Source organism: Bufo bufo, chromosome 9 (genome assembly GCF_905171765.1).
Source record: "Bufo bufo chromosome 9, aBufBuf1.1, whole genome shotgun sequence".
Classification (NCBI taxonomy): domain Eukaryota; kingdom Metazoa; phylum Chordata; class Amphibia; order Anura; family Bufonidae; genus Bufo; species Bufo bufo.
Window position 1 is genome coordinate 96,655,998 of NC_053397.1, and position 72,089 is coordinate 96,728,086.

A 72,089-nucleotide genomic window follows, 5' to 3' on the forward strand; every position below is an offset into this window, starting at 1 on the left:
GGGGGGGGCATGAATGTAAGTGAGTTGCAGGGTGGTTTGCTGAACTGGAATGGGAGGAAACCCAGGAACAATAACCTGGGCTGGCTTGCTGCAGGGTGGTGACTGGAGTAGGGCTGCTGTGTGGTCGTGTCCCTTGTGCCTCGTAAAAGGCACGACAGACATGAAATGCAAGTGACTTGTGAGCGAGAAACCGTGACATGAGTGAAATGATTGTGAAATGGAATGGTACAGGGGCAGGCACCGGGACGCGGCCGGCAGGAGGAGCGGCGGAACAGGAAGGAGGCGGTGGGGAGGGGATGCTTGTGGCAGCGGTATGAGATGAAACAAACCGAAATGGGGGATTAACCCAGGAACCATTGACCGCCTGCTGCAGAGCTGTTGACCAGAATGGTGGTACGGTTGTGAACAAATTGCGCATGAACAGGCGTGACAGAAATGAATACAGGTGACTTGTATGAAAAATCCGTGACATTGGTGCGCGTTGATGAATGAAATGAACCGGTACAGGGGGCAACCGCGCGCCCCGGCTGTACCGTATGGATGACTCAGAAAACCACTGCCCGCATGCCGCAGGGGTGTTGACCGGAGTGGTGATACGGTGCAGATACCTTATGCATGAACAAGACATGACAGAAATGAAAAGCTGGTGACTTGTGCGAGAAAGCCGTGACATTAGTGCAGCGTTTGGTGAAATGAAATGAACAGCAATGGGGGTTTGCCCAAGAAAACGACTGCATGCTTGTCGCAGGGGGCCGACCGGAATAGTGGTACGGTGTGGACAAATTGAGCATGAACAAGGCGTGACAGAAATGAAATACTGGTGACTTGTACGAGAAAACAGTGACATTGGTGCAGCGTTTGGTGAAATGAATTGAACCGGTACAGGGGGCAACCGTGAGGCCCCGGCTGCACCGTATGGATGACTCGCAGTCTAACGGGCAAACGTGACCCACAGTGAACCGAGTAAAGCCGGAAAAATAGAACCGAAATGCTCCAAATCCAGAACGGATGGCAACGAAAAACTCCCAGAAATCCAGCGACTCGCAGGTAACTCTCCAGTAACTCCACAAGCGACCTCCTCTCTCAAAAGCTCAGACCTCAATGATGCAGGAGCCAGGTAAGGGGAGTGCCCTAAATAGGCTGGAGGCGGACCTCGGCCCCTCCCACAAATCCAGGCAATCTGCCTTAATACATATACACTCATCTAAAGAATTATTAGGAACACCTGTTCTATTTCTCATTAATGCAATTATCTAGTCAACCAATCACATGCCAGTTGCTTTAATGCATTTAAGGGTGTGGTCCTGGTCAAGACAATCTCCTGAACTCTAAACTGAATGTCAGAATGGGAAAGAAAGGTGATTTAAGCAATTTTGAGCGTGGCATGGTTGTTGGTGCCAGACGGGCCGGTCTGAGTATTTCACAATCTGCTCAGTTACTGGGATTTTCACGCACAACCATTTCTAGGGTTTACAAAGAATGGTGTGAAAAGGGAAAAACATCCAGTATGCGGCAGTCCTGTGGGCAAAAATGCCTTGTGGATGCTAAAGGTCAGAGGAGAATGGGCCGACTTATTCAAGCTGATAGAAGAGCAACGTTGACTGAAATAACCACTCGTTACAACCGAGGTATGCAGCAAAGCATTTGTGAAGCCACAACACGCACAATCTTGAGGCGGATGGGCTACAACAGCAGAAGACCCCACCGGGTACCACTCATCGCCACTACAAATAGGAAAAAGAGGCTACAATTTGCACAAGCTCACCGAAATTGGACTGTTGAAGATTGGAAAAATGTTGCCTGGTCTGATGAGTCTCGATTTCTGTTGAGACATTCAAATGGTAGATTCCGAATTTGGCGTAAACAGAATGAGAACATGTATCCATCCTCTGATGGCTAATTCCAGCAGGATAATGCACCATGTCACAAAGCTCTAATCGTTTCAAAATGGTTTCTTGAACATGACAATGAGTTCACTGTACTAAAATGGCCCCCACAGTCACCAGATCTCAACCCAATAGAGCATCTTTGGGATGTGGTGGAACGGGAGCTTCGTGCCCTGGATGTACATCCCTCAAATCTCCATCAACTGCAAGATGCTATCCTATCAATATGGGCCAACATTTCTAAAGAATGCTATCAGCACCTTGTTGAATCAATGCCACGTAGAATTAAGGCAGTTCTGAAGGCAAAAGGGGGTCCAACACCGTATTAGTATGGTGTTCCTAATAATTCTTTAGGTGAGTGTATATATATATATATATATATATATATATATACTGCTCAAAAAAATAAAGGGAACACTTAAACAACACAATGTAACTCCAAGTCAATCACACTTCTGTGAAATCAAACTGTCCACTTAGGAAGCAACACTGAGTGACAATCAATTTCACATGCTGTTGTGCAAATGGGATAGACAACAGGTGGAAATTATAGGCAATTAGAAAGACACCCCCAATAAAGGATTGGTTCTGCAGGTGGTCACCACAGACCACTTCTCAGTTCCTATGCTTCCTGGCTGATGTTTTGGTCACTTTTGAATGCTGGCGGTGCTTTCACTCTAGTGGTAGCATGAGACGGAGTCTACAACCCACACAAGTGGCTCAGGTAGTGCAGCTTATCCAGGATGGCACATCAATGCGAGCTGTGGCAAGAAGGTTTGCTGTGTCTGTCAGCGTAGTGTCCAGAGCATGGAGGCGCTACCAGGAGACAGGCCAGTACATCAGGAGACGTGGAGGAGGCCGTAGGAGGGCAACAACCCAGCAGCAGGACCGCTACCTCCGCCTTTGTGCAAGGAGGAACAGGAGCAGCACTGCCAGAGCCCTGCAAAATGACCTCCAGCAGGCCACAAATGTGCATGTGTCTGCTCAAACGGTCAGAAACAGACTCCATGAGGGTGATATGAGGGCCTGACGTCCACAGGTGGGGGTTGTGCTTACAGCCCAACACCGTGCAGGACGTTTGGCATTTGCCAGAGAACACCAAGATTGGCAAATTCGCCATTGGCGCCCTGTGCTCTTCACAGATGAAAGCAGGTTCACACTGAGCACATGTGACAGACGTGACAGAGTCTGGAGACGCCGTGGAGAACGTACTGCTGCCTGCAACATCCTCCAGCATGACCGGTTTGGCATTGGGTCAGTAATGGTGTGGGGTGGCATTTCTTTGGAGGGCGGCACAGCCCTCCATGTGCTCGCCAGAGGTAGCCTGACTGCCATTAGGTACCGAGATAAGATCCTCAGAACCCTTGTGAAACCATATGCTGGTGCGGTTGGCCCTGAATTCCTCCTAATGCAAGACAATGCTAGACCTCATGTGGCTGGAGTGTGTCAGCAGTTCCTGCAAGACGAAGGCATTGATGCAATGGACTGGTCCGCCCGTTCCCCAGCCCTGAATCCAATTGAGCACATCTGGGACATCATGTCTCGCTCTATCCACCAACGTCACGTTGCACCAGAGACTGTCCAGGAGTTGGCAGATGCTTTAGTCTAGGTCTGGGAGGAGATCCCTCAGGAGACTGTCCGCCACCTCTTCAGGAGCATGCACAGGCGTTGTAGGGAGGTCATACAGGCACGTGGAGGCCACACACACTACTGAGCCTCATTTTGACTTGTTTTAAGGATATTACATCAAAGTTGGATCAGCCTGTAGTGTGTTTTTCCACTTTAATTTTGAGTGTGACTCCAAATCCAGACCTCCATGGGTTGAAAAATTTGATTTCCATTTTTTTTTTTGTGCGATTTTGTTGTCAGCACATTCAACTATGTAAAGAACAAAGTATTTCAGAAGAATATTTAATTAACTCAGATCTAGCATGTGTTATTTTTGTGTTCCCTTTATTTTTTTGAGCAGTGTATATATATATATATATATATATATATATACATATATATATTCTTTTTGGATGAATAAATGTTGTAAATTGGACCCATTCTCTGAGATAAGTTTAAAAAGCAAATTTTCTCAGATCAAATACATTTTGGAAAGTATTTTTAGTAAACAACAGATGTGGATTTTGGCATTATAAATTTGAATGAAATTGGTTGGTAGACATATGGCATGTCCGTTCTTCCTCAGATGTCTGTATTCACTACTTATGAGTTTAGTTTGATGCCTTCTGGTGAGTCAGTTCCTTGCCTTTACTCTTTTAAAGGGGTTGTCCCACAAAATATATTATTTCTGTATAAATCCAGCCCATAACTATGAACAGTTTGTTTATTCACTGATTACAAATGCTTATATCACTAGATATGCTAAAATGGCCAAAACTCTTTTTGCTTTGATTCATTCTTGTCTGGATTACTGTAAATCTTTACTAATTGGTCTCCCTCTCAGTAAACTCTTCAGTCTAACCTAAATGCAGCAGCCAGACTCATCTATCTGTCCACCAGGGGCGTCGTTAGGTCAAAACATTCGGGGCTTAAGCCCCGAATGTTTTGACCAGTGCCCCGAATGTTTTGCTGGCAGGGCTGGCCGCTCTGACTCTCCTGCGCTGCGCAGCCCCGCCATCCTAATCCGTATCCTGCAATAACTGAACTTTAAAACAGCTCTCATGATCTCATTACTATCTTACACACTCAGCTCCGGAAACATGCAGTGTGGGCGGCGCTCGCTCACTGACGTCACGCGCCTGCTCCTACCACTAGGCGGCGCAGGCGCGTGATGTCAGTGAGTAAGCGCCGCCCGCACTGCCTGTGTCACGACTGTGACTGATCCAGACAGGTCTGGGAGGAGAAGGTCGCAGCGACTTGCTACTCGCGATAGCTTGTGAGTTTGCTCTGTGGTTCAGGGTATGTCATCTGGGTTTTGCCTTGTGAACCTTTTTGTCCTGACTGGGAGTTTGTAGGCATCCTTCTCAGGTGAGTCCTGTCTGCCACTCCCAGCTACTATATTAGTTTCACTTTCACTTGCAGTCATTGCCAGATATAGTCCTTACTTCCAGTTCTATTCTGACCTTTGAAGGAGATCGTTTGATGGTGTTGCTGTGGAGCTCTTGTCCGGCGTGGACTGTCGTGATTGGGATCGCCTTCTCTGCTCGTGACTGGATAAGTCTATCTCTGTTATAATTTGTTTGTTGCTGTCTTCCCCTGCTGTTCTCCTAGACATGAGTGATGGTGACTAGTGCTCCCATCGGCCTTTCCCCACTCTAGGCTTTAGGGTGACTGAGGGTTTAGGCATCCTGCTCGCCGCACGGGTTCACACCCCGTCTAGGGTATCAGGGCAGACAGGTGCCAGCTTAGGGTTAGTCAGGGGTGGCCATTCTATTTCCCATCCGTAGATAAGGGTCCCCCTTCCCCTCCGTCTGGTGCGACACGACTGCTGCTGGGGTAGCGGTCGTGACAGTATATCTGGCCTTTAAAAAAAAAAAAAAAAAAATGACATTTTTTTTTTTGCTTGCTGTTTTGCTTTGTATTTTTCTGTTCCACTATGGATCCGGTTACGTTTTTGGCGAAACAATTACAGGGATTATCCCTTGAAGTGGCAGGATTAAAAGCAACAGTGCTGCAGCAGCAGCAGCCATCCTTGGGTTCCACCGTTGCTACGGGAAACCAAGGTACTCCTGAGCTTGCAAATTGTTCTTCAGGTTACGCCCTAGATCCTCCGGCGGTGAGGAACAACGGGTGGGCATTGTAATTTCTCTCGTGCAAGGAGATCCGCAGGCTTGGGCTTTCTCCCTACCATCAGACTCTCTGGCCTTACGATCAGTGGAGGAGTTTTTTGAAGCCCTTGGTCTCGTATATGATGACCCGGACAGGGTCTCACTGGCTGAGTCTAAGCTACGTGGACTTCGGCAGGAGAACCGGTCTGCTGAACTATATTGTTCCGAATTCCGTAGGTGGGCTACTGATACGTTATGGAACGACTCGGCCCTTAGGAGTCAGTTCTGCCAGGGGTTGTCTGAAAAATTAAAAGACGCGCTGGCGGTATACGAGGTCCCTGAGTCTCTGGAGGCTGCTATGTCTCTGTCCATAAGAATCGACAGACGACTCAGGGAGAGACTATTAAATTTTACATAGGCCTCTATAGGGCAGGGATCGGTTTGTTATGATCCAGTCGAACCAATGCAAATAGGGGGCGCCACTAGACGGGTGAATCCTCCTAAGTTCCGCTGTAGGTCAGAGGTTTGTTTTCGTTGTGGGGGGAGGGGTCATTTTGTAAAGGTTTGTCCCTCAGAACCCAAGAGACCACAAACAAAGGAGCCGCCGGGAAAACTAGAGTCCCCAGATTGTGCGGAGGATAACAGTCTGGGCGTATTCGTTTCCTCCATACGCATGTCTCAGTTTTTGTTGTCCGCTACTGTTGAGGCGGGCAATAAGACTGAGATCTGTTCCGTCTTTTTGGACAGTGGGGCGGGGGTCAACTTGGTGGATTCACGGTTTGCTCAGGCTCTGGGTTTTACTCCAGAACCGATACGCAGAACTATTCCTGTTTTTGCCATCGACTCCTCCCCTCTTACTCAGAAAGAGTTAACTCAGATCATTCATAATATCCATCTGCAGGTAGGGGACCTCCATAAAGAGCATATCTTGTGTTATGTCCTGGACGGTCTTCCGGCTCCTATGGTATTGGGGCTTCCCTGGCTGGTGACTCACAATCCAGTGGTGGATTGGCAGGCCGGGGAGATTGTGGAGTGGAGTGAACATTGTAAGGACAACTGCTTGAGTAGTAGGTGCTCTACACTCTCTGTAACATCTTTACCTGCCTTTCTGTCAGATTTTATGGATGTGTTCTCTGAGAAGGGTTGTCAGGGGTTACCACCTCATCGTCCATATGATTGCCCAATTAATCTACTACCTGGGGCCAAACTACCTAAAACCCGTTAGCCTTCCTCTCCGGGCCGGAAAGATTGTATATGAAAGATTATATTTCGGAGAGTTTGGCTAAGGGACACATCAGACCCTCTTCTTCACCTGTGGCTGCAGGGTTCTTTTTCTTTAAAAAGAAAGATGGGGGCCTAAGTCCTTGCCTGGATTTCCGGGAATTAAACCGGATAACTATCCGAGATCCCTATCCTCTTCCTCTCATTCCCGACCTCTTTATTCAGGTTGCTGGTGCTAAATGGTTCTCCAAAATGGATCTCAGAGGAGCCTATAACCTGGTTCGCATCAAAGAGGGGGATGAGTGGAAGACGGCTTTTAATACTCCGGAAGGGCATTATGAAAATCTGGTCATGCCATTTGGTCTTACTAATGCGCCTGCGGTATTCCAACATTTTGTCAACAATATTTTTAGTCACCTTATCGGGAGATTTGTTGTGATATATCTTGATGACATCCTGGTCTATTCCCCAGATCTGGATACACATAAGATCCATGTGAGACAAGTGCTGCAGATATTAAGGGCCAACAAATTGTTTGCTAAGTTAGAAAAATGTGTGTTCGCCGTAAAAGAACTGCCATTTCTGGGGTATGTGTTGTCAGATTGAGGTTTCCGCATGGATCCAGAGAAAGTCCGGGCGATTATAGACTGGGATCTGCCTGAGAACCTGAAGGCATTGCAACGCTTCCTGGGGTTTGCCAATTTTTATAGAAAGTTTATAAAAAACTATTCCTTGGTGGTCAAACCACTGACGGACATGACCCGAAAGGGATCCGATTTTTCCAAATGGTCACATGCAGCCAAAACTGCCTTTGCATCTCTGAAGGAGAGATTCACCTCGGCCCCTATTCTCGTACAGCCAGATGTCTCGCTTCCTTTTATTGTAGAGGTTGACGCATCAGAGGTGGGGGTGGGAGCGGTACTATCTCAGGGCCCGTCCCCTGGTGAATGGCGTCCGTGTGCTTTCTTTTCAAAGAAATTGTCTACTGCAGAAAGGAACTATGATATTGGCAACAGGGAACTTTTGGCTATTAAGTTGGCTTTTGAGGAGTGGCGTCATTTTTTGAAGGGGGTGGTTCATCCCGTCACGGTGATTACTGATCACAAAAACTTATTATATCTGGAGTCTGCTAAACGTCTCACGTATCGTCGTTATTTTTTACTAGGTTTAATTTTGTAATAACCTATCGCCCGGGGGCAGAAAATACTAAGGCGGATGCATTGTCTCGAAGTTTTCCTGGAGGGGGTGATGTTGAGGTACCAGAGCCCATTTTGCAAAAGGGGGTGGTGGTCTCTGCATTACACTCAGGTTTGGAGGGGAGGGTGTTGGAAGCTCAGGGGGACGCCCCGGCCTCCTGCCCCTCGGGTAAACTGTTTGTGCCAGAAAATTTACGACTGGAGATACTAAAAGAACACCATAACTCCACACTGGCAGGACACCCAGGTAGTAGGGCAACCTCTGAGTTAGTGTCTCGTCGGTTCTGGTGGCCTAAATGGCGCCAGGAGGTGTTGAATTTTGTGTCTGCATGTGCTACCTGTGCTCGTTCTAAGGTAGATCATACTCGTCCGGCAGGGCGTCTTTTACCTCTGGCCATCCCCAACAGGCCTTGGACGCACCTGTCAATGGATTTCATTACGGATCTACCAGTATCAGCGGGGAAGACTGTTATCCTTGTAGTTGTTGACAGATTCAGTAAAATGGTGCACTTTATTGCTCTTGCCGCATTGCCTAATGCTAACACACTGGCTCAGGTTTTTATTGACCACATCGTGAAGCTTCACGGGGTCCCTTCCGATATTGTTTCGGATCGTGGTACCCAATTTGTTTCTAAATTTTGGAAAGCTTTTTGTTCTCTTTTACGGGTTCATCTGTCGTTTTCTTCATCTTTCCATCCACAGTCCAACGGTCAGACTGAACGTACCAATCAAAACCTAGAGACATATTTGAGATGCTTTGTTTCCGAAAATCAGGAGGAATGGTCATCTTATTTACCGTTAGCCGAGTTTGCCATTAATAATCGTCGTCAAGAATCCACCGATAAGTCACCATTTTTTGGTGCGTATGGTTTCCATCCTCAGTTTTGTACGTTTAGTGAGGGGGGGCCGTCTGGGATTCCCGAGGAGGAACGATTTGCGTCTTCACTTTCTTCAGTGTGGCAGAGTGTGCAAGAAAGTTTGAAGAGAATTGGTGGTAGATACAAACGTGCGGCTGATAGGAAGCGTTCTGAAGGTCCGGACTTTGGGGTGAATGACTTGGTGTGGTTGTCTACCAGAAATATCAAGTTGAAGGTTCCCTCGTGGAAATTAGGTCCGAGATTTATTGGTCCTTATAGGGTAATTAAGATCATTAACCTGGTGGCTTTTCGTCTGGAGCTACCTCAGACTCTAAGGATCCATAATGTCTTCCACAGATCTCTGCTTAAGAGATATGTAGAACCTCCTGAACCATTGCCACTTCCGCCTCCACCGGTGGTTGTTGATGGCAGTCTTGAGTTTCAGGTAGAAAAGATTGTTGATTCACGATATGTTCGCGGCTCTCTTCAGTACCTGGTGCACTTGAAAGGTTATGGTTCCGAAGAGAGAATGTGGGTTCCAGCATCAGAGATAAAAGCGGACAGACTCATTCGGGCTTTTCATAGCTCCCATCCGGAGAGGCCTGGTCTTGAGGGTCCAGGGGCCCCTCGTAGAAAGGGGGGTACTGTCACGACTGTGACTGATCCAGACAGGTCTGGGAGGAGAAGGTCGCAGCGACTTGCTACTCGCGATAGCTTGTGAGTTTGCTCCGTGGTTCAGGGTATGTCATCTGGGTTTTGCCTTGTGAACCTTTTTGTCCTGACTGGGAGTTTGTAGGCATCCTTCTCAGGTGAGTCCTGTCTGCCACTCCCAGCTACTATATTAGTTTCACTTTCACTTGCAGTCATTGCCAGATATAGTCCTTACTTCCAGTTCTATTCTGACCTTTGAAGGAGATCGTTTGATGGTGTTGCTGTGGAGCTCTTGTCCGGCGTGGACTGTCGTGATTGGGATCGCCTTCTCTGCTCGTGACTGGATAAGTCTATTTCTGTTATAGTTTGTTTGTTGCTGTCTTCCCCTGCTGTTATCCTAGACATGAGTGATGGTGACTAGTGCTCCCATCGGCCTTTCCCCACTCTAGGCTTTAGGGTGACTGAGGGTTTAGGCATCCTGCTCGCCGCACAGGTTCACACCCCGTCTAGGGTATCAGGGCAGACAGGTGCCAGCTTAGGGTTAGTCAGGGGTGGCCATTCTATTTCCCATCCGTAGATAAGGGTCCCCCTTCCCCTCCGTCTGGTGCGACACGACTGCTGCTGGGGTAGCGGTCGTGACAGCCTGTTACTGGAGCCGAGTGTGTAAGTCAAGTTAGTAATGAGATGAGCGCTGATTTAAAGTTCAGTTACTGCAGAATACAGATTACTGAGGGGATGATCTGTGGGGTTGCCCAGACGGCTAGGCCCTTCACAGTAGTTATTAACCCCTTTCAGTAGTCCCCCATTCACTGAAGGGGGGACTGCTGAAGGGGGGACTGCTAAAAGGTTAGTATATAAATGAGAATGCTCGGACTGGGAGAAAACATCTGTATGTGGGTAAGTAACTGGCTGAGTGATAGAAAACAGAGGGTGGTTATTAACGGTACACACTCAGATTGGGTCACTGTCACTAGTGGAGTACCTCAGGAGTCAGTATTGGGCCCTATTCTCTTCAATATATTTATTAATGATCTTGTAGAAGGCTTGCATAGTAAAGTATCAATTTTCGCAGATGACACTAAACTGTGTAAAGTAATTTACACTGATGAGGACAGTATACTACTACAGAGGGATCTGGATAGATTGGAGGCTTGGGCAGATAAGTGGCAGATGAGGTTTAACACTGATAAATGTAAAGTTATGCACATGGGAAGGAATAATGCAAGTAACCCGTACATACTAAATGGTAAAACACTCGGTAACACTGACATGGAAAAGGATCTAGGAATTTTAATAAACAGCAAACTAAGCAGCAAAAACCAGTGTCAGGCAGCTGCTCTCAAGGCCAACAAGATAATGGGTTGCATCAGAAGGGGCATAGATTCCCGTGATATGAACATAGTCCTACCACTTTACAAATCGCTAGTCAGACCACACATGGAGTACTGTGTACAGTTCTGGGCTCCTGTAAACAAGGCAGACATAGCAGAGCTGGAGAGGGTTGAGAGGAGGGCAACTAAAGTAATAACTGGAATGGGGCAACTACAGTACCCTGAAAGATTATCAAAGTTAGGGTTATTCACTTTAGAAAAAAGACGACTGAGGGGATATCTAATTAATATGTATAAATATATCAGGGGTCAGTACAGAGATCTATCCCATCAGCTATTTATCCCCAGGACTGTGACTGTGACGAGGGGACATCCTCTGCGTTTGGAGGAAAGAAGGTTTGTACACAAACATAGAAGAGGATTCTTTACGGTAAGAGCAGTGAGACTATGGAACTCTCTGCCTGAGGAGGTGGTGATGGTGAGTACAATAAAGGAATTCAAGAGGGGTCTGGATGTATTTCTGGAGCGTAATAATATTACAGGCTATAGCTACTAGAGAGGGGTCGTTGATCCAGGGAGTTATTCTGATTGCATGATTGGAGTCGGGAAGGAATTTTTTATTCCCCTAAAGTGGAGAAAATTGGCTTCTACCTCACAGGGTTTTTTGCCTTCCTCTGGATCAACTTGCAGGATAACAGGCCGAACTGGATGGACAAATGTCTTTTTTCGGCCTTATGTACTATGTTACTATGTTACTATGTTACTGTGAAGGCGGGACTGCTGAAAGGGGTTAAAGTACAAGGGGGGTGGGGGGATGATCTATGGGGTTTCCCAGACGGCTAGGCCCTTCACAGTAGTTATTAACCACTTTCAGCAGTCCTCCATTCACTTAAGGGGGGACTGCTGAAAGGGGTTAATCACTACTGTGAAGGGGGGGGACTGCTGAAAGGGGTTAATAACTACTGTAAACGCCCCCCAGGCGATGGGTGTGTGGCTTCATGGGGTTGGGGCGTGGCTTCACGGGGGCGTGATACAGTGGGCTTTTTCAGACCCTAGCAACGCCCCTGCTGTCCACCCAATATATTGATGCCTCTAGCCTGTGCCAGTCACTTCACTGGTTGCCCTCACTCCTAGTGTTTAGTTGTTTATTACCCTGTCATTTTGTGATGTCTTTTGATTTGTATATAAACCATCAGAATTGTAAAGTGCTGCAGAATACGGCGGTGCTATATAAATATAGATTATGATTATAATTTTTATTATTATTATTATCAATGGTGAGCGAAGCAAAGATGATGAAGTAGAATTCTGTCTGAATTTTAGGAAAAATTTGATTCTAAACTAAGCCGAATTTCCTCACACATTGCGGTAACTAATATTTATTCCTAAAATGGAGGCTGGAGTTGTCTTAGAAGAAACGGGGGGGGGGAACTCACAGAGGCAGTCCGCTCCTCTCTTGATCGAAAAAGACCTGCCGATGAACCTATGGTAAGCGTGATGACATCGCTGCGCTCTCCCAATGTTATCACGTGGTCTGCATGAGCAAGTGGATGAGGTGAGTGTTTTTATTTATTTTTTACTCAAAATGCCATATTGCACTTTCGGTTTTAACAGCTGTGTGCACTTCTAAGTAGTGATGGATGAAATATCGTCCAGGACCCTTCGCGGACGTGCATTTGTGATCAAATGTTGTGCGTTCAAACGTGCGTTTGCGGCGGGCCCCATTTACTTTAATAGTAGGCGAACCTTAAAAACCTTCAGGTCATATTTGCAGCCAGCAAACACTTACTAGAAGTACACAAATAGTCCCACAACGTGGACAGTGATATACCAGAGGAGGATCATTGACAAAAATTCCCACAAAAAATGTTTTTTAATCAGGGTCCATTTTTATGCGTCTTAAAAGGAAATTCTCAAAAATGTGTCCTGCTGGAGCCTAGAAAATTGTTATTTCCTATCGGTTTGATGTATACAAATGTGCAGCACTCCACGTTTTTGTATCCTGCAGAGTCCATTGAAAAAATGCATACGTTAACGTATTATTTTTCTCTATCATGGAACTGTATGGTGAACGGATGTCACTGTACGGCATCAGTCTGAGGCATCTGTTAACGCATACATTTTTGGTATGCATTAAATGGATGGCAAAAATAGGATGTGAACCCAGCGCTAGTGTCAGAATAACTACCAGTACACAGCGGAGCAGCGTGCCGGAGAGGGGAGGCCGCCATGTACTGACAGAGCACTACCTGGTCCTGGTGGTCAGGGATGAGGACTGTGTTTCCCAAGGATCATTTTCTACTGGGAAATACGGGGAACAGTATAATACACTAGAATCTATATAATATAAAGATATTAGACCTACCCCCGAATAATAATACAATTAGGTGGTCATTTATTATATAGAAATACGTCTATGTTAGGCGTATTTCTGACACAGATTGTGGCGCAAAGGTCCTTAGCACCGCAATCTGCATATTTTTCACGCTCATGCCAGGTCTAAAAAAGGATGGAGTGGGCAGGGAAAGGGATATAGTTATGGCTATCCAGTTATTGGATACCACCGCCATACATTGACCGGATAACACCTCTGTACAGTGACTGGATAACACCGCCATACCATGACCGGATAAAAGGGCATAAGAGGGCACAGTACAGGGAATGACTAGGGGCACTGCACAGGGTGTGGTAAGAGGGCACAATGAAGGGTATAGGGGGCACAGTACGGGGTGGTTGGCATAGTCACATGACCCTATGACATTAGAAAGTCCTTATAGTGAATGCGGTTCATACGCCACCATAATGAGAGGCAGAGGATTGAGACAAGAGTGTGATTATGTGGCTAGAGATAAGAAATGTAAGTGTCGGCCAGTACAGGCCCTAAAAATTAGCCAATAGGCAATCACCTGACAGCACAGAACTTTGGATTATATGGCTAGAGGTACATCAGGCGGTCACAGGATAAATATGTAACAGTCAGCCAGTACAGGTCCCAAAAATGAGGCATTCACCTGACATAAAAGGCCTTTTATTTTGCTGTATATACATAAGGCAAGGACCATTCTTTGTTCTGGGTGGAGGCGGGTATGTGTGGTCTGGCATGAGGAAATTCAATTACACGTGGCCATCCACAGGTGTTGAATTTCTCCAAGATCCATGCCTTATTCATTTTTTAAAATGTGAGGTAGTCCACACTGTTGTGAGCTAGGCGAGTGCGCTTATCGGTCACGATCCCCTGCTGCGCTGAACGTCCTTTCGGACAGGGCACTCGACAAGGGGCAAGCCAACAGTTCCATGGCAAATTGTGCCAGCTCTGGCCACAGGTCTAGCCTGCACACCCAGTCCACAAGGGGTTCCTTGCTTCTTAGAGCATCCACATCCGCAGTTAACCCGATGTAGTCGGACACCTGTCAGTCTAGGCATTCCCTGAGGCTGGATCTGGAGGGGGCTATCGATAGGTTGGCTGCAAGAATGATCTCATATCCGAAGTGACCAACACATCTTTAAACTGCCCTCTTTTTGCAGGTGCGGTAGGATTGGTACCCGCACCTGTTTCGCTGTGGGTGGAAATTCCGCTGCCAGTGCCTGCAACAGCAGAATGCAGCATCTCTCGCAGCAATGCCTGGAAATGCTGCATTATGACAGCCATCTGTGATGCTGGTGACATGTCTGCCATTTTGCGTTGCCACACAGTACAGGTCTTTCACCTTTATGCTTTTTATACGGGGTCCCTCATCAAACACTGGAGCATGAAGGCCCCCATTTGCACTAAATTGGAAAAGGTGGAGCGCCCTGGCTCCTGCTCATTGCCCAGGAGAATGTTGTCCTCGGTCTCCTCCCCCCAGCCACAGACAACACTAGGGATCTCAGAAAAGTTTAAAGCCTTCTCTTCTTGCTCCTCCTCCTCCAGCCACTGGCGCGGTGAAAATAAACAAAGCTGCCCAGAACCTGTACTGAGGCAGAGTTTGTACAGGCATGTTTCTGCTGAAGCAGCCTATCAAGCATATACAAAGTGGAGTTCCAGCGTGTTTCTGGCAGTTACAAATCAGATGACTGACAGGTAAGTGGTGTTGCCTCTGAAAGATCAGCAAGGCGAGCCATGGCCGTGTAAGATCTTCTAAAATGGCCATAGATTTTCCTGGCCTGCTGCAAGATGTCCTGGACCCCGGGGTATTTGGCAACGAATCGCTGCACGACTAAGTTCAGGACGTGTGTACCATGCACTGCACGTGTGTCATTCTGCCCTGGTTCCGCGCGCTCAGCAGATTGTCATTTTCAAAAAGGACCCTGTACCAAAGTCCCTAGAGAAGAGCAGTATTTGAGGAAACTGATATATGGCAGGGCTCAATCAGTTATTAGTTGAAGCTGGTATATCACCCTCAAGCAGTGATTTTGTGGACGCAGGTGTATGGAAAACCTCTATCACTATTTTGTGGAAGCTGATATATGCAGCCCTCAATCAGTTGTTAGTTAAAGCTGGTATATCACCCTGAACCAGTAATTTTATGGATGCAGGTAAGGCCTCCTGCACACGACCGTTTTTTTTTGCGGTCCGCAAAAACGGGTTCCGTTTTTCCGTGATCCGTGACCGTTTTTTCGTCCGTGGGTCTTCCTTTATTTTTGGAGGATCCACGGACATGAAAAAAAAAGTCATTTTGGTGTCCACCTGGCCGTGCGGAGCCAAACGGATCCGTCCTGACTTACAATGCAAGTCAATGGGGACGGATCCGTTTAACGTTGACACAATATGGTGCAATTGCAAACGGATCCGTCCCCATTGACTTTCAATGTAAAGTCAGGAGTTAATATACCATAGGATCGGAGTTTTCTCCAATCCGATGGTATATTTTAACTTGAAGCGTCCCCATCACCATGGGAACGCCTCTATGTTAGAATATACCATCGGATTTGAGTTACATCGTGAAACTCATATCCGACAGTATATTCTAACATAGAGGCGTTCCCATGGTGATGGGGACGCTTCTAGTTAGAATATACTACGAACTGGGTACATGACTGCCCCCTGCTGCCTGGCAGCAACCGATCTCTTACAGGGGGCTGTGATCCGCACAATTAACCCCTCAGGTGCCACACCTGAAGGGTTAATTGTGCGTATCTTAGCCCCCTGTAAGAGATCAGGGGCTGCCAGGCAGGAGGGGGCAGACCCGGCCAGTGCGCCCCCCCCGCCCCTCCTCCCTCTATTGTATTATCATTGCTGGCCAGTGCGGCCCCCCCGCCCCCCCCTCCCTCAATCTATTGTATTATCATTGGTGGCCAGTGTGCGGACTCCCCTGGCCCCCCCTCCCTCACTCTATTGTATTATCATTGGTGGCCAGTGTGCGCCCCCCTCCCTCCCTCTATTGTAATATCATTGGTGGCCAGTGTGCGGCCTCCCCCGGCCCCACCTCCCTCCCTCTATTGTATTATCATTGGTGGCCAGTGTGCGGCCTCCCCTCCCCCCCCCCCCGATCATTGGTGGCAGCGGAGAGTTCCGATCGGAGTCCCAGTTTAATCGCTGGGGCTCCGATCGGTAACCATGGCAACCAGGACGCTACTGCAGGCCTGGTTGCCATGGTTACTTAGGAATATTACAATATTAGAAGCATCATACTTACCTGCTGCGCTGTCTGTGTCCGGCCGGGAGCTCCTCCTACTGGTAAGTGACAGGTCTGTGCGGCACATTGCTTAATGATCTGTCACTTACCAGTAGGAGGAGCTCCTGGCCGGTCACAGACAGCGCAGCAGGTAAGTATGATGCTTCTAATATTGTAATATTGCTAAGTAACCATGGCAACCAGGCCTACAGTAGCGTCCTGGTTGCCATGGTTACCGATCGGAGCCCCAGCGATTAAACTGGGACTACGATCGGAACTCTCCGCTGCCACCAATGATCGGGGGGGAGGCCGCACACTGGCCACCAATGATATTAACACAATAGAGAGGGGGCCGGGGGGGCCGCACACTGGCCACCAATGATAATACAATAAAGGGGGGGGGCGGGAGAGGCCGCACACTGGCCACCAATGATATTACAATAGAGGGAGGGAGGGGGGGCGGGGGGGCTGCACTGGCCACCAATGAAATTAAAACTGGGGAGGGAGGGGGGTCTGCCCCCTGCTGCCTGGCAGCCCCTGATCTCTTATAGGGGGTATGATATGCACAATTAACCCCTCAGGTGCAGCACCTGAGGGGTTAATTGTGCGGATCACAGCCCCCTGTAAGAGATCGGGTGCTGCCAGGCAGCAGGGGGCAGTCATGTACACAGTTCGTAGTATATTCTAACTAGAAGCGTCCCCATCACTATGGGAACGCCTCTGTGTTAGAATATACTGTCGGATATGAGTTTTCTCGAAGTGAAAACTCATCTCTGAAAAAGCTTTTATGCAGAAGGATCTTCGGATCCGTCTGTATGAAAGTAACCTACGGCCACGGATCACGGACGTGGATGCCAATCTTGTGTGCATCCGTGTTCTTTCACGGACCCATTAACTTGAATGGGTCCGTGAACCATTGTCCGTCAAAAAAATAGGACAGGTCATATTTTTTGGGCGGACAGGAAACACGGATCACGGATGCGGCTGCAAAACGGTGCATTTTCCGATTTTTCCACGGACCCATTGAAAGTCAATGGGTCCGCGAAAAAAAACGGAAAATGGCACAACGCCCATGGATGCACACAACGGTCGTGTGCATGAGGCCTAAATGGTAAACCTCTATTACTATTTTGTGGAAGCTGATATATGGCAGTCTTCAATCAGTTGTTAGTTGAAGCTGGTATATCACCCTCAAGCAGTAATTTTATAGACGCAGGTATATGGAAAACCTCTATCACTATTTTGTAGAAGCTGATATATGGAAGGCCTCAATCAGTTGTTAGTTGAAGCTGGTATATCACCCGCAAGCAGTAATTTTGCAGACGCAATCACTATTTTGTGGAAGCTGATAGATAGCAGCCCTCAATCAGTATTTATGTTAGAAACTATATTATAAGTATAGAACACTCCTCTGTGTATCACACCTATTGATAGTACAATGTTACCAGTCCTTAAAAGGACTTTTGTGGCCCTATTAGCTAGCATTTGGTGTCCCTAAGTTCCTAACAGCCTGTCCTTGTTCCAAAATGCAACCTCTCCCTACACTGGCAAAACACATAATGTAAAATGGCTGCCAGATCGGGTTCTGTTATAGGGTTGGGGGTGTGTCCATGTGCTGAAACATCTCAATTGGCTGTCCTGTCCCACCTGATGGATGTGTCATGGGTCAAAGTTCGGCGCAATGCAATAGAATATTGCGCGCGCGGACATCGTCATATGTTCGCATTTTCGGCGGATCGCGAATGTGCAAAGTTTGCCGCGAACCAACCGCCAGGCAAACCGCAAGGCCATCACTATTTCTAAGCAGCTGGTAAAAATAGTCCAATTGATTGATAAGCTGAATTGAGTTTTAACATAGCAATTTGTGACAAATTAATTTGTAACAAAACAAATTTCTTGTCAAACTTCGGCAAAGCTGCTGAATCAAATGTTTCATCTCTAGTTATTATTATTATTATTAGAATATGACAGTAATAATACTGATGCAGTTTCACCTGCTGTTTGTCTAATGGCCGCAGTAAATGTGCTGAGGAGGACATGCATGCTCAGTTTTGCTTCAATCTTTGTTCTGCCTCATGCACATGATTGTACGGTCTGCAACTGATCTGCAATTTTTGCAGATTGGATGCGGACCCATTCCTTTTAATAGGGCTGCAAAAGATGCAGGCAGCACAGTGTGCTGTCCACCTACGTTTACATGTTCCATCAGCCCGCAAAAAAAATTCCTGTACATTTTGCAGACTTGGATACAACATTTTCACAGGGGAAAAATATGGCTGCATGCACACGACTGGGATTGGCATTTTACAGATCCGCAGTTTGTGGACCGCAAAACACTTAAGGTCATATGTAGCATTGAGCAAATCGAGCAAATCGAAACACCTGAAGTGGAATTCGATCCAAATTTCAGGAAAAAATAAATTTGCCACAAATTTGAATTTCCTGGTGATTTGTGGTATTGAGTCATATTTTTTCTAAAATGTGCACTGCACGTGTCACAAAGTGAAAGTAAGAAGCCTGGGATGAAGGGATGGCCTATAATGCCTTGAAGCCAGCCAATCAGCAGATAGGCAGCCCCTGTGATGTCACAGCCCTATAAAAAGCCTCCTAATTCCTGGTGTCCTCCATTTTACTGTGAACTTAGTGTAGGGAGAGAAGTTACAGGCACTAGGGACAGTTATTAGAAAGACTTTATTTTACTAAATATTACTTTCAAACAGTTCAGGAACAGCTAAGTGATAGTGTAGGAATGAAATAAGGAGATTTTATCGACAATATAGGGAGAGAGCAGCAGCCGATTGAACAGTGTAATGCTTGAATAATAGATAAGCCATTCTATTACACCTTGCTGCACTAATTTGTGTTAAAAATTGCTCTAATATTGCTGATTTTAGGTTGTTCATGTTCTTTTATACATTAGTAATTCTGTTAATCCTTGATTCTGTAATTGTGGTAAAATAGCGGTTTAATACTACTGATTTTGGGGGGGGGGTTCATGTTCTTTTATATATAAGTAAATCTGTTAATCCTTGATTCTTTAATTGGGGTGAAAAAATGGCCTGATACTACAGATTTTGTGGGGTTCACCTCTAGGGTTGAGCGAACCCGAACTGTAAAGTTCGGGTTTGTACCAAACTTTAGGATTTTTGGACATTTCAGTAAAAGTTCGGGTTCAGGTTCGGTGTTCAGCCAATCAACAAGTGTTTAACTGTCTGACCGTAGAAGCCTACTAATGGCATGGCTGTAATTGGCCAGAGCAGCATGTGACCCAGCCTCTATATAAGCTTGAGTCACGTAGCGCTGTACGTCACTCTGCTGTTACAAGTGTAGGGAGAGGATGCTGCTGGACTTGTGATTTCAGGGAGAGAATAGGAGAGAATCTAACTCAGCGATCTACATAGAAATAGTTGTGTGGGTGCAGGGCACAATCTTTTTACCCTGCCCTGAGCCCATTGACCAAAAAACAACAACTTTTATCCGTCTGTTAGTTAGGTGAGCGGCGGCGGCGGCCATTTTATGCAAGCTCAGTGCACCAGCACTGCATCTGAGCTTTTCGGACATTGAAAATCAAAATTTTTTGGGCAATATACATCTGGATTAGCTAGTGTGCAATTTTAAAAAGGTTCTGCACTTTGTTTTAACTGATGATCTATCCTCTGGATAGATCATCAGCTTCTGATCGGCAGGGGTCCGACACCTGGGACCCCCACCGATTAGCTGTTTGAGAAGGCAGCGGCGCTCCAGTAGCGTCACAGCCTTCTCACTGTTTACCGGCGGCCCACTGACGTCACGACTAGTATCAACTAGCGTGGGCAGGACTAAGCTCTGTTCAATTGAATGGAGCTTAGCCCTGCCCACGCTAGTTGATACTAGTCGTGACGTCAGTGGGCCGGCGGTAAACAGTGAGAAGGCTGCGGTGCTACTGGAGTGCCGCTGCCTTCTCAAACAGCTGATCGGCGGGAGTCCCGGGTGTCGGACCCCCGCCGATCAGAAGCTGATGATCTATCCAGAGGATAGATCATCAGTTAAAACAAAGTGCAGAACCCCTTTAAGCTAGAAATACACCAATCATTTTCTGGGGTTTTAAAAACACACTTTTTTGCCAAAAAACAGTATTTTCCTGATCTGCAAGTGTTAAATTCAAGTTTAATATATACAGCTTTCATATTGTGTTACCAAAAAAACACTTTTTTGGCAATATACAACATCTGGATTAGTCAGTGTGCAATTTAAGCTAGAAATACACCCATAATTTTCTGGGGTTTAAAAACACACTTTTTTTTTCCAAAAAACACTATTTTCCTGATCTGCAAGTGTTAAATTTAAGTTTAATATATACAGCTTTCATATTCTGTTACAAAAAAAAACACTTTTTTGGCAATATACAACATCTGGATTAGTCAGTGTCTAATTTAAGCTAGAAATACACCCATCATTTCCTGGGGTTTTAAAAACACACTTTTTTGCTAAAAAACTATATTTTCCTGATCTGCAAGTGTTAAATTCAAGTTTAATATATACAGCTTTCATATTCTGTTACAAAAAAACCCCACTTTTTTGGCAATCTACAACATCTGCATTAGTCAGTGGGGTTTTAAAAACAGATTTTTGTGAAAAAAAACTGTATTTTCAGGCCTTGCAGCATCATCACGTGTGAAATTACGGGCTTATATACTGCTGTCAAATTCAGTTGTTAAACAAACACTTGTTTGGGCAAAAAAAAAAAATTTTGGCAGCCTTTGATGCTGATGTCATTGTGAGATACACCCTTAATACATTTGGGTTAGAATCAGAGATTTGAAATACCGCCATTTGGTGCACCAATATTTAATTCAGGCCTACAGTGGTTTAGGCCATGTGAGATACACCCTTTACATACAGGGGTTTGATTCAGGTATTTGAAATACAGCCATTTTGGGCAAATAAATCTTTAATTTAGGCCTACAGTGGGTCAGGCCGTGTGAGATACACCCTGAATATACAAGGCTTATATTATTTCATTAATAAAACACCCTTTTTGGGGCAAAATACACAATATTTCAGGCCTTGCAGCATAAGCACGTTTGAAATTCCTGGGTTATATACAACTGCCATATTGAGTTATTAAACAAACACCCGTTTGGGCAAAAAAAGTTTACTTGGCAGCCTTTGCTGCATATGTCATTGTGAGATACACCCTTAATACATTTGGGTTAGGCCGAGTTCACACGAACGTGTGTGACCCGTGCCTGTGCTGCGGCCCGTAAATAGCGGGCCGCAATGCACTATCGCCGGCCGTAGGTCAGCCGCATTGGATCGCGGACCCATTCACTTTAATGGGTCCGCGATCCGGCCGTTCCGCTAAAAGATAGGACTTGTTCTATCTTTTAGCGGAACGGAAGTACGGGACGTAATCCCACGGAGGCACTCCGTAGTGCTTCCGAGGGGTCCCGTCCCGTGCGGCCGTTCCGCGATTCCGGATTTGCGGACCCATTGAAGTGAATGGGTCCGCATCCGTGATGCAGAATTCACACGGAACTGTGGCCGTGTATTGCAGCCCACGATGTGCGGGCCACAATACGGCCACAGATCACACACGTTCGTGTGAACTTAGCCTTAGATTCAGAGATTTGAAATACCGCCATTTGGTGCACCAATATTGAATTCAGGCCTACAGTGGGTCAGGCCGTGTGAGATTCACCCTGTATATACAGGGCTTATATTATTTCATTAATAAAACACCCTTTTTTGGGCATAATACACAATATTTCAGGCCTTGCAGTTTAAGCACGTTTGAAATTCCTGGGTTATATACCGCTGCCATATTGAGTTATTAAACAAACACCCGTTTGGGCAAAAAAAGTTTATTTGGCAGCCTTTGCTGCATATTTTATTGTGAGATACACCCTTAACCCTTTCATGACCAAGGGTCATTGATGCCCCAGTGTCCAGGTCAAAATTTACAAATCTGACATGCGTCACTTTATGTTGTAATAGCTTTGGAACACTTTTATTTATCCAAGCCATTCTCAGATTGTTTTCTCGTGATATATTGTACTTCATGATAGTCAAAAATTTTTGTCAATATATTTCACCTTTATTTAAGAAAAAATCCCAGATTTACCCAAAATTTGGAAAAATTCACAATTTTCTAAATTTACATTTCTCTGCTTCTAAAACAGAAAGTCATACCTAATAAAATATTTATTACTTAACATTTCCCATATGTCTACTTTATGTTGGCATCATTTTGGAAATGTGATTTTATTTCTTTAGGACGTTAGAAGGCTTAGAAGTTTAGAAGCAGTTTTTCCAAAAAAATTTCCAAAACCCACTTTTTAAGGACCAGTTCAGGTCTAAAGTCACTTTGTGGGGCTTACAAAGTGGAAACCCCCCATAAATGACCCCATTGTAGAAACTACACCCCTCAAGTAACTCAAAACTTTTCAAACTTTGTTAACCCTTTAGGTGTTCCACAAGAATTAAAGGAAAATGGAGATGACATTTCTAAATTTCACTTTTTTGGCAGAGTTTCTATTTTATTACATTTTTTTCTTTAACACATTGAGGGTTAACAGCCAAACAAAACTCAATATTTATTACCCTGATTCTGCGGTTTACAGAAACACCCCACATGTGGTCGTAAACTGATGTAAGGGCGCACGGCAGGGCGCAGAAGGAAAGGAACGCCGTATGGTTTCTGGAAGGCAGATTTTGCTGGACTGGTTTTAGATGCCTTGTCCCATTTAAAGCCCCCCTGATGCACCCCTACAGTAGAAACTCCCAAAAAGGGACCCTATTTTGGAAACTAGGGGATAAGGTGCCAGTTTTATTGGTACTATTTTGGGGTACATATGATTTTTAATTGCTCTATATTAAGTTTTTTGTGAGGCAAGGTAACCAAAAAATTGCTGTTTTGGCACCGTTTATTTATTTTTATTTTTTTACAAGATTCATCTGACAGGGTAGATCATGTGCTATTTTTATAGAGCAGGTTGTTACGGACACAATGATATCAAATATGTCTACTTTCTTTGTTGGTTTGTTTCAGTTTTACATAATGAAGCATTTTTGAAAAAGAAATTATGTTTTTGTGTGTCCATTTTCTGAACGCCATGTTTTTTTATTTTTCTGCCGATCGTCTTGTGCAGGGACTCGTTTTTTGCAGAAGGAGTTGAGGTTTTTATTGGTACCATTTTTGGGTACATAGGATTTTTTGATCATTCATTATTACACTTTATGGGGCAAGGTGACCAAAAAATGGGCTGTTTTGGAACAGTTTTTATTTATTTATTTTTACAGCGTTTATCTGAGGGGTTGGGTCATGTGACAATTTTATAGAGCAGATCGTTATGGACGTGGCAATACGTAATATGTATACTTTTTTTTATTTATTTACGTTTTACACAATAATAGCATTTCTGAAACCAAAAAAAAATATGTTTTAGTGTCTCCATAGTCTGAGAGCCATAGCTTTTTTATTTTTTGAGCGATTGTCTAAAATAGGGTATCATTTTTTGCGGGATGAGGTGACGGTTTGATTGGTACTATTTTGGGGGTCATAAGCCTTTTTGATCGCTTGCTGTTGCACTTTTTGTGATGTAAGGTGACAAAAATGGCTTTTTTTACAGAGTTTTTTTAATTTTTTTTATGGTGTTTATCGGACGGGGTCTATCATGTGATATATTTATAGAGACGTCGATACGGTCGCGGTGATACCTAATATGTGTATTTTTTTTTTATAGGAAAAGGCAATTTATTTTTTTAATTTTACATTTTTATTTATTTATTTATTTTTACTTTTATTATTTTCCAATTTTTTTTTTTTATCAAGTCCCTCTTGGATCTTGAAAATCCAGTGGGGCTGATGGCTGTACTATACTTTGCAATACTCTTGCATTGCAAAGTATAATACTATCAGATGCCCTGTAGGTGGCAACAGCGGACGCTTTTGGAAAGCGTCCATCGGGCGCTGCAATCGCAGTGCAGCAGCCCCGATGGTGGAGAGAGGGAGCCCCCTCCCTCTATTAACCCCATGGATGCCGCTGCCGTGGCATCTATGGGGTTACAGCAGAGTGTCATCACACACAGCAGGGGGACCGGGGGCATCGCTGGAAAGGGGGGGGGGGTCCGGGGTAATTCGACCGCCAGGATTGAGGGAGGCTGGGGCAGGACTAATGTATGGGGCAGGGAGGGGGTGGACCGCATCAGGGCAGGAGGCAGGAGATGAGCGCAGGAGGCAGGAGAGGGGCACAGATCGGGGGGGCTTAGATCGGGGGGGCACAGAGGGGCACCAAGGGCTTGGAGGGGCACAGATCGGGGGAGCCTGAAACCGGCATTTTTTCACTGCCGCGATCCGATTGGTTAGTCTGCACAGACTAACCAATCGGGTCGATTGCCGGCAAGGGACCACTCTGATTGGTCCCTTGCCGGCATTACTGAACTGTATGCTGTCCGTGACAGCAGCAGGACAGGGGCAGAAGCTTTAATCTAAGCGTTTTGCAGCGCTTGGATTAAAGAACTGTCTTGACGTTTATAGACGTGATAGCTGCACGGGGCATGTGCAGCTATCACGTATATATACAGATTGCAGTCGGGAAGGGGTTAATACATTTGGGTTAGATTCAGAGATTTGAAATACCGCCATTTGGTGCTCCAATATTGAATTCAGGCCTACATTGGTTCAGGCCGCGTGAGATACACCCACTACATACAGGGTTTTGATTCAGGCATTTGAAATACAGCCATTTTGGGCAAATAAATCTTTAATTCAGGCCTACACTGGTTCAGGCCGTGTGAGATACACCCTCTACATACAGGGGTTTGATTCAGGCATTTGAAATACAGCCATTTTGGGCAAAGAAATCTTTTTTTTTTTTTTTTATTATAAATTTCTTTATTATTTGCTCAGAGGGAAGACAATATACAAATATAAAGGAAAAAGAGAGCATATTGCATGTACAAGTTACATCTCAAAATCATCACGATAATATACATAGTGCAGAACATTGACATGGCGCATTAGCCTGATAGGCCAGCAAGCATGTAAAGGAGAGAAAGAAGAGCTAGCATAGATACTAGTCTCCCTCCATCCATCTAGAAAATCGGCTTCTGGGCAGAGGCATTTCAGACAGCAAAATTTTTTTTTTTGTTCCTGTACATTTTAGAGAGGAGTCCCGGAGTAAGATATAGCCGGTGTACGATTTTGAATTGTGTCAATCGATGTTGGCGCGAGAGGGAGGCCTTCTTGATGTTTTGGTATACTTCACGCCACTGGAGTAGATTACCTAACCCTAAATCCGCTTCCCATTTACCAACACTTTTAAATCTAATAACCATGCTTAAGTCCTTTTGTAGTCTGGTATAGACTTGTGAAACCCAATTTTTTTTCCCATAAAACGTGTAACAGAAGGGGCGGAGCTAGCGCCTGAACTGTCCGGTCGCATGCAGCAGTAGCTCTGTGTATTATATCGCCCTATAGCTTGGATTTACTGCTTGTCGGATCCAAGATGGTCAAAATAGGAGGCTCTAAGGCGGCCAAATCCTCCAGCCAGCATAAGAATGCTACTTGTGAGGGAGAAATGGACAAGTTTATCAAGAAAGCAGCCGCGATATGCGCTGCTAGAGAAACTAAGATGGCGCCGACCTCGCCGCACGCCGCTGCGCATAAACAGACGGAATCCTCCGGAGCTTCACACAGAGGTGAGGAAGAATTAGACTCCTTACCTATCTCTCGAGCGTACCTCAGGGACGCCCTCACCTCCTCACTGTCGGCAGCGCTGGAGCCTCTGAGCTCGGACCTCCTGGCTATAAAACAAGATGTCCGACATATAGGCCGCCGGGTCGAATCACTAGAGGAGTCACAGTCTGCTATCATCCAGCATCAGGGTGCTGTGCAGCATTCCCTCCTCAAGATTCAGGCCAATATTAACTCTTTATATGAAGCTGTGGAGGACCAGGAGAATAGGGGAAGGCGGAACAATCTGCGTTTCAGGGGTGTACCAGAAACTGTCACCCCTGGGGACATTCCTAACACCATAGTACAGATCTGCCTCTCCCTCCTGGGTCCTGATTCGGCACATGAAGTGCTTCTGGAGAGAGCCCACAGAGCCTTAAAGACCAAACCTGCACCCACTGCACCTCCAAGGGACATCATATGTAGGTTCCTCCATTTTCAAGTTAAGGAGGCAATCATTAACAAGGCAAGAGAGGCAAGGTCTGTCGCATGGGATGGTCACGACATCCTGATATTTCAAGATTTGGCACAGTCCACACTAAGGACCGCTTACAGATTTGCTCAGATCAAGAAATACTCCATATAGGTGGTCCTTTCCTTTTGGACTTTCGTTCGCATTTGAGGGCCGCAGGATCAATATCTCTTGATTCCAGGATCTCGGTCAAGCTTATGCCCTACTGGGAATTAAACCCCTGGACATACAAAACTGGGACATTGTCCAAGACCTGACGGACTTGCCAGCTCTTCCTCCCCTGGAACTTTGGGAAAAACAACAGCGGACTCCTAAACCGCAAAGGGGCAGAAGAGGACCCACTAATTCGACCCCAAGAAGACTAGCCTTGGGAGACCAAGAAGACCCAGACTAATGTGAAACTTGTCATATGGACTTTGTCTCCTCTGCTCTTTCTATTACTTCTTTCAAATATCTGCTCTGTTTCCTCTGCCACTACCCCTCCTTTTTGGCTCACCTCTAGCAGATGCCTCCTACTGAATCCTGTCTTGGATCCCATCCTTCACCATGGGCGATACAACAATTCACTGTGTGATCTCCCCCCTCTCCTCTCTCTCCACTTTAATTTTTCTTTTCACTCTTTCTATTCTCAAATACTATTCACACTAACTCTCTTTTTTTTTTTTTAGGGATGTCTTCCCTAAAAGTAATGCATTTACTGTTGGGTTATAATGTTTGTTTTTATTACATTCTGGTTCCTAGACATGACGGGTCCAGCAGTGGGCTACTTTGCTATACTCCAGGAAAATTGTTGGGCACTTCTGAACTCCGAAGCAGCGTCCCCCCTCTGATCCTACCAGCTATGTACACCTGTAAGGTGAGATTGTTCCTTAGCCCCCTTTCCCCCCTCTCATTGTGATTTAACATGAACACTCTCAGAATTGTCTCATATAATGTTAAAGGGTTGAGATCCCCTCCCAAGAGAAGCCAAATTTTCTCCCAACTACGCAAAGAGAAATGCTCCATTGTTTTCTTACAGGAAACTCACTTTAAACAAGGTAACTTCCCTAATCTATCCTTTTCCAAATTCCCTGTCTGGTATCATTGTGGAGCTGGATGCGCTGCTTCGAGGGGAGTAAGTATTGGCTTCAACAAGGGCTTGGCCTTCCAATACAAGGCCCATACTCAAGATCCAGAGGGCAGATTCCTAATCCTTAAAGGTCTTATAGGACAATCACTTTACACTTTTGTAAACTTATATGCCCCAAACTCGAACCAAATTCCCTGGTTATCCTCCCTTTTTAAACTTGTAGAGGCCCATAGAGAAGGTACACTAATAATAGCAGGGGACTTTAATTTGCCCCTCAATCCTCTCGTAGATACTTCTAAGAAGAAGTCTTCTATCTCCTCTAGTGCCCTTAAAGCACTTCACTCCAATCTCCATCACCTAGGGATATTAGACATTTGGCTCTGTATTAACCCTAGCTTAATTGATTACTCTTATTACTCAGCACCGAACAACTCTTATAGTAGAATAGATTATATCTTTATCTCAAAGGAACATCTGCAGTACTGCTCTTTAGCCAGAATTGGTGATATCACCCTCTCAGACCATTCCCCGATATTTTGTGACTTTCACCCTCCTGAAGAAAAGAAAAGAACTGCTAATTGGAGGTTTAATAAGTCCCTACTGGGAAACCCACAATATGTATCCCAAATCACCTCTTGGATGAATATTTTTTAACAAATAACACTCCAGATGTTTCCCCCCACGCATTGTGGGATGCTCATAAGGCCTATATCAGAGGCAGGCTGATTGGACTCTGCTCCTTCCTGAAAAGGGAATCAGAGAAAAAATACACATCCCTATTAGAGAAGATCCACATACTTGGAAAAGCTCACAAGCAATCTCTTCTTGCTCAGCAGTTAGATGAGCTCACTTCTCTCAGAAATGAGCTAAAAAATGTCCTGAATGAGCGAACGGCTAAATATTTTCTGTCTATGCAACAAAAATTCTACGCTCACGGAAACAAGACATCCAAGTTTATGATGCAGAGAATAAAACAGAGAAGGAACTCCAGATACGTTCAGTCTATTAAAGACCCGAATGGAAAATTAGTTTTCAAAGCAGAAGAGTTTGCTGAGCAATTCAAAATCTTCTATGCTGAACTATATAATCTGCCTCCCTCTGATCTCCCTGAACCTTCCTTGGGAAGAGAGGCTAACATCAATAAATTCCTTGTCTCCCTCCGCCTCCCGAAACTTTCGCCATCGCAATGTGAATCTCTGACAAAACCTTTTACTATCCAAGAGCTGACGAGAGCTATTAACTCCACCCCCAAGGGTAAATGTCCGGGCCCAGATGGTCTCCCCATATCCTATTATTCAACTTTTAAGAATTCCCTTCTCCCCTTTCTACTCCCTCTATGTAATCTGTCCATGCTCAATAAACCTCTTTCTGTTGATATGACAAGAGCCACTATCACGGTAATCCCCAAAGAAGGGAAAGATCCCTCAGCATGCCCTAATTACCGCCCGATCTCCCTGCTTAACGTAGATCTCAAATTAATTGCCAAAATGCTAGCCACCAGAATACAGGCATTCTTACCCTCCTTGATTAACCCTGACCAAGTGGGATTCGTCAAAGGGCGTGAGGGAAAGGATAACACCACGAAAGTATTAGATGCCTTATTTTATGCTTCCCATAACTCCATCCCCCTAGTTTTGATGGGCACGGATGCCGAGAAGGCATTTGATAGAGTGGACTGGACATACATGAGGTTAACCATGGCTAAATTCGGGTTCCCTGAGCCCTACATTAACGCAGTGTTCTCCATGTACTCCTACTCATCGGCGTCCGTGTCTGTCAATGGAACTTTATCTTCTCCCCTCAGTATCAGAAATGGTATGAGGCAGGGATGTCCCCTCTCCCCCCTCTTATTTGTAATAGTTATGGAAACCCTGTTGCAGGCTCTTAGGGAGGAGGGGGAAATCAGAGGCCTCCCTGTTAAAGATTCAGAAATTAAACTAGCCGCCTTTGCGGATGAATTGCTCATACTTACGACCAACCCATGTAAATCCATAAACATCATTTTATCATTGTTGACCCGCTTTGGCTCTTTATCTAACTTTAAAATTAACCCCTCCAAGTCTCAAGTTCTGCATGTTGGCCTCTCTCCCCTAGCTCTTTCTTCTCTCCAGAAAAATTCCCCCTTTAACTGGCGCTCCCAACAACTAACTTACCTTGGAGTGAAGCTCACTCCCTCCCTACCAGAGCTATTCAATCTTAATTACAAACCGCTGCTACAATCCATAACTACTCAGCTGGACACATTGAACCTCCCATACTTATCGTGGTTTGGGCGAAAAAACATGCTCATGTCCTTGGTCATCCCGAGGTTAACTTACCTGATGAAGGTCTTACCCATTGAGATCCATAAATCATTCTTTACCTCCCTAAACAGGATGATCCGTAAATTTATTTGGCAAGGAAAAGGTTCACGTATTTCCTTTCACTAAGCCCAGAACACAAGGTGGTATAGGTCTACCTGACCCTGAAATGTATATGAGGGCTATCCAGCTTTCCAGAGCAGTGGATTGGATAAGAGGCCCACCACATAAAATATGATTACCCTGGAAAACTCATTCCTACCCTCTCCAGCTCGGGCCCTGCTATTGGCCAATAGGCCACCCCCGCCTCTCAACTCTATAGCTAATCCCTTGATTTGCAGTACTCTGAGGGTTTGGGGGTGGTTCTTGACTAATGGTCGAGCTTTGACTGTGCCATCTCCCCTTTTACTACTAAGAGATATTCTAGATTTAGCCCAGAGGGAACTCAGAGATAGCTGTCCCAATATTTTGAAAACTTCTAAGCTCCCAGTCTCTGATATTCTGGATTCCGAGGGGTGTATTCCCCCTGACTCAGAGCTATACAAGAAATTGGGCTTATCTGCTCAAAACTTTATGCTGATCCACTTCATTAAAAGGGAAACCCTTGGCCTCACAAGGAACTCCCCTTGCCCCTCAGACACAGATTGGTTCGAGAAGTTGATAGCCACTTTGCTCCCTCCCCCTAAAGTAATATCGACAATTTATAAATCACTTAAGTCCCCCATTTCCAATACCAAACCTGCGGCTATTGACCTATGGGAGAGAGATTTGAAGAGATCATTGTCAACTTCAGAAATTGCAAAAATACAAATTACCCCCCCATAAGATCTCCAGATGTGTCCGCTTACAGGAAAATAGCTACAAGGTACTGTTACGCTGGTATAAGACACCAGACAAAATAAGCCTGTATAACCCCAACTTTTCGGATACATGTTGGAGATGCCGGGAAGAGAAGGGCACTTTCTTTCATGTTTGGTGGTCCTGCAAGATAATAGGTCCCTGGTGGTCAGAGATAGTTAGGATTAGTAATCAGATATGTAAAACGTCCTTCTCATGTACCCCGGAGCTGATATTACTCTCTCTGGGCTTAGAGGGCAACAACAAACATAAATCCTCCCTCTTCTCTCTGCTCCTAGCAGCTGCCAGAATCCTTCTCCCATCCCTCTGGCTCTCATCAGAAACTCCAAAGATTCAACAGTGGGTTAACAAGGTAGATCAGATATATAGACTAGAGGAAATATCCCACTGGGAATTGAGAACAAGACACACTTTTCTCCAAATTTGGTCACCCTGGAGAAACTACAGGAAATTTTCATAGTTCACCTCCCTTCACTGACTGCCCAAATCTGTGATAAAGTGTCATGTCGACTGCTTTGTAGCTTAACTTCAACGATATCTATTTAACATCACCTCATGTCTATCTTTGTTTGATACAGTTATGTTATTAATTGTACTTTGTACTTTATTAATAACCTATGTCCCCTTTGTGGGGTGGATATCTCGCCTGGACACATATGTCTGTAATTTGTACGATCAAGCCTGATTTTATGACTTTTTTCTCATGGATATTTGTGACTGCTTAGTTAAAACAATAAAAATTGTTAATATAAAAAAAAAAACGTGTAACAGAAAACTAACAGTGACTGCGTGACGGGTGTTTGAGAAATTTTATTCCGCGTATGTGCGAATGCATGCTTAAGTTGAGCATATCTATAGTGATTTAGCGCCGTAATTGGTGTCTCGTGAAATATTTCCCCTATGGGTTTTAATTTACCAGCAGTGCAAATATGTGACAGCATCGTGATCCCTCTCCGAGTCCAATAATTGCTGTCATTTAAGACCAAAAATTCTTTTATGAAAAAATTATCCCATAGCAGGGTGAACTGAAGGGCATACGTAACCTTCAAGATGTATTTTATCTTATTCCATACTTTCTGCAGCATTATACTTATAGGGCAGGTGTCTTCACTGCGCCCTAAAAGTCCGGCTTCCACTGTACCAAATATATTCTGTATAGGACACTTCTGTTGTTTAGTAAGGTATGATAGCAATAAGCTATCCCCGGCATTAATGCACCATTGCAGTTGGGAGCACAAATAGTATCCTTGAAAATATGGAAGGCCGAGGCCACCGTCAATTTCAGCTAAACAGATATCGCAGCTTGATACGGACCCTTTTTCTGCCCCATATCAGGTCGTTGATCAATCCATCAATCCAATTAAAAAAGTTATCCTCGATCCAAATGGGGCAGGGGCCGATCACGTACAGTATCCAAGGCAGTAAAATCATTTTAATCTGTGCGATTCTGTAAATCTGCGAAAGGGGGAGTTTCTGCCAAACCCTGACCTTCTCCTTTACTTTATTTATCAGGGGGATGATGTTTAGTTTATTATAGTCCCTTAGTGAGCTGCCAATCTTTATCCCTAAATACTCCAGATGGTCCAATGGTGATATTACTTTTACTTTGACATCAGTTTGTAGGGGGGCGCGATTCAGAGGGAAGGGACAGATTTCGACCAATTTATCTCATAGCCGGCCACCCGGCCGAACTCATCTATTGTTTGCATGACGCGGGGGATATTTCTCCATCCGTCATTTAAATACAGCAGTATATACTCCCCTTTCTCTGAATCCCACAATTTCCTCATCGGCTCTGATCCTGCAAGCGAGGGGCTCCATAAAAATTGCGAAGAGCAGTGGAGAGAGCGGGCAGCCCTGTCTAGTGCCACGCTGCAGGCAGATGGCAGGGGAGATCACCCCGGTGATGTTAACTCTAGCCATTGGACCATTGTATAACATTCTGACCAATTCAATAAAACTTTTCCCTAGATTCATCTTATACATGGTCTGCCATAGAAAGGACCACTCCACCCTGTCGAAGGCCTTGGCGGCATCCAAAGACAGAATGGAGCAGTCCTTCCCCCCTCCCATCTGGATATTCAGGAAGGTCCTGCGTATGTTCGTCTGGATCTGTCGCCCGGGAATAAACCCCATCTGGTCTGTGTGTACTAGCCCCTTTATTACTTTTTTTAGTCTGTTTGCGAGGACTTTGGCGACTATCTTGTAGTCTGAGTTGAGTAATGATATGGGTCGGTATGCCTCCACTTTATTTCCATCTTTTCCTTTCTTCAAAATCAGTATGATGATTGCCTCCATCAGTGATGGGGGCAATTTCCCTATAGTGCAAGATTCATTTAGTACCTGCAGTAGCCCTGGCAGGAGGACCTCCCCATTAAACTTGTATATGCCAAAAGGGAGGCCATCCAACCCGGGGACTGGAGACGCCTGAATTCCAGATACGACCTCCTGCAACTCAGTCAGAAGAATTCGGGAATTCAGGAGTGCCGAGTCCGGTTCCGCGAGTGCAGGGATCCTGGTTTGCTGCAGGAAGTCTTCTATGAGTGCCTTGCTATCATCTATCTCAGAGCGATATAGGTTATTAAAGTATTTTACAAATTCCCCCTCTATTTCCTCTGCTTTAGCCAAAGTGCGGCCGTCACTTGTTTGGATTTGTCAATTTTTTTTGCAGGCCATTTGATTATATATTATGGAAACTAGAAGTTTACCTGGCTTTCCCACCTCGCAAAAGTGATCGTAACCTTGAAAGAACAGTTTATTCTGTGCCTTCTTTGTCAGGTAGTTTGTATACTTATCTTTAGCTGTTTTAAGCTTAGCCCGCGTGTTCGCGTCGTTATTTGCTCTAATCATCCCTTCCAGGTATTTTACATTATCTTCCAGGCTTTTTTCCTCTTTAAAGAACTCTGCTCTTTTTACTTTAATTATACCATAGTATAGCCCTCGGAGATATGCCTTCATCGCGTCTCACACAAAATGGATGTGTATTGATCCGATGTTTTGTCTCCAAAAGTGGGCTAGTTCCTTATTTATCCTATCTTGGTCCTGTACAATAGATAGCCAGTGTACGTTCAATCTGAAGGGTCTAACACTGGTCTGTTGTCCCCCTATCTTGATGGCTAGCAAAATCGGTGAGTGATCTGAAATTCCATGGATCTCATATTTCATTTTCAATATTAGGACGGTCATCTCACTGTTTGTTTGGGCAATATCAATTCTGGACATGGCGTTGTATGTCTTGCTAAAGCATGAGCAAGCCTGTCTGTTGCCATACAATGCCCGCCAGATATCTATTAGCCCTGTTTCTTGACAGAACCCTCGGAGTAATTAGTGTTTTCCCTGATTATATTTTGCAACAGTGGATATTCTGTCCAGTTCGGGGTCTAGCACACAGTTAAAGTCCCCGGATACTAAAACCGGACACCGCTCTCTGCTATATACGAACGTGGCCAGTTGCGTCAGAACTGTCATGGCGAATGGAGGGGGGATATACAAAAAAGCCAGAATACAATTTTGGCCGTTCCATCGGCCATAGAGAAAGACGAATCTCCCGTCTATATCAATCCGATGTTCCAGGGGTACATAATCAACATTTTTGTGCACATATACACTGACCCCACGGGAGTATGATGAAAAGCTGGAGTGGAACTGGCACCCTGCCCGTTTCTTTATTAGATATTCGGGGATCTCTGGTGGTGCATGTGTTTCCAGCAATGCTACTATTGCGGGAAGATGTCGAGAAATCAAGTGAAAGACTATAATCCATTTTGTTCTATCCCCGAGCCCTCGTACATTCCATGTTAGAACTTTATCATTCATTAAGTTTTACGGTTATAAGGGAGTCGTCCACTGCCCCTTGGCGACAACCACAGCCGTGCTCGGACCCAGCCCATCCCACCCCCCCACGCCCGCCCTCCCCAAACCCCGCCCCCCATTCCCCCAAACTGGTCTTTTCTTTATATCGTAGTACTCCCTGCGCTTGTTTTGCGCGTCTTTAGAGAAGTTGGGGTATATCTGTATCATGTTACCGTTATATTCAATCTCCTGCAGTTCCCTCTTACGCCTGAGCACCCAATCTCTATCACTTGAACATAGTATTTTGATCAAAAAGGGACGGGGAGGACCGCCAGCTGGTAGCTTTTCAAAGGGGATTCTGTGGGCTCGCTCCACTCAAAACATGGTTGAGTCCCACCCGGATCCCAATGCCTGTGTTAGGCATTTTTGTATAAATCCAGCAGGGTTGTCCCCCTCCACTCCTTCGGGAAAACCCACTATTCTCAAGTTGTTCTTGCGCGCTCTGTCCTCCAAGTCGGTCAGCTTCGTATTGACCCGCTTATTTTCCCTATCTAAGTCATCCATCGTCTTGCCCATATGTCTCTGTTCTGTTTTTACCTCCGTTAATCCAGTTTCAACATGTTTGATGTTCGCCCTGATTTTGTTCATGTCCTCTCTAATTAGGGTGATGTCAGTCTGTACCGCATTCACAGTGGTGGCGATGTCTGTCACTGATTGATTAGTGGTCTGGACTACCCCCAATATATCCAACAACTTTCTATCTATGGTATCTAACCGATCTATGTCGAGTTCCCCCAACTTGGGGGTAGACCGCTCCACCTGCGGCGGTGGGTCCACTACACCCTTCGCTGACTCTATAGTTTTTTTTCCCCCTTTGGGCTTTGATATTGGTGATTTCAGATATTTTTCCATTCTAGCTTGTGGGCTACTTCCGGCCCCAACTTTGGGTGATCCAGTGCCCACAGATTTCCTGCTATATTTCGGTGGCATATTGTTAACTAATCCCTTACCCTAGCATCCGACGATATCTCAGAGTCCCAAAATTAGTGGGGACCACGAGATATCCCCGGGATATACTAACTCTCAATTAGTTATTCTATTCGGCACAGCCAAAGGTTTTCAGAGAGAAAAAAAGAAAGAGGGAGAAAGGAGAAAAAACTGATTCTACATATATAATCACCAGTAAATTGCCCTGGATGTCTGACAATGCACATCGTCGCATAAACACCCACCATGAATCAAATTCTGCAATCAGCAGTACCCCCCACTGGGCCTTAATGATAGTATGCCGCGAAGATACAGGGTAAGATCGCAGTTCTACTAACACATAAAACCTTAGGACCACCGTCCCACCACCCCCACTCATGCACCCAATCCTGCACGGCAATATGTTGGAAATGGGTTTTGACAATATATGGGGGCTGGTGTTCATATATATAGATTTTTGACAGTATATGGGGCAGGTAATCATGCATGCATCCAACACGATCAGTCCATGAGACGGCAATAATTCTGGTGGTAACCAACACACAGCCAAGTGTGGCGGTGCAGATTATATATATTCCAACAAGTTCCAGCAGGTTAGTGTGTTAATTGGATTATATGTATCCACTGCATGGCATGCGGTACCCCGCTGGTGGCCTCTTCTACACCCGTTCCAAATATGTATTTGTGATAGATTAGTTTCTACGCTCAATCCAGGAGGTCAGTATATATAGGAAGGCAAGGCGGAGGGATAGGGGGGACCCCCACAGCTCGCAGCACCTCACGCGCTGTTGGGCCGGAGCCCCAAATATTGATGCTTCAGCAAATAGTCAATCCAACCATGTTACGGATGTTGTTGTATCGCCATTTCTGACGAGGTGCGAGGTACACCAATGTTTCCGGGATGATTCATATATTGTCTATGGCACAAAAAGGACCATACAACCTATTACGATATGCTGACCCACATAAAGCAAGGTTATGTAGCTATGAGTTAGTGAGTTATGTGTATTAATAACACCCGTAGGATGACACACTCTCACCAATCTTCAGCCTGCCGGCCAGTAACAGATGGCATCGATCTGCAGGCAATGCGGCCCCCACGTGTCCACATTTGTCGTGAGGCGACTTCACCTGGTACAATAATGCAGGAAGGCAGCATCAGCCTGAAAGGTCAGAGGTAGGCGACAGCGAGGACCTATGCGACCCTGATTTCCCAGCGCTGCTCTAGCGTGGGGCCCGTGCGCTTCATCTTCTGGCATGGATCGCTCCGTTCTGCTGCTACAGCACGATTCACCGGTCTCTTCGTGGCACGCTCCTAGGCCCCCCGGACCCGCGGCATATCATCATGTTCAGCGTGGGTACAAGGCCAGCCGGACGCCGGAGGTGATGGACGAGGCGGACAAGAAAGGGGGTTGCGCCTAAGCGGGCGCGCGGCACGCCCACGTAGCTACGTCGCTACGTCATGCCGCTACACCAAACGTAAAGAAATCTTTAACTCAGGCCTACACTGGTTCAGGCCGTGTGAAATACACCCACTACATACAGGGTTTTGATTCAGGCATTTGAAATACAGCCATTTTGGGCAATAAAATCTTTAATTCAGGCCTACACTGGTTCAGGCAGTGTGAGATACACCCACTACATACAGGGGTTTGATTCAGGCATTTGAAATACAGCCATATTGGGCAAAGAAATCTTTAATTCAGGCCTACACTGGTTCAGGCCGTGTGAGATACACCCTCTACATACAGGGGTTTGATTCAGGCATTTGAAATAAAGCCCTTTTGGGCAAATAAATCTTTAATTCAGGCCTACACTGGTTCAGGCCATGTGAGATACACCCACTACATACAGGGGTTTGATTCAGGCATTTGAAATACAGCCATTTTGGGCAAAGAAATCTTTAATTCAGGCCTACACTGGTTCAGGCCGTGTGAGATACACCCTTTACATACTGTTGTTCTATTCTACTATTAACCACTTGCCATCTGGGCCATTTGCCCCCTTCCTGACCAGGCCTAATTTTGCAAAACTGACATATCTCACTTTATGTGGTAATAACTTTGGAACGCCTTTACTTATCCAAGTCATTCAGAGACTGTTTTCTCGTGACACATTGTACTTCATGATAGTCATAATTTTGAGTCAAAATATTTTACCTTTATTTATGAAAAAAATCCCAAATTTTACCAAAAATTTTGAAAAATTCACAATTTTCTAAATTTCAATTTCTCTGCTTTTAAAACAGAACGTGATACCTCATGAAATATTTATTACTTAACATTCCCCATATGTCTACTTTATGTTGGCATCATTTTGGAAATGTCATTTTATTTTTTTAGGACGTTAGAAGGCTTAGAAGTTTAGAAGCAATTCTTCAAATTTTTAAGAAAATTGACAAAACCCACTTTTTAAGGACCAGTTCAGGCCTGAAGTCACTTTGTGGGGCCTACATAGTGGATACCCCCATAAATGACCCCATTGTAGAAACTACACCCCTCAAGTTACTTAAAACGATTTTACAAACTTTGTTAACCCTTTAGGCGTTCCACAAGAATTAAAGGAAAATAGAGATACAATTTCAAAATTTTACTTTTTTGGCAGATTTTCCATTTTAATAATTTTTTTCCAGTTACAAAGCAAGGGTTAACAGCCATACCAAACTCAATATTTATGGCCCTGATTCTGTAGTTTACAGAAACACCCCACATGTTGTCATAAACTGCTGTATGGGCACATGGCAGGGCGAAGAAGAAAAGGAACTCCACATGGTTTTTAGATGCCATGTCCCATTTGAAGCCCCCTGATGCACCCTTACAGTAGAAACTCCCAAGAAGTGATCCCATTTTGGAAACTAGGGGATAAGGTGCCAGTTTAATTGCTACTATTTTTGGGTACCTGCTCTGTATGCACAGCGCTCGGTGAGCACTGTGTATGCAGCGATCTAGAAGGCAGGGACACCTGGGCACTGTCAGCAGGCAACCCGATCAGCAGCTGCACGATTAGCGTGCAGCTGCAGTTTCTGAACGGATGTTCTGGAACGTCCATTCAGAAATAGAGATCCACCTCTAGGTGGTTAATTAAACACCCATTTAGGGCAAGATCCTAAATTAGAGAAATATGAGGAGAGCGTCAAATAAGGGACAAGGCCCAGGTCGTGGTGCTGCTCGTGGAGCTTCTGTTGCAGGGAGAGGACGTGGTCGATCTGTGCCAGCTACACGCACAAGTGAAACCCCTTCCTTAGGTGTGAGCAGGCGACAGAACCTGCAGCGGTATTTGGTCGGGCCTAATGCGGCTCTACGAATGGTGTGGCCTGAACAAGTACAGGCGATAGTAGATTGGGTTGCTGACAGTGGATCCAGTTCCTTCACATTGTCTCCCACCCAGTCTCCTGCTGAAAGACCACAGCCGATGTCCCTCAGTCTTTCACCTCACCCCCTTGCAAATCAGCAAAGTCTGAGCCCCAAGTCATGTGTAACATCCTGAAGTATGTCACTAAACTTCTTTCACCCTGCTTCATAATGTTAGGTGTATATGTGTATTGTCATCTAGTGTAATCTACCTGTGCATTACCATTATATGTATTTCTATGTCTGTATTATATATTTGCTGTAATTTCAATGTACACCAGCAGGTGGCAGCAGTATGTAACAGGATCTTAGCCAGTTTAGTATTGCTAGACTGGAATAGTCCATTCCAATCTAGCCCCCCCTCTTTGAGGAGGTGTGGAATGTTCCCACATCCTGCCTCATAGGGAGAGAAGAAACCAGTTAGATCCAGTGTGTGTGAGCCACCCCCCTGCTGGGGTAGGCTGTGTTAGTAGGAGCTCCCAGAGACAGGGACCCCAACCAAGGATTCAAGCCTCGGCTGAGGCCCAAGATCAACCTTCCCAGCCTGAGTCCCTTACCTCAGCTGTGGACAAAGAAAGCAGCCATATACAGACATATAGATCTCCAGGAAGAAGACATCATACCCTGTGAGCAGTCCTGTAAGTAAAGATCCTAAGACAAAGAGAAGATAATTACCTCACCAGCTAGTCAGACCCAAACTAAGCAGACCATAGACAGAGCAGAAGATAGATACCTGCCAGTTTCTCTAGGCATATGATTAGATGCAGAATACTTATAAATTCCTGCCACATATTGCCACTACCTGCTGGGACCCTAGACTATTGCTGTACACTGTATGGATCAAAGCTGCATATCACCAAGTAAAGACAAGTTGGACCCTATTATCTGCATGGATTTCCATCATTCCTCAATTCCTCCTATTAACAACACTCATTTTGTTGTATGTGAGCCAGGATACAGGAGTCCAGCCGTACCACAGGTAGGAGACACCGTTGACACTACCATATCTGCTATACAGAGACATTATCCCCCTCTGGCATTCCTTACCTAGTACGTGAGCTATAACATCTTAAAGGGCCCTACTACAGTACCTGCGCAAGCTGCAACTGGCGTCACTAACTTATACATATATAAACTGACCCACTGCATAGCATTCCCACTGACCCAGTGTCCTGCTCATTGCATCAAGTGGCGTCACGAACAGGATCGGATTAAATTGTGTGTTCATACCTAACTACAGAACTGGATCCAATTGTGCACGGAAAAAAAAAGGACTTAAAACCGCATGTTTCACAGTATAATAAGGGCTGAAGGTTGTGCAAAAATCGCTAAAAAAGTGACTTTCTTACTTGTATTGTTGTGCCAAGAAAGCGCTGGACGTGCGCTCCTGCATACAAAGAGTTAATTTGGCATTGTGGAATTCGCCATATTCGTTAAAATGGCGCCTCATCTTCATGCCCAGAGACAAAGGAACAAAGGAACGCCCTCTCAGGAGCGCGAAAATGCTGTCTATGCCCCCCAGAAGTGGGAAAAACTAGCAACACCCCCTCAAGAAAGGCGCGAAGATGTCGAATATGCCCCCCTGGGAGCGGGAAAAAGAGAGACTGCCCCCAATGTAATTTCTAATGCAAGCAGAGGTGATAAAGACTCCTCCCTCTGGGCTGCACCCTCAGAACCTGCTATCTGCCGGAGGGAAGAAGTCACTAAGATGGCGTTTCCCCAACCTCGGTGGAACCAGATGGCAATTTGTGGAGAAGCCGTCTATGAGGAGCGTCCACCGGAGATCCATATCTCCCAGATCCTGAAGAAAAGTGGGCCCTCGGTATTCGCTATCGTCAGGGGCGTACATAGAAATCACCGGGCCCCATAGCAAGAATCTGAATTGGGCCCCTAACTCCGCCCACTACCCACCCCTGGCCCATACCACCTCCTGTCCTGGCACCTCCCATGCCACACCCCCATTTTGTCATAACTTATGTTACCCCAAACGGTTGCAGTACGCTACTGCCCAAACCTCTTTAACTCCTTGCTGCTGATGCTGAGTGTGCACATAGCCACCAATCATATCCCCCCTTAAAGGTGACTGATGTGTTGGGTGGGGGGTTGGGGGAATATGATTGGTGGCTATGGAATATGATTGGTGGCTATGTGCACACTCAGAATCAGCAGCAAGGAGTTAAAGGGGTTATCCAACCCCTAATGCCCCCCAACATGCCCAGGGAAGGAGGAAGGAAGGAGTAGGTGTAGGAGGAAAGCACACTGTCCTCTATGAGCCTTCCCCCGAGTCCTCTATGAGCCCCCCAAACCCCTAATGCCCCTCAAAATTCTCAGGACAGTGTGATTTCCTCCCCCTACTGGGCATTTTGGGGGGCATTAGGGGTTGTGGGGGCTCATAGAGGACTCAGGGGGAGGCTCATAGAGACCAGTGTGCTTTCCTACTACTCTTTTCCCACCCCCCTCGGGCATTTTGGGGGGCATTGGGCCCGGTTATGGAGGCTCATAGTGGACCTGGGGGGGGGGGGGGGGGGGGGGGAGTCTCATAGGGGCCAGTGTGCTTTCCTCCTACTCCCTCCTCCCGGGCATTTTGGGGGAGCAGTAGGGGTTGGGGCTCATAGAGGACTCGGGGGGGGGGTGAAGGCTCATAGAGGACAGTGTAGGAGAAAAAGCATGTCCCCCTCCCTCCCTATGAGTCCTCTCTTACTGCATGCTCAATCAAAGTTATACATGAACTACTGAACCACACCAACCAGTGATATAGACCTTGGTGACGTGTCACTCTGTCTGTCCCGTCAGCAGCGGTCCTCCACTGGCCTGTGCTGTGCCTGTCGGCTGTTGGTGAGTGGCGACGTTACCCTCCGGGTCGGAGTCTGGGTGGAGCATGCCTGTGCCAGCAATACACTGGCCAATCAGCAGCTGCCTCTTTCTGCTGACTTGCGCTGATTGGCCAGTGTTACATGCAGCAAGCCCTTGACTGGATGGATCCGCAGGTCAGACAGAAACTGGGCTGGGAGTGGGGTAGACGGTCGCTGGATGCTGAATAAACACAAGTGCCCCGCTGCACCACATATTAACTTTTTTTCCACAGTAAACGGAGTGGGCGGGGCCAAACAGAGTGGGCGGGGCCTTTCTTGAGCTCCGGGCCCCCCAGTGCCGCGGGACCCATAGCAACGGCATGGTCTGCCTATATTGGCGGTACGCCACTGGCTATCGTACCAGAGGCTGTGGATTCCTCCCTGATCAAGACGGATGTCCCGCTGACCTTACCCAGCATTCCGGAGCAGGTCACCACTGAAGTCCCGCTTCCTACTCACAAAGACTTGGACTTAATCAAGTTCCCGGAGGCCGTGGATCCCTCTGCCTTGTCAAGCGCTCCCACAGAAGATCAAGCGCCACCCCAGATGGGCACAGACGCACAACCTGCTTCCGCGGAGGACGCCGCTGACGTCTCTGCATCAGCTGTGGAGAAGCCAGTGACCCAGATGGCGCCAGAGTTTCACGAGTACCACCAGGAGGCACCGGAACCGGCCGCCCGGCCGCAACCACAGGTAGGAGCTGCCGCGCTCCCTGAGCCTCCGGCCCGGTCCGTGTCCGTCCATCCGCCACATCCCGAAACCCCAGCACCGGCCATCAGCCTTAGGCCTACCACGCCACTACCGCCTACTGGTGCGGCGGAGGCGGCTGGAGATTCCACTCCGCCGCCCAGCTATGAAAAGTTGCTGAGCCTGAATCCTGACGTTCCGCATGAAATCACTGCATTTGCCCAGACCGCATGGGAGTATAAATCCGCGGTTGAAGAATGGGTGAAGCAGGTGATTGATAACCCTCAGCCCGGAGACCCCAAGCTTACCAGGAGGACCGGAACCGTCTTGTGGTTCTCGGTTGAACGTGGTGTCGGATTTGTGCAGGACAGCCACTCCGGCACTGAACTATTCATAGGCCGCCGCTCAGTTAAAAGGCACTACTTGCCTCAGGCACGGCACAACTTATACTCGGGTGACCAAATCGAGTACACCCCAATGCGGTCTATGCAAGGACTTTTTGCCGCCGGAGTCACACTCCTGGACAAGCCACTTTCCCCTGCCATTACCCCAGAGACCTGGCAGGAGGATCCAGGCTCTGCGGGCAGGACCCGTTGTCTACAGGAGACCCCGGATGGTCGCATGCACTTCAGGGAGAAGCCCCAACCTGCACCTGCGCCCCTCATCCCAGACCTGTCGCCACCACCAACCTTGAGAGTGGGACAGATCAACAACAGCGTCCTGACCTTCAATCCCAAGGTCCAGCCATGCTTCATGCCCCCCTACATGCTGCCCTGGAAGCAGCCCCAACAAGCTGCTCCAGCTCTTCCTGCACCCATGCAGCCAGAAGTTCTGCCAGTTCCTGCACCGGCTGTGGATTCCGGTTTGCAGCAAGCCACTGCAGCATTTTCCAGGCTGTCGGCACAGCCAATCCCTGCAGCCACTGGTAGAGGGCAGTGGCGCACCACTACCAACACTACCCTCAGCTACCAGCAGAGGCTGGAGCAACCTCTGATGAGGTTTAGCAGATCTAGCAGTGATGAAGAGCTGGATACCTACTTGTAAGGTGTCCCCACTATAAGAAAAATATAACAAGTGACATTGTTTGTGAGCCACTCCGTGGACTGCTACCTGACGGGTGAGGACCTGTTTGGCATTTTTGTGTGTTTTAACCGTTTTGTTACAGGTTGCCAGTGTTCATCCAGATGGTCATGTCAGTTAGGACTCCCCCCATCAGCACTTAACCCCTCATGTCCAAGTTAACCGTTTTATCCCCTTTCTCAGGTTACTTGATATCCTGTTGCTGCTATTAAATATTTTAACCCTTTGGATTACAATTAACTCTTTTGCCCTGTGGATTGCAAAGAACTTTTATCAGTTTCCAGAGGATTCTACAACTTTAAGCACTTCCAGGAATAAGGACTCAAGTTATTGTTGAGCCTATCCTTGCACTTATAAAATTGCACTATTTTATAAACTATTTGATAGCAACGTAAAAGCTTGCACCCAAAGAAAAGACTCAAACGTGATACCTGAGCTCTTTGTGCCAAAGAAAAGACTCAAATGTGATACCTGAGCTCTTTGTGATCTTATACTGTGATAATTTTTGCACTAATGTACCTGTTTACAGTTATGTAACGTTTAAGTCACCTGTCCATTGTGTGTAGTATCTTTCCAGGTACCACAATGTGAATTTATGCACTGTTTCTAATGATTGCACTTAACAAAAATTTAGTAACTTGCTTAAAGTGTGCCTTTTCACGGCTCTTGTTCTCTCCCCCCTTCATACGGACTGTCATCAGAGGGACATTGAATACTAATGGCCTACACCCGGTGATATATACCCATAGGTACCCAGGGTAGGACCAAGTGGTAAGTCTTGACAGGTCTAATTACTTCACAGGTACCCCTGCTGCTTCGGGAATCGTTAGAAGCCCTAGGCTGCTCCTTCCCGCTTGTTAAATGTTCCGGATTGTTCCCATCCGGAGGTGTCTCATTTCCAGGAGATTCATGGGAACATACTGCCCTCCTCCTGTGACTTGCCAGAAGACATGGAGACGATAAATACCTCCCCTTCTGAGCTTTTGCCTAAGGTAAGGCGCCTCAAGCCTTAGAGCCATATACTTAGCTTCCTCTTAGTCATCATAGTGATCGTGCTACAAGGCAAATTTCTTCAGGCTATGATGCAGGGAAGGGAATACAGGATAAAGCCACCCTTCTATTTGCGGGCATTCCATTCCATAATGGTGGGATTACGGAGTAAAGACACCCCCATGCTTTCTTTGATGTCAACAGCGCTCAAGACATACAAAGTCAGTTAGTAAAGGTTTTTCTTTGTGCAGTATTTAGGTTACCTGGTTATACCAAAAGAAGGAAACTGTGTGTTGGACACCTTACTCTAGCGGGCAGGAACCTCGAGGAAACCGTTGAATGTTTTGTCTATGTAATGTCTTATATGTGAATTCATGCAGCACTTTGTATTACATTGGGTACCCAGAGCTTATTCCTCACCGCCTACCATACGCCAAGGACGGCTTCACTTAAAGTAAAGGGGTATGTAACATCTTGAAGTATGTCACTAAACTTCTTTCACCCTGCTTCATAATGTTAGGTGTATATGTGTATTGTCATCTAGTGTAATCTACCTGTGCATTGCCATTATATGTATTTCTATGTCTGTATTATATATTTGCTGTACTTTCAATGTACACCAGCAGGTGGCAGCAGTATGTAACAGGATCTTAGCCAGTTTAGTATTGCTAGACTGGAATAGTCCATTTCAATCTAGCTCCCCCCTCTTTGAGGAGGTGTGGAATGTTCCCACATCCTGCCTCATAGGCAGGGAAGAAACCAGTTAGATCCAGTGTGTGTGAGCCACCCCCCTGCTGGGGTAGGCTGTGTTAGTAGGAGCTCCCAGAGACAGGGACCCCAACCAAGGATTCAAGCCTCGGCTGATGCCCAAGATCAACCTTCCCAGCCTGAGTCCCTTACCTCAGCTGTGGACAAAGAAAGCAGCCATATACAGACATATAGATCTCCAGGAAGAAGACATCATACCCTGCGAGCAGTCCTGTAAGTAAAGATCCTAAGACAAAGAGAAGATAATTACCTCACCAGCTAGTCAGACCCAAACTAAGCAGACCATAGACAGAGCAGAAGATAGATACCTGCCAGTTTCTCTAGGCATATGATTAGATGCAGAATACTTATAAATTCCTGCCACATATTGCCACTACCTGCTGGGACCCTAGACTATTGCTGTACACTGTATGGATCAAAGCTGCATATCACCAAGAAAAGATAAGTTGGACCCTATTATCTGCATGGATTTCCATCATTCCTCAATTCCTCCTATTAACAACACTCATTTTGTTGCATGTGAGCCAGGATACAGGAGTCCAGCCGTACCACAGGTAGGAGACACCGTTGACACTACCATATCTGCTATACAGAGACATTATCCCCCTCTGGCATTCCTTACCTACTACGTGAGCTATAACATCTTAAAGGGCCCTGCTACAGTACCTGCGCAAGCTGCAACTGGCGTCACTAACTTATACATATATAAACTGACCCACTGCATAGCATTCCCACGGACCCAGTGTCCTGCTCATTGCACATGCAGCAGTCTCTTCTGCTTTTTGATGACTCTGCTAGCAGGGTTTCCCAGGGCCATCCATCTAGCCCTGCCCCAGAAGTGGAAGAGATTGAGTGCACCGATGCCCAACCACTTATTTTTCAAGATGAGTACATGGGAGGACCATCGCAGCACGTCTCGGATGATGACGAAACACAGGTGCCAACTGCTGGGGCTTTCAAAAGTGTGCAGACCGACTTGGAAGGCAGGGGTGAAGACTGGGCGGAAGATGATGTGGAGGACGATGAAGTCCTCGACCCCACATGGAATCAAGGTCATGTGAGTGACCTATGCAGTTCGGAGGAAGAAGCGGTGGTCGCACAGAGTCACCAACACAGCAGAAGAGGGAGCAGGGTGCAAAAGAGGAGCGTACGCCTGCTACTGCCCACCGCAGCAAGGGACCGAGCACACCAAAGCCAGCTTCAAGGAGTTCCCTGGCATGGCAGTTCTTCAGACAATGTGCTGACGACAAGACACGAGTGGTTTGCATGCTGTGCAATCAGAGCCTGAAGCGAGGCATAAACGTTCTCAACCTGAGCACAACCTGCATGACCAGGCATTTAAGTGCAAAGCACGAGCTGCAGTGGAGTAGACACCTCAAAAACCAAGAAAGGTCTCTGGCCCCTCCTGCTTCCTCTTCTGCTTCAGTCTCGGCCTCTTCATCCACCTCTGGAGTGACAATGCCACCTGCCACCCCGCAAACAGAGGATCGGCCAGCAACACCAACACCAGGGTCACCAAGCATCTCCACAATGTCCCAAGGAAGTGTTCAGCTCTCTATCTCACAAACGCTGGAGAGGAAGAGTAAGTACCCCCCTACCCACCCACGATCCCTAGCCCTGAATGCCAGCATTTCTAAATTACTGCCCTTTGAAATGCTGTCATTCTGTCTGGTGGAGACGGGTAGTTTTAAAAGCCTTACGGCGGTGGCTGTCCCACAGTATGTCGTGCCCAGCCGCCACTACTTCACTAAAATCAGATGTGCACTGCGCAACGCCATCTGTGGCAAGGTGCACCTGACTTCGGATACGTGGACCAGCACACTGGGTAAATGCAGTGGCGGCTGGGCCTGAGGCGGATAGCAGTTTGGCGCATGTCCTTCCACCACTGAGGATTGCTGGGCGCTTCAGTTTGCCTCCTGTTGCTTCCTCCTCCTACTCTGGTTCCTCATCCTCTACCAGCTCCTCATCTGGTCAGCGTAACACCTTCACCACCAACTTCAGCACAGCCAGGGGTAAACAACAGCAGGCAGTTTTAAAACTTATCTGTTTTGGGGACAAACCCCACACCGCGCAGGAGCTGTGGACGGGCCTTGAACAATAGACCGATGAGTGGTTTGTGCCAGTCAGCCTCAAGCCCGGCCTCGTGGTGTGTGATAATGGGCAAAATCTCGTAGCAGCTCTGGGACTAGCCGGTTTGACGCACATCCCAGCGCATGTGCTGAATTTGGTGGTGCAGAGATTCCTTAAAAATTACCCCGATATGTCAGAGCTGCTGCTTAAAGTGAGGGCCGTCTGTGCGCACTTTCGGCGTTCTCACCCTGCTGCTGCTCGCCTGTCAGTGCTGCAGCATAACTTCGGCCTTCCCGCTGACCGCCTCATATGCGACGTGCCCACAAGGTGGAACTCCACCTTGCACATGCTGGCCAGACTGTGCGAGCAGCAGCAGGCGATAGTGGAGTTTCAGCTGCAGCACGCACGGGTGAGTCGCTCGGCGGAACAGCACCACTTCACCACCAATGACTGGGCCTCCATGCGAGACCAGTGTTACTTTTTGAGCTGTTTGAAGTACTCCACCAACATGGCCAGTGCCGATAACGTCGTTCTCAGCGTTACTATCCCATTTCTGTGCCTCCTTGAAAAAATGCTCCTGGCGATGATGGAAGAGGATGTGGCACAGGAGGAGGAGGAGGAAGAGGGATCATTTCATTGGGTTTCCAGCCAGTCATTCTTAAGTGGCACCGAGATTGGTTTCCTGCACCCACAAACCCAAGGTACACAATTGTCCAGCCAGGGCACAGTTCTGGAGGATGACGAGGTGGAGTATGATTCACAGCAGGGTGGCATCTAGACCAGCTTATGGCCATCACTGGTGCGTCGATGGGGGGGATACAGAGGACACAGATGATACACCTCCCACAGAGGACAGCTTTTCGTTGCCTCTGGGCAGCCTGGCAAACATGAGCAATTACATGCTGCAGTGTCTCCGCAATGACCGCCAAGTTGCCCACATTCTAACTTGTTCTGATTACTGGGTGGCCACGCTGCTGGATCCCTGTTACAAGGACAACGTACCGTTCTTAATACCCTCACTGGAGCGTGATCGTAAGATGCGCGAGTACAAGCGCACGCTGGTTGACCCGCTGCTGGTGGCATTCCAACCTGACAGCGGGGGCACAGTGGAAGCACAAGGCGAAGGCAGAGGAGGAGGAAGAGATCGCCAACGCAGCTGGGGCACCCGCAGCACCTCAGAAAGCAGGGTTAGCATGGGCGAAATGTGGAAAAGCTTTGTCAGCACGCCACAACAACCAGCACCACCAGCTGACATGGAACGTCTTAGCAGGAGGCAGCATTTCACCAACATGGTGGAGCATTATGTGTGGACACGCCTACACGTACTGAAAGATGGGTCTGACCCCTTCAACTTCTGGGTCTCCAAATTGGGCACATGGCCTTAGTTTGCCCTTTATGCCTTGGAGGTGCTGGCCTGCCCTGCAGCCACTGTATTATCTGAACTTGTGTTTAGCACGGCAGGGGGCGTCATCACAGACAAGCGCAGCCACCTGTCCACAGCCAATGTGGACAAGCTCACGTTCATTAAAATGAACCAGTCATGGATCCCTCAGGACTTGTCCGTACCTTGTGCAGAATAGACATGTATACCGGCACTAAGCAGCCATTGTTATACTGCAGCGCAATTGCTCATTCTTGTATTTTGTACATTTCACACTCTTTTACAGTGTACCCTAATTTAAAAAAATTCAATTAAAACTAAACACCTGTGTTGGCTACCTCGTCCTCCTCCACCGCCGCTTCCACCTACACCACTACATCCATAACCTCCTCAAACTCCTACTCCATATGGAACTCCACCTCATAAATCTAAATTTTATTTTTATTTGTACGTATTTTATTTTATATCATTTCACTACTTTGTCAGTTACATTTTCTGGTGAAATTCACCAATTTTGGTGTGTATAGTACCACTACTATACCAAATAGAAAGGTTTAAAAAAAAAAAAAAGTCATTTACATTTTCGGGTGAAAGTCACCAATTTTTGGGTGTATAGTACCACTGCTATACCTAATAGGTCAGTTTAAAAAAAAAAATGTCATTTACATTTTCGGGTGAAATTAACCAATTTTGGTGTGTATAGTACCACTGCTATACCTAGTAGACCGGTAAAAAAAAGATAAAAAAATTGTCAGTTAAATTTTCTGGTGAAATTAACAATATTTTGGGTGTATAGTACCACTGCTATACCTAGTAGACAGTTTAAACAAAAAAAAAAAGTCATTTACATTTTCGGGTGAAATTATCCAATTTTAGTGTGTATAGTACCATTGCTATACCTAGTAGACCGGAAAAAAATAATAAAAATATTGTCAGTTACATTTTCTGGTGAAATGAACAAATTTTTGGGTGTATAGTACTACTGCTATACCTAGTAGACAGGTTAAACAAAAAAAATTGTCATTTACACTTTAAGGTGAAATTCACCAATTTTGGTGTGTATAGTACCACTTCTATACCTAGTAAACCGTTAAAAAAAAAAAAAAAATTGTCAGTTACATTTTCTGGTGAAATTATCAAATTTTTGGGTGTATAGTACCACTACTATACCTAGTAGACAGGTTAAACAAAAAAATAAAAAATTGTCATTTACATTTTAAGGTGAAATTCACCAATTTTGGTTTGTATAGTACCACTGCTATATTTAGTAGACGGGTAAAAAAAAAAAAATGGCAGTTAAATTTTCTGGTGAAATGAACAAATATTTGGGTGTGATATACCACTCCTATACCTAGTAGACTGGAAAAAAAATTTGTCATTTACATTTTCTGGTGAAATTCGCAAATTTTTGGGTGTGATGTACCACTGCTATACCTAGTAGACAGGTTAAACAAATAAATAAATAGTCAGTTACATTTTCCAGTGAAATTCACCAATTTTTGGGTGTGATGTACCATTTCTATACCTAGTAGACAGATTTAAAAAAAAAATTGTCAGTTACATTTTTTGGTGAAATTCACCAATTTTTGGCTGTAATATACCACTCCTCTAAGTTGACAGCTAAATAAATTTCAATAATTTTTCTGTTACATTCTTGGGTTGACATTATACAATTTTAGACGTGAATAAACACCTGCTATGCATAGGTGACAGGGAATAAAATGTAATATATTATTCAGTAATTAATGTGCGCCACATCCTTTCATTCAATGCCTAAACTTTGAAAAGTTGTCACACTTTTATGCTTTAATAATTTCTCCCATATTTCAACTCTATAATTTTAAATTTGAAAAAATGAATCCTCCCTTGGATGTGGTCTCTCTTTCTCACGCTCCCTCTCTAACCTGGAACCCTGATTCCTCGCCACCCGTGATCACCATGGTAGGTGCAGAAAAGAACATCGAAAGTTGATAGAGCAGATATCAAATTGGATCGTGAACATCACAGGGACATGCGACATGGTGGGGCACTAAGTGTGCACACGCCTAGACGAACTGACTGACAGGGGTCAGCCCCTGCAACTTCTGGGTCTCCATATTGGGCACATGGCCTGAGCTTGCCCTTTACCCCTTGGAGGTGCTGGCCTGCCCTGCAGCCAGTGTATTGTCTGAACGTGTGTTTAGCATGACTGGAGGGGGTTATCACAGGTTATATTTCCCAATGTTTTGGGGTGTACCCTAATTTTAAAAATAAAATTTAAAACCAAAAAGCAGTGTAGGCTACCTCCTCCTCCACCGCCGCTTCCACCTACACCGCCACATCCACCGCCTCCTCAACCTCCTACTCCATATAGACCTTGTCCTCCTAGATCAAGATTATTATTATTTTTTTTCAGTATTTTATGTTATTTTTAGTCATTTCCCTTTCCACATTTGTTTGCAGAGCACTTGCCATGCTCTTAACCACATTTTGATGCCATTTGCAGCCCTCTAGCCCTTTCCATTACATTTTTACAGCCATTTTAGTGCTCAAAGTTTGTGTCCCCATTGACTTCAATGGGGTTCGGGGTCAAGTTCGGGTCCCAAACTCGAACTTTTTTCTCAAGTTCGGCCGAACCCGTCGAACCCGAACATCTAGGTGTCCGCTCAACTCTATTCACCTTCTTTTTTTTTACATAAGTAAATGTGTTATACCTTCATTCTGTAATTGGGGTGAAAGTGCATTCTAATACTACTGCTAGTTTACACTAAGTTATTGTTACAGTACAGTACAGTATATCCAACAGACAGGAGTCAGGGTCTTCCAAGGGAACAATCAGTGGCAAAAATGTTTCTAGAGCTGGCAAAAGTATCAGCAGAAAAAAGGGGATGATAGCAGCAGTCGTGGTGACAGGCCAGAGCTGCCAGTGTTGTCCAGCGGTCGTGTTTTGACCAGCAATCCAGCTGTCCTTAAATGGTTGACTTGGTCTTCAAAATCATCTCAACTGACATCAGACACAACCATCCAGGAGTCGGTGGGTTTCTCTGACATTATGCTTAGTTGGCGTGGCCCAGGAACAAGCTTTGTGCCGCCACATGTCCTAAATCTGCTTCTTTCATTTTCTGTTCCTTCTGCTCTGGAAGTATTGTGTGCTGTCGGCTCTGCTCCGCTTATCAGGAAGGACGAGCTTATTGAGGATAGTCAGCAGCTACTGCCAACCAAAATTTGGAGGAGAAATCTGCTGCTTCCTCCAGTAGGCGGGCAAGTAGCAGGGATGAGAGTTGCGTTGGAGTAGGTGTTGCAAACGGTCAGACACACGGCCCTGAGAATGGTGAGGGTGACATCAGTGACGTGTAGAAAGTAGTGGATAATGATGTAGCTGATCACATGTGGGAGCCGAGTGAAGAGGGAACTTCATCATCATCGGGGGTGAGGGTTGCAGCTTGCATATGAGACAGCGACTGAGCCAGCAGAGTGCAAGTGTGGCCATGAGTCAGCAGTGTGGTAGCAGTGTAAGGTCTGGAGCCAAAGGGGGTAGACCGTCTACTCAGGGGACTACCTGTCTGGAAACAACTAGCAGTGCACATGTTCATATAGGCACCAGAAGGCAGTCAACATGCAGTGGTAGGGGTAAAATTCCTTACTCTTCGGTGTGGGAATTTTCATCAAGTCACCGGGAAAGGTGAACATGACCGAGTGTAAATTCTGGGGGCAGAAGGTGAAGCATAGCTGGGGTGCCAATTTGGCACTTAGGCCTTACGTCAACATATGCAGTGTCACCATAAAGTGGCCTGGGAAAACGGTGGCACTAATGTTGTGATACAGCCTGAGGCATCTCCAAGCAACCTGCAACCTTTTTCCAGCAGTCAAGGTTTCACCACGTCAGAAGAAAGGAGCTGTGTTTCCTTTCCATTATCTACTTGTCCCAGTGCTACTCCTCCTACTTCTCGTCACTGATCTTGCCAGCAGTCGATCACCGAGGCGATTTAAAAAAGACAACAGTATGTGTGCACTCATCCAACGGTGCAAAAGCTGAAGTGATCGTGGCCAAGTTGCTGGTACTACAGTCCTTCCCTTTCCATGTGGTGGACTCTGCAACTTTCAGAGAACTGATGGCTTGTGCCGAGCCGAGGTGGAGAGTCCCAAGCCGTCATTACTTCTCCAAAAAGGATTTAACAGCCCTGCACACATACAGTATGTTGAACAGAAGATGGGCAAGTCGTTGAGCTTGTCGGTGTCTGCTAAAGTTCATGGCAGCGCCTACATGTAGAGCTATAACTACGGTCAAGGACAATATAAGTCCTTTATGGTCCACTGGGTAAATGTGATTCCTGCTCAGCCACACCAGCAACTTGGACAGGTGACGGCACTGCTGTCTCTGCGTTTTCAAGCTGTGAATCTTGCGCCAATGTCCTCCTCTGCCTCCTCATCCTTGTTCTCAGCCTCCACTGCAGGCACAATTTGGAGTGCTACACCAGCATACCACCTGTGCAGAGCACGGCATTATCACGCTGTTCTGCACCTGCTTTACCTGGGCGAGCGGAGTCCTTCTGGGAAGGAACTGTGCCGTGTCCTTAAAGAGGAAATCGACAGCTGGATAACTCCTCGCCAACCGTAAGATCGGAACCATGGTCAGCAATAACCGAAAGAACATAGTGTTGGCGGTGCATCAAGGAGAGCTGACCCGTGTGCCATCCTTAATCTGGTTGTAAAGTGGTTTCTGAAGTCTTCCACCCAACTGCAAGGCATCTTGAAAATGGCCAGAACACTGTACATGCACTTTAGCCACTTTTACAGTGCAAAACACGCTCTCCTTGAGCAGCACACCTTCCAACATCGCCTCATATGCTAAGTTTCTACCCATTGGAACGCCACCTTCTACATGTTGGACCGACTATATGAACACAGGAAGGCCATGAATGATTTCTTGATCCTGCAGGAGGACAGGAGTACTCCCCTGTTTAACTTTGATGTTAGCCAGTGGCAGCTCATGCGTGACACCTGCCATTTGCTCAGGCCCTTTGAGGAGGCCACTTTATTTGTCAGTTGCCAGGACTACGGGATGAACAACGTCATTCCATTCCTTCATGTCCTGGAGCAGATGCTGATAAATTTGGCTGGCCAGGGGATAGGAGACATGACACCTACATTTCACTGCCACCTGAGCCCTGTGAGGGCTAAACTGGAGAAGGAGGAGTACATTCAAGCATAAGCAATGTATACAGAAATAGGGGGGTTTCGGTACTATTGACAGGAGAGGAGGAACAGAAGAAGCAGCGGGAGCTAGAGATAAGGAAGACCAGGCAGATGACCCCGACAAGTATGCAGTGAAGATGGAGGCAGGGAGTCCCTTCAAGTTCCTTGCACAAATGTTCAGATGCATGCTGAGTTGCTTGCGTAGTGACAGCCGTATTATTACCATTTGGCAGAGGCATGACTACTGGCTCTCCACCATGTTAGACCCTCACTACCGCTCCATAAATGGGGGACTTTTTTCCACCCGATTGGAGGAAGGATATATTAAACTACTATCGAGACATCCTATGTAGTCAGTTGGCTATAAAGGTATAAGCGGGGGGTACTCTGCCCTCACTTTCCACTGGCAATGATTGCTGGAGGAGGGCAGGAGCATCTCTATAAGCAGCAGCAACTTAAAGGGAACCTGTCACCAGTTTTATGGTGTCCTAACTAAGGGCAACATAAATAAATGATTGATTCTCTTAGCACAATGCTGGGTCACTTTCTTTAATTGACCCAGTCAATCTGCCAACTTCTTGTATTGAAAAGCTCCAGCTGATAATGATGAGTCATGAATATTTATGAGCTCCTGACTCTCCCCGCCCACCTGCTGCTGAATGACAGTTTGTTTCCATAGGAATCAGCAGCAGGTGGGCAGGGGAGTGGCTATAGCTCTGAATTAAATATACGCTGGACTCAATGACATCACGCTGGACTCAAATCAGCTCATTAGCATGCGGCATGTGGCATCTTTGTGTGTATATTATGAGGTAACCATCTGTCACACCAGTAAGTGAATACATCTAAGGCACTTTTTAGTAGTTAATGATTGCATATAATTAGTTAGATTATAATCAAATATCCACATGACAGGTTCCCTTTAAGTCTGGAGTCTCTAATGAGCACTTTTCTTCACGTTCTGAAGAAACCACCCACCAGCAGCTGCAGCAAAACATGGAGCAGAACCTGAACCAGCAGGTGGTGGCATACTTGGACTGCACCCTACCAGCCCACATCCTAGATCCCCTGGACTACTGGGCATCCAAATTAGATGTGTGGCCGCAACTGGCCTGGACAAGCTTTCCTGCATGGCCAGTAGTGTGACATCAGAGCGGGTGTTTAATGAGGCTGGGGGCATAATTACCCCATAGAGAAACCACTGTTCCACCCAAAATGTGGAGAGACTGACCTTTGTGAAGATTAATCAGTGTAGATCAGGATTTCCACATGCCAGTACCGGATGCATCAGACTAGATCATTCTGGGTGCCACACCTTAACTTTGTGAAAAGAGACCTGTTTCTTCTGGCCACCTGCTTCACTCATTATACTGATGCTGCCACCTGCCCAGGGCCGTCTTTTCGAATGGGCACGCTGGGCAGTTGCCCGGGGGCCCCACTTGCCTGGGGGCCCGCCTGCCCAGTGAACCCACCAGCCAACTTCCCAACCGTCATTTAGCAGCGTTGCCGCCAGGGCCGTCTTTACCAAGGGGCAAAAGGGGCAGCTGCCCTGGGCCCAGTTGCTCCTGGGGGGGCCCAAGGCAGCTGCCTCTTGAGCCCTGCTAGCTACTGCCCCGGGTGTCAGGCTGTCGGCTACACAGGCATCATGATCGTACTGTGTTAATGATCTTAATTCTAGGACCTTAATGAGTTTTGATCTAGGACCTTAATGACATCATTACCATGTGACCAGTAACCTAGCAATTACTGGTCACATGGCTATGAAGTCATCACAGGTCCTATCAGGAGTGTTGCAGAAGTTAACTGTGGAGCTTTTCTGTGTAAAGATTACATCAGAAAAAGGTGACATGGGGTTGTTATTTTAATATACTGTAAACTACTGTATAGTGGGGTGCTGTGTACTGTGTGGGGGGCTGTATACTGTGGGGGGCTGTATACTGTGTGGTGGGCTGTATATTGTGTGGTGGGCTATATATTGTGTAATGGGCTGTATATTGTGTGGTGGGCTGTATACTGTGTGTGGGGGGGGGGTGGCCTGTATACTGTGTGGTGGGCTGTATAGTGTGGGGGGCCTGTATAGTGTGGGGGGCCTGTATAGTGTGGGGGGGGGCTGTATAGTGGGGGGAGTGCTATACTGCTGTACTGTATAGTGTGGGGGGCTGTATACTGTGGGTGCGGTATAGTGTAGAGTGCTGTACTGTATAGTGTGGGGGGCTGTATCGTGTATAGTTTGGGGTGCTGTATACAGTGAGGTGCTGTATAGTGTGGGGGTCTATACTGCTCTACTATATACTGTGGGGTACTGTATAGTGTGGGGTGCTAAACTGCATACTGTGTGGTGCTGTATACTATAGGGTGCTATACTGCATACTGTGTGGTGCTGTATACTATAGGGTGCTATACTGCATACTGTGTGGTGCTGTATACTATAGGGTGCTATACTGCATACTGTGTGGTGCTGTATACTATAGGGTGCTATACTGCATACTGTGTGGTGCTGTATACTATAGGGTGCTATACTGCATACTGTGTGGTGCTGTATACTATAGGGTGCTATACTGCATACTGTGTGGTGCTGTATACTATAGGGTGCTATACTGCATACTGTGTGGTGCTGTATACTATAGGGTGCTATACTGCATACTGTGTGGTGCTGTATACTATAGGGTGCTATACTGCATACTGTGTGGTGCTGTATACTATAGGGTGCTATACTGCATACTGTGTGGTGCTGTATACTATAGGGTGCTATACTGCATACTGTGTGGTGCTGTATACTATAGGGTGCTATACTGCATACTTGGGGGTTTACATCCACTTTAATCATACAACTAAAAAAACGAAATAAATATAGATATATATATAAATGTACACACACTCTGGTGCTGGTGGGTAATGCTGGTGTGGGTACTGCTGGTGCTGGTGGGTATTAATGTTGGAGTGGCGTGTGTACTGCCTGGGTACTCTACATTGTGACATCACAAAAAAAAAAAATGTTTGGGTTTACATCCACTTTAAGTTATTAGTGCCCCTCAAGTTTTGACTGTAATATCTTATGTGTCCCCCTTATATAGCAATCTTAGAGTTGCCACTCGTTCGAGGAAGTGTAAAAAAGGTGAGGAAAGGTTTTTGTACTGTCCAATTTTAATCAGTAATGTCTTGTTTTTCAATTTCTTGCTTTTCAAGCTCATGTTATATTGTTCAAACGTTGTGTTTAATGTTTAAACACTGATTTTGTTGAAAGTACCAATAAATATCGCCTTATTGATAATTTGCATTTTTATTCTAGTGCGTGACTGTGTAGACAGGGCCCCAGTGCACTGTATTGCCCGGGGGCCTATAATGCTCTTAAGATGGCACTGCACCTGCCTGATGTCACACACCTGCTGCCTTTGCTGCCATTTCTTCCTACTGCCACCCACCATCTTGTCCTGTTACTGTCACTGATGTTGCCCCCCACCCTGTGACAGGGCCACTGTTTTGACTCCTCATATGTTTGCCACCCTAACCACTCTGTGTCTGACCATTATGTTGACTACTCATCCATTTGCCAACCTAACCACTCTGTGACTGACCAATATGTTGACTCTGCATGCGGTTGCCACCTCAATACTCTGTAACTGGGCCACTGTGTTAAATCCTTATGCGGTTGCCATCTTCACCACTCTGTGACTGACCACTGTGTTGACTGCTCATGCGGTTGCCACCCTCCCCATAATATGACTGGACCACTGTTTTTCTGACAACAATGCTACCCTAGGCTAAATACCGAATGTGCCACAGATAATTAAACAGTGTATATTAAAATATAACTTTTATTCCTATATCTAAAATAAAAAGCTTGTGAGCGATAAAGTTATTAAAACTAGCTAGCGCCTATTTTCATAGAATCACGTGTGCCTAACTTAAGGACAAGAGGGTGTGTACTCCCCCAATTGTCCTCCTACCACTGCTGTCAATATATTTAGTAGTCAGTTAGATTCACTGATACTTCTACTCCATGTGTCAATACTGACAATAATAATGTGCCAAGTCAGTCGATCTCACTGACAGATTGGTATAAACATTCAGCGCTTGACCTCTAAAATCTAAAACTGCCCCCGACATGTTTCTGCAGTATGTCTGGCTTCCTCAGGGGTATTGGGCAGAATTCTTAGAGGTCAAGGGATGAATGTTTATACCAGTCTGTTTGAGATCGACTAACTTGCACATTATTATTTTCAGTATTGATACATGGAGTAGAAGTATGCCAGTGAATCTAAATGACTGCTAAATACATTGACAGCAGTGGCAGGAGGACAATTGGGGGGAGTGCAGACCCTCTGGTCCTTAAGTTATGCACACATGAGTCTATAAACATAGGTGCTAGCTAGTTTTAATAACTTTATTGCTCACAAGCTTTTTATTTGGGATATAGCGATAAAAGTTATATATTAATAGACACTGTTTAATAATCTGGGGCACATTTGGTATTTAGCCTAGGGTAGCATTGTTGTCAGCTAAACAATGTAACCCTATTTAGCCTAGGGTTACATTGTTGTCAGAGATACTTATTGATATACCTTTCGCCATATAGGGTCTCTTTTGTCAATATTTGGGCCACTGTGTCGATTCCTCATGTGGTTGCCACACTCCCCACTCTATAACAGGCCACTATTGTTCCTGTTTGACCTTGTTTACATCAATATTTATTTTATCCATCTTCTGATCTGTCAGAAGGACGGAAATATGTGAAACACAACGGATCTTGTCTTTGGAGCATCCGTAAGGCCTGTATCATATGGTCCCTATTTTGCATCAGGATATGCTCATGAGAAAGCCAAAAGCAGGAGTGGGTGCAAAACACAGAACACATGCAAACTTTCCAATGTCATCTCTGTTTTGGATCTACTCCTGTTTTTTTGGCCTTAACAATACTAATGGATTACTGACCAAATGCTGACCATGTGAAGGAGGATGCTCAATAGACAGGATCCATTTTTGGGGGCTGTTCTTATGACAGATGAGAGTAAGGGCAACATAAACAGTGATGTCTACACAAACTTACTGCTGACACCCTCTCCACTCTGTAATGGGGGCAATACCTGTTTCAGGGTGTAACAGAACACGTTCTGTAGAAATCTATGTGGAATCAGCTGACAATGATGTAAAAGGAGTGCACTCTTTTACTCTGTAGTACAATCTTGGGCCTCTGCACGGTTCTTCATACATGATAAGATAAGGTTCAAACTTGAGTTATTTGGTCAGTTTTGGCCCCATAACTGACTAAATAAGTGAAGTGTGAAGTGATTCTGTCAACTGCCTGTCATACAGACACAAAGTAACTGTTTCACTACCACAGCGGACTCTCTATCCATGTTTCTGCAATGCACAGTGTTCTACACCAATATACAGCCTCTCAGCAGCCAGGAAAGAAACTGATTTTTAATGTGATTCATCAAAAATGAATTTGGATTAAATCAAATCTTTTTGGAAACTTCGGCAAACCGGCCTAATCAAACTTTTGAAAAATTTGCTCATCTCTTTATTTAATCTGCTTACTAATGACTACATAACAGGACTGATAGTAAAAACTTTAAATCCAGCCTGATTGTCAAATATTACAAAAGAATGGCAGTGGGTTTCAAACTACCGTGTCAACCAACAAATTCAGCTTAGAGCAATTCTTAGGCTGGGTTCACATGGGCGAGATTTCCGCGTGGGTGCAATGCGTGAGGTAAACGCATTGCACCCGCACTGAATCCGGACCCATTCACTTCTATGGGGCTGTGCAGATGAGCGTTGATTTTCACGCAGCACTTGTGCGTTTCGTGAAAATCGCAGCATGCTCTATACTGTAAGTTTTTCACGCAATGCAGGCCCCATAGAAGTGAATGGGTCTGCGTGAAAATCGCAATCATCCGCAAGCAAGTGCGGATACGGTGCGATTTTCACGCATGGTTGCTAAGATGAAAGTCTATTCACTGTATTATTTGCCCTTATAACATGGTTATAAGGGAAAATAATAGCATTCTTAATACAGAATGCTTAGTAGAATGTCAATTGAGAGTTAAAAAAATAAATAAAAAATAACTCCCCTCCTCCTCTTGATCGCATAGTTGCCGATCTCTTCTTACTTCTTTAATCATGAGCTGCCGGCTAAAGGACCTGTGGTGACGTCACATCACATGATCCAATCACATGGTCCATCACCGTGGTGATGGACCATGTGATTGGACCATGTGATGAGCTCAGTGACGTCACCACAGGTCCTTTGACAGGTATTGAAGAAAGAATAGGAAACCGGCAGCTACGCGTTCAATTGGAGGAGGTGAGTTAATTAAAAAAAAAAAATAAATAACTCTCAATTGACCTTCTACTAAGCATTCTGTATTAAAGAATGCTATTATTTTCCCTTATAACCATGTTATAAGGGAAAATAATTACATCTACACAACACCGAACCCAAACCTGAACTTCAGTGAAGAAGTTCGGGTCTGGGTACCACAGTCAGTTTTTTATCATGCGCGTGCAAAATGCATTGCACCCGCGCGATAAAAACTGAACAACGGAACGCAATCGCAGTTAAAACTAACTGCAATTGCGTACCTACTCGCGCGGGTTTGCCGCAATGCACCCGGGACGCGTCTGGAGCCAAAACGTGACGCCAGTGTGAACCCAGCCTTATGGATGTTATTCTGGCGGTCCCCTGGTAACCACCCTTTAACCCCTTTACAGGTATCTGGATTCCTTTTCAATTATAATGACCCACAGATAAATTTAATTTGTTATGCTCATTGTACAGTAAGTATTGAGAAAAAAAAATCCAGAGCTGCAGAGTTTTTTTCGGACTCCTATAAAACATTTATAAAAAAATAAAAATAAATCACTACCCGAAAATAGCGCCTTTGTAAAATAAAGCGAATCTCACTAAAAAGCCATCACACAGCCATATCAATGGAAAAGCAAAAAAAATATTGCTCTTGAAATATAAAAAAATTAAAACATTGCATGGTCTTTAACATTCAAAACTTGTGGTATTAAAGGGTTAAATTTAAAACAGAACACTATAGTAAATATATAGTAAAATCAAAAAGTAATTGTTTTAAGGATAAAATATCTGAGCACTGACTGTATTGCAAGAAAGAGTTAATTTAACATCTTGTGAATGTATTTCCCATATGCATTCATCTTAACATTCACACCTAAAAAGAATGCAGCCTTTTACCCAGGACAGTAATTTAGTCCAAAGTGATTTTCTGCAATTATCTTTCCAGCAGGATATAATGTTCCATTCTTTCTGGAGCACCGAGAATAGAAGCAGGATCTTGGTTCTCTTCAACCCCACTAATCATGCTGTAATAGATGATTCACAATGGGTTGTGCACCCATTCATTGCTAGAGAGATCTATACTAATGCTTAACCCTAGGTTTATAATGTCGCTGGTAATGTTCTAACGCTGAGTTCAGCTGGATTGTAGGTTAATTTTATAGTAATTGTACATACTTTTTTGTTCTTGAAAGGCTGTAATATGATTAATTGGTCATCGAGCAGCCCACAGAGCAGCCAGATTTGACTTATGCAAAAGGAGACTTAAGTGTTGCTTTTCCTTGCAATTTCCTCCACACCAGTAACATTTATCCTGCTTCATTAGGAAGTAATCAGTCAAATAGCTATACTTGTTAAGCTTTAGTTTGCCTGAGAATTGATTTTATGTTTCATTGACTTCAAGGACAGGCTTACCAGCTATTTTACTCATACAATAGTGAAAAGAAGGCCTAGGTTGTTTTAGCCAATTTCCTTGAACAAACCACTGATTATGACTCCAAGGCTTTATTTACAACCTTTAAAAGCAAATCACATTCAGCTGCACGTGAATAGTTCAGAATTTGAGGCACACAAAATTGTAAGTCACTCAATAGCATTATTCTGATAAATAAATTATATATTTTTCTATAAATAGATAATGAAGGCAGCTCAGCAACCTTTGGATATTTTTGGATTAGGGTCATGAGCAGGGATGAGTAAACCCGAACCCGCACTCGCTGAACGTTAGGGCGATTTATTAATTACTTTATTATTTTCGTTAATAGTTATATCAGAAAATAATATAATACTTAAGACGGAATGCGAAAGGGACACCTTTAGAGGCATTACGTTTTACATTCCATCATAATAGAAGTCTAAGGGAGCATAGCAAGTTCGTTATGCTGCCCATAGACTTTTATTATGACGGAATGCCTCTTAAAGGCTTCTGTTTTGCATTCTGTCATAATAGAGGTCTATGGGCAGCATAACAGATCTGTCCTGGTTTCCATTATGAAGGAGTCCTGTCCTGCATATCGGAAACCAGGACGGATCTGTTATGCTCCCATAGTCTTCTATTATGACAGAATGCAAAATGGAATGCTTCTAAAGGTGTCCCTTTCGCAAGTATTATGTTATTTTCTCATATAACCATGTTATAACAGAAAATAATAAAGTGAAGTTCGGGTCCCCATTGACTTCAATGGAGTTCAGATTCCAGTTCGGGTCAAGTTGGGGTCCCGAACTCGAACTTTGATCTGAAGTTCATTCGAACCCAGGAAAACCCAAACTTTCATGGATTTGCTCATCTCTTGTCATGAGTTCTCAACCTGCTTGTTACCCCAAACCAGCCACAATGTGTAGCAAGGTAATGTACATGGTGGCTGGCTCTTAAGTATTCCTAAATGGCTTTCCATAGTAACAATGATAAAGATGTGAATCAATAAAGATATTTATTGATAGATGGCACAATGAAATTGTGAATACATGGCAATAAATTATAGGTAAAAAAAAAAAATATAAAGAATCAAATTGTCCTTAGATAAAAAGAAGAGTAAACTTAACAAACCAGAAGTTAGTGCACACAATCCTGGTCCAGGAAACAACTAGGGTTTTACACAGGGGCCCTAGAGATTAAATCACACCTATGTGCACCAATTTATGGTTTATTATTTTTACTATTCCTTTTCTATTGCTATGCTCATGCTATTTCAAAGTGCTGTCCATCAATAAATACCTTTTATTTATTCACGTATCCCTATCAGCATAATCTATGCTTCTAAAGCCATTTAGGATTATTTAAGACCCAGTCACTGCATACGTGACCTTATATTTTTCTCTAAATTATGTAAAACGGTACATAGGAAGCAATAAATGTTAGACAACATAAGCATTAGAAGTGTTTTACAATCCATGCTGAAAGTAAATAGAGTACTCCCTTAAAGGGGTTGTCCGGATTTAGAGCTGAACCCGGACATACCCATATTTTCATCCAGGCAGCCCCCCTGATGTTAGCATCGGAGCATCTCATGCTAGATCGCGCAGGGCAAGGGCTCTTTTGTTTACAATAACACACTGCCGGGCGGAAGCTTCCAGTGACGTCACCGGCTCTGATGGGCGTGCTTTAGCACTGCCCTAGCCATTTTACTGGCTAGGGCAGAGCTAAAGTCCGCCCATCAGTGCCGGTGACGTCACCGGGATTCCTGGCAGCCCCATGAAGAGCCCGGTTTGTCACCGGAACTCCTGAAAATGCCTTTGCCCTGCACGATTTAGCGCAGGGCAAAGGAGAGCATCAGAGTATGAACTGCTCCGGTGTTCAAGTCAGGGGGGGCTGCCTGGGTGAAAATGGAGGTATGTCCAGGTTTAGCTCTGAACCCGGACAACCCCTTTAAAAGCAAAAAAGCAGGTCTCTTGGGTGCTATTTAGTTTAACTGCCACACGTTTGAGCATCTTAACGAACATCTGCCGGGACGGTTCGCGAACGCGATCGTGCGACAACGATCAAATGTTCACGAACTGCAAGTCCACGAACAAGATGCTCAAACGTCCCATTCATTGTAATGGCAGGCGAACCTGAAAAACCTTCAGCTCATATTTGCAGCCAAGAAATAATTACTAGAAGTGCACAAATAGTCCCACAACATGGACAGTGACATACCAGATTTATTATTCGAAATTTGCGATCTCCATTCATAATTTTTTTCAATGCAAAATATCGGCAATATAATTTTCGCGTACGCGCATGCGCAAATGCACTATACAGTACCCAAATGCACTATAAAGAAAGTATAATGGTAAATAACACCCCACTTCAATCAGTTTTTTGGGGGGGCGACTGGTATATCACACCAGTAGAAATTATTTGTTCCAATAACGCTTGTCCCTCTATATACCTGCATTATCGCAGCAGAACCACACACAACTGCCGCACAATACAAATGCACTATAATATACTTTCTAACATTGTACAAGGAAGGCGATCCATTAGAATATACATAAATTTAAAATGTAACCTTTAATAATGTTACTATGAGGGTCCATTCACACGTCCGTAAGTGTTTTGCGCAAAACACAGACACCGCCAATGTGCATTCCGCAATTTGCGGACCGCACATCGCCGGCACTATAATAGAAAATGCCTAATCTTGTCTGCAATTACGGACAAGAATAGGACATGTTCTATTTTTTTGCGGAAACGGAAGCACGGATGCGGAAGTGCGGATCCGCAAATGCGGATGTGGATCCGCAAATGCGGACAGCACATTCCGGCCCCATTGAAAATGAATCGGTCTGCACCCGTTCTGCAAAATTGCGAAACGGATGCAGACCCATTTTGAAAATAAATAAAATTATTAAAGTTAAGCAAAAGGCATAGATGTGGTAGGCAATAACAAGTGCTCGGTGGCAGTAAATCAGGTGCTCGGCGGCACCAAATCAGAAACCATATGTCCTACCACAATCCGGGCGGTTCCAGTGCACATCGATGAATCCCGGAGGGAAAGCAAAAAACATCCATCCCTGGGCTAGATGATGATGATGTGGTATTGAAGGACAGGGTGGGCAAAGAACTGTCCCTGATATTGCCCTACAGGGGGGTGCTATTCTGGCCCTGATAGCCTAACCACAGACCACCCGCCCTGATAAGAGCGACCCCGTCCGGAACCTTACCCTATATAAAAATGGCCCTAGTTATCCCCTAGCCCCTAGGCCCTGACTTCCAGGTGATCACTATATAGATCTATGTGTTTTTGACTCATTATAAGTATATCGCACCCCTCTGTGTATCACACCTATCGATAGCACACCTATACCAGTCATTAAAAGGACTTTTGTGGCCCTATTAGCTAGCGTTTGGTGTCCCTGCTTCACACAGCAACCTCTCCCTGCACTGGCAAAACACTGAATGTAAAATGGCGGCCAGATCAGGTTTATTTATAAGGTAGGGGGTATGTCCATGTGATGAAACATCTCAATTGGCTGTCCTCTACCACCTGAAGGATGTTTAATGGGTCAAAGTTCTTCACAATGTAAAAGAATATGGCAGGTGCACACATCTGGTATCTCCGTACTCAGGAGAAGTTGGGGAATGTGTTTTGGGGTGTCATTTTACATATACCCATGCTGGGTGAGAGAAATATCTTGGCCAAATGCCAACTTTGTATAAAAAAATGGGAAAAGTTGTCTTTTGCCAAGATATTTCTCTCACCCAGCATGGGTATATGTAAAATGACACCCCAAAACACATTCCCCAACTTCTCCCGAGTACGGAGATACCACATGTGTGACACTTTTTTGCAGCCTAGGTGGGCAAAGGGGCCCACATTCCAAAGAGCACCTTTCGGATTTCACAGGGCATTTTTTACACATTTTGATTTCAAACTTGTTACCACACATTTGGGCCCCTAGAATGCCAGGGCAGTATAACTACCCCACAAGTGACCCCATTTTGGAAAGAAGACACCCCAAGGTATTCCATGAGGGGCATGGCGAGTTCCTAGAATTTTTTATTTTTTGTCACAAGTTAGTGGAAAATGATGATTTTTTTTCTTTTTTTTTTTTCTTACAAAGTCTCATATTCCACTAACTTGTGACAAAAAATAAAAAGTTCTATGAACTCATTATGCCCATCACGAAATACCTTGGGGTCTCTTCTTTCCAAAATGGGGTCACTTGTGGGGTAGTTATACTGCCCTGGCATTCTAGGGGCCCAAATGTGTGGTAAGGAGTTTGAAATCAAATTCTGTAAAAAATGACCTGTGAAATCCGAAAGGTGCTCTTTGGAATATGGGCCCCTTTGCCCACCTAGGCTGCAAAAAAGTGTCACACATCTGGTATCTCCGTACTCAGGAGAAGGTGGGGAATGTGTTTTGGGGTGTCATTTTACATATACCCATGCTGGGTGAGAGAAATATCTTGGCAAAAGACAACTTTTCCCATTTTTTTATACAAAGTTGGCATTTGACCAAGATATTTATCTCACCCAGCATGGGTATATGTAAAAAGACACCCCAAAACACATTCCTCAACTTCTCCTGAATACAGAGATACCAGATGTGTGACACTTTTTTGCAGCCTAGGTGGGCAAAGGGGCCCATATTCCAAAGAGCACCTTTCGGATTTCACAGGTCATTTTTTACTGAATTTGATTTCAAACTCCTTACCACACATTTGGGCCCCTAGAATGCCAGGGCAGTATAACTACCCCAAAAGTGACCCCATTTTGGAAAGAAGAGACCCCAAGGTATTTGCTGATGGGCATAGTGAGTTCATGGAAGTTTTTATTTTTTGCCACAAGTTAGTGGAATATGAGACTTTGTATGAAAAAAAATAAAATAAAAAAAATCATCATTTTCCACTAACTTGTGACAAAAAATAAAAAATTCTGGGAACTCGCCATGCCTCTCACGGAATACCTTGGGGTGTCTTCTTTCCAAAATGGGGTCACTTGTGGGGTAGTTATACTGCCCTGGCATTCTAGGGGCCCAAATGTGTGGTAAGGAGTTTGAAATCAAATTCTGTAAAAAATGACCAGTGAAATCCGAAAGGTGCTCTTTGGAAAATGGGCCCCTTTGCCCACCTAGGTTGCAAAAAAGTGTCACACATCTGGTATCTCCGTACTCAGGAGAAGGTGGGGAATGTGTTTTGGGGTGTCATTTTACATATACCCATGCTGGGTGAGAGAAATATCTTGGCCAAATGCCAACTTTGTATAAAAAAATGGGAAAAGTTGTCTTTTGCCAAGATATTTCTCTCACCCAGCATGGGTATATGTAAAATGACACCCCAAAACACATTCCCCAACTTCTCCCGAGTACGGAGAAACCAGATGTGTGACACTTTTTTGCAGCCTAGGTGGGCAAAGGGGCCCACATTCCAAAGAGCACCTTTCGGATTTCACAGGGCATTTTTTACACATTTTGATTTCAAACTTGTTACCACACATTTGGGCCCCTAGAATGCCAGGGCAGTATAACTACCCCACAAGTGACCCCATTTTGGAAAGAAGACACCCCAAGGTATTTCGTGATGGGCATAGTGAGTTCATGGAAGTTTTTTTTATTTTTTGTCACAAGTTAGTGGAATATGAGACTTTGTATGAAAAAAAAAAAAAAAAAAAATCATCATTTTCCACTAACTTGTGACAAAAAAAAAATTCTAGGAACTCGCCATGCCCCTCACGGAATACCTTGGGGTGTCTTCTTTCCAAAATGGGGTCACTTGTGGGGTAGTTATACTGCCCTGGCATTCTAGGGGCCCAAATGTGTGGTAAGTAGGTAAATGACCTGTGAAATCCGAAAGGTGCTCTTTGGAATGTGGGCACCTTTGCCCACCTAGGCTGCAAAAAAGTGTCACACATGTGGTATCGCCGTTCTCAGGAGAAGTTGGGGAATGTGTTTTGGGGTGTCATTTTACATATACCCATGCTGGGTGAGAGAAATATCTTGGCAAAAGACAACTTTTCCCATTTTTTTATACAAAGTTGTCTTTTGCCAAGATACACTGCGTGCAGAATTATTAGGCAAATGAGTATTTTGACCACATTATCCTCTTTATGCATGTTGTCTTACTCCAAGCTGTATAGGCTCGAAAGCCTACTACCAATTAAGCATATTAGGTGATGTGCATGTCTGTAATGAGAAGGGGTGTGGTCTAATGAGATCAACACCCTATATTAGGTGTGCATAATTATTAGGCAACTTCCTTTCCTTTGGCAAAATGGGTCAAAAGAAGGACTTGACAGGCTCAGAAAAGTCAAAAATAGTGAGATATCTTGCAGAGTGATGCAGCACTCTTAAAATTGCAAAGCTTCTGAAGCGTGATCATCGAACAATCAAGCGTTTCATTCAAAATAGTCAACAGGGTCGCAAGAAGCGTGTGGAAAAACCAAGGCGCAAAATAACTGCCCATGAACTGAGAAAAGTCAAGCGTGCAGCTGCCAAGATGCCACTTGCCACCAGTTTGGCCATATTTCAGAGCTGCAACATCACTGGAGTGCCCAAAAGCACAAGGTGTACAATACTCAGAGACATGGCCAAGGTAAGAAAGGCTGAAAGACGACCACCACTGAACAAGACACACAAGCTGAAACATCAAGACTGGGCCAAGAAATATCTCAAGACTGATTTTCCTAAGGTTTTATGGACTGATGAAATGAGAGTGAGTCTTGATGGGCCAGATGGATGGGCCCGTGGCTGGATTGGTAAAGGGCAGAGAGCTCCAGTCCGACTCAGACGCCAGCAAGGTGGAGGTGGAGTACTGGTTTGGGCTGGTATCATCAAAGATGAGCTTGTGGGGCCTTTTCGGGTTGAGGATGGAGTCAAGCTCAACTCCCAGTCCTACTGCCAGTTTCTGGAAGACACCTTCTTCAAGCAGTGGTACAGGAAGAAGTCTGCATCCTTCAAGAAAAACATGATTTTCATGCAGGACAATGCTCCATCACACGCGTCCAAGTACTCCACAGCGTGGCTGGCAAGAAAGGTTATAAAAGAAGAAAATCTAATGACATGGCCTCCTTGTTCACCTGATCTGAACCCCATTGAGAACCTGTGGTCCATCATCAAATGTGAGATTTACAAGGAGGGAAAACAGTACACCTCTCTGAACAGTGTCTGGGAGGCTGTGGTTGCTGCTGCACGCAATGTTGATGGTGAACAGATCAAAACACTGACAGAATCCATGGATGGCAGGCTTTTGAGTGTCCTTGCAAAGAAAGATGGCTATATTGGTCACTGTTTTGTTTTTGAATGTCAGAAATGTATATTTGTGAATGTTGAGATGTTATATTGGTTTCACTGGTAAAAATAAATAATTGAAATGGGTATATATTTGTTTTTTGTTAAGTTGCCTAATAATTATGCACAGTAATAGTCACCTGCACACACAGATATCCCCCTAAAATAGCTAAAACTAAAAACAAACTAAAAACTACTTCCAAAAATATTCAGCTTTGATATTAATGAGTTTTTTGGGTTCATTGAGAACATGGTTGTTGTTCAATAATAAAATTAATCCTCAAAAATACAACTTGCCTAATAATTCTGCACTCCCTGTATTTCTCTCACCCAGCATGGGTATATGTAAAATGACACCCCAAAACACATTCCCCAACTTCTCCTGAGAACACAGATACCCCATGTGTGACACTTTTTTGCAGCCTAGATGCGCAAAGGAGCCCACATTCCTTTTAGGAGGGCATTTTTAGACATTTGGATCCCAGACTTCTTCTCACGCTTTACGGCCCCTAAAATGCCAGGGCAGTATAAATACCCCACATGTGACCCCATTTTGGAAAGAAGACACCCCAAGGTATTCAATGAGGGGCATGGTGAGTTCAAAGAATTTTTTTTTTTTTGGCACAAGTTAGCGGAAATTGATTTTTTTCGTTTTTTCTCACAAAGTCTCCCTTTCCGCTAATTTGGGACAAAAATTTCAATCTTTCCTGGACTCAATATGCCCCTCAGCGAATACCTTGGGGTGTCTTCTTTCCAAAATGGGGTCATTTGTGGGGTGTTTGTACTGCCCTGGCATTTGAGGGTCTCCGCAATCATTACATGTATGGCCAGCATTAGGAGTTTCTGCTATTCTCCTTATATTGAGCATACGGGTAATGAGATTTTTTTTTTCCGTTCAGCCTCTGGGCTGAAAGAAAAAATGAACGGCACAGATTTCTTCATTCGCATCGATCAATGTGGATGGAAAAATCTCTGCCAAAAAAAGAAAAAGGAGGGGAAAGGCGTCTGCCAGGACATAGGAGCTCCGCCCAACATCCATACCCACTTAGCTCGTATGCCCTGGCAAACCAGATTTATCCATTCACATCAATCGATGTGGATGAATAAATCATTGGATTTTTTAATTTTTTTTATATATACAAAGTGTTTGCCAAAGTATATGAACACCGCCACCTCCTCAGCTCATAAGCCTCGGCAAACATATCTTTTACTGCAGAGGAGAAATCTCGTCTTGCAGCGCCGCATACACCGACTTGCGTGTAATCTGACAGCAGCGCAATGCTTCTGTCAGAATGCACATCAGTGCTGCAGCTGGTCGATCGCTTGGTCTACCTAGAAGGTAAAAAAAAAAAAAAAAAAACAGGCCGCAACGCAATAAATTTATTAACATTGACTTTAGAGAACATTAACTTTTATAAACTTTTGAAACAGAACAATAACTTTTTTGCATATACAGACACCTTTTTATACCAGCGTCTGGTGCGTCGGGAAACTAAATAGGGAGCCAACATCTGGTCATTGAAGTCCACCCCTCCCATGTGAAGGTTATAGTCATGGACAGAGAGGGGTTTCACAATGACTCCAGTTGCCCGTTCAATTTGGACAGTCGTGTCTGCGTGAATGGTGGACAGAAGGTAAATGTCCCTCTTGTCCCTCCACTTCACCGCGAGCAGTTCTTGGTCACACAAGGCAGCCCTCTCCCCCCGTGCTAGTCGGGTACTAACGAGCCGTTGGGGGAAGCCCCGGCGACTAGGTCGCGCGGTGCCACAGCATTGAATTCCGACTAGATGTAAGTGCCGAAAGAGGGCCACGCTTGAGTAAAAATTGTCCACGTATAAGTGGTACCCCTTGTGGAGTAAGGGTGACACCAAGTCCCAAACAATCTTGCCACTGCTCCCCAGGTAGTCAGGACATCCGACCGGCTCCAGTTTTGAGTCTTTTCCCTCATAGACCCTAAAACGATATGTATAGCCTGTGGCCCTTTCACAGAGCTTATACAGTTTGACCCCATAACGGGCGCGCTTGCTGGGGATGTACTGTTTTATGCCAAGGCGCCCGGTAAAATGTACTAGGGACTCGTCTATGCAGATGTTTTGATTAGGGGTATACGCATCTGCAAATCTGGATGACAAATGGTCTATGAGGGGCCGAATTTTATGGAGCCGGTCATAAGCAGGGTGGCCTCTTGGATGACAGGTGCTATTGTCCGTAAAATGCATAAAGCGCATGATGGCCTCAAAACGTGCCCTAGACATTGCAGCAGAGAACATGGGCATGTAATGTATTGGGTCTTTAGACCAATATGACCGCAATACATTTTTTTTTGTTAGACCCATGCTGAGGAGAAGGCCCAAAAAAATGTTTAACTCGGAAACGGTGACTGGTTTCCACCGGAAAGGCTGGGCATAGAAGCTTTCCGGATTGGCGGTAATAAACTGTGTGGCGTAGCGGTTGGTTTCTGCCATAACTAGGTCATAGAGATCCGCGGTGAAGAACAGCTCAAAAAACTGAAGGGCCGATCCTAAATGAGCCGTCTCCACGCGAACTCCAGACTGGGCGGTGAAAGGGGGCAATACGGGTGCGGCGGAAGCAGGGGAGTGCCAATTGGGATTTGCCAGCACCTCTGGGAGACTAAGGGTTCTACGGGCCTGTGAACGCGGTGGCTGCGACAGGGGAGTTACTGCACGTGCCACCGTACCAGCTGGAACTGCCCTTCTGGTGCTCGCCACTTCACCAGGGAATACGGCAGTGCTGGTAGAAGGTCCAGGATGTGCTGCGCTGCTGGTGTATGCCGCACCATAAACAAGATCAGCGCTAGCACCACTCTGCTGCAAATGAGGGTCATCATGCAGGGTAGGCAGAACCCTGACATGGGATCGGGTACGTCTGGCCGTAGCAGGGACCTCTACCTCGTCATCCTCACTAGCGGTTAGAGTGCCACTGCTGTCTACAGGTTCATATTCTGAACCACTGGATTCAGCGGGTGAGTCGTCCCCATCGCTTTCATCCATCAGGGCCAGAATCCTGTAGGCCTCTTCAGCGGAATACCCCTTGTTTGACATTTTGGGTTCAC